General features: G+C 50.6%; 3 protein-coding genes and 2 non-coding genes across 6 annotated transcripts in view; 2 read left to right on the top strand and 3 right to left on the bottom strand.

Moving 5' to 3' along the window:
* Positions 1-34,313, top strand: part of Gdpd5 (glycerophosphodiester phosphodiesterase domain containing 5) — a 77,335-nt gene extending 43,022 nt beyond the window's left edge. For both annotated transcript variants that reach the window (XM_028770724.1, XM_028770723.1), the window contains 14 exons: positions 11,221-11,324; positions 14,627-14,720; positions 15,317-15,376; positions 21,430-21,528; positions 21,792-21,885; positions 22,245-22,390; positions 25,112-25,194; positions 26,350-26,500; positions 27,118-27,336; positions 27,821-27,978; positions 28,276-28,423; positions 29,778-29,860; positions 32,139-32,251; positions 33,309-34,313. In XM_028770724.1, coding sequence (XP_028626557.1) covers positions 11,221-11,324; positions 14,627-14,720; positions 15,317-15,376; positions 21,430-21,528; positions 21,792-21,885; positions 22,245-22,390; positions 25,112-25,194; positions 26,350-26,500; positions 27,118-27,336; positions 27,821-27,978; positions 28,276-28,423; positions 29,778-29,860; positions 32,139-32,251; positions 33,309-33,457 — 1,701 coding nt within the window. In that variant the 3' untranslated portion in view covers positions 33,458-34,313. The remainder of the gene's footprint in view (positions 1-11,220; positions 11,325-14,626; positions 14,721-15,316; positions 15,377-21,429; positions 21,529-21,791; positions 21,886-22,244; positions 22,391-25,111; positions 25,195-26,349; positions 26,501-27,117; positions 27,337-27,820; positions 27,979-28,275; positions 28,424-29,777; positions 29,861-32,138; positions 32,252-33,308) is intronic.
* A 5,124-nt stretch (positions 34,314-39,437) lies between these two features.
* On the top strand, positions 39,438-47,578 carry Klhl35 (kelch like family member 35). Its single transcript, XM_028770754.1, has 7 exons — positions 39,438-39,536; positions 42,015-42,872; positions 43,940-44,124; positions 44,668-44,786; positions 45,389-45,577; positions 46,325-46,513; positions 47,263-47,578. Exons 2-7 carry the CDS (start codon positions 42,016-42,018, stop codon positions 47,449-47,451), a joined length of 1,728 nt encoding a protein of 575 aa, XP_028626587.1. The 5' UTR covers positions 39,438-39,536; position 42,015; the 3' UTR covers positions 47,452-47,578.
* Positions 47,579-52,039: 4,461 nt separating this feature from the next.
* Rps3 (ribosomal protein S3) lies at positions 52,040-57,352 on the bottom strand. Its single transcript, XM_028770704.1, has 7 exons — positions 57,250-57,352; positions 56,207-56,337; positions 55,890-55,983; positions 55,317-55,411; positions 53,287-53,474; positions 52,504-52,700; positions 52,040-52,151 (listed from the first exon to the last, which is right to left on the bottom strand). The coding sequence occupies exons 1-6, from the start codon at positions 57,277-57,279 to the stop codon at positions 52,507-52,509; spliced, it is 732 nt and encodes a 243-aa protein (XP_028626537.1). The 5' UTR covers positions 57,280-57,352; the 3' UTR covers positions 52,040-52,151; positions 52,504-52,506.
* On the bottom strand, positions 52,797-52,941 carry LOC114624009. Its single transcript, XR_003711867.1, has one exon. It is a non-coding gene; the product is annotated as a small nucleolar RNA SNORD15 (small nucleolar RNA).
* On the bottom strand, positions 56,434-56,580 carry LOC114624010. Its single transcript, XR_003711868.1, has one exon. It is a non-coding gene; the product is annotated as a small nucleolar RNA SNORD15 (small nucleolar RNA).
* Positions 57,353-69,733: the final 12,381 nt, after the last annotated feature.

Raw genomic sequence — 69,733 nt, 5'->3', positions numbered from 1 at the left:
ACAGCTTGTGTGTGTTTGATCCCACTACTCAGGAGTAGAAGCAGGAGGGTCAGAAGTTCGAGGTCTTCCTCAGCCACTTAGAGAGTTCCAAGCTAGCCTGAGTTACTTGAGGCCTGGCCTCAAAACAAACCAAAAGCAACTGGTGTGGAACAGGGGCTACAGGTACAGTCGCTGGGCGAGTAGAAGCTACTGCTAACTCAGGAACAGGGAGGAGGGGCCTCTGCAGGGGTGTGACCCCCCACCCCATATCTCACATGTGCAATGGGAGGCAGTGAGTGGATGAGCCCTGCCCCTCTCATCCTGGAGCTGGGAAATAAGGCAGACAGTCACGGTACGGGTCAACATGATGGAGCATCCATGGTATGCAGGGAGCAAATTATTTACAGTGTCTGGTTAATTGTTCCAGCAACCCCTGCTGGGCACATTTAACTGAGCACCCATTTTACAGAGGGAGAAATTCAGACACAGCAGCTGTGTGGGAGGTGCAGCCACGGTTGCTGGGGGCTGGCGGCTGCAGAAAGATGGTTTGCATTGGTGCATGGGTAAATAATGAGCACTCAAGGAGAATGGGGCCGGGAGCAGTCAGGAAGTTGTGACTGAGGAGCGGAGTCTGGGGTGAGGCAGGGTTGTTCTCTGATGCCAGGCTGGGATCCCCAGTGGCAGTCTCGGCCGGCCAGACTGGCTTCCAAGCAGGCCCTAGGGACGAGCAAGATCACAGAGCTTGGAGAAGAACTCCTTCATGAAGGCCGCGCCCCGCCCACCCACGTCTGCCTCTGTACCACTCCCAGTGCCTTTGTTCACAGGGCACACCATATGGAAGCAGGAAGCTGAGAGACTGACTGGCCTCTCCTGCCCCTGGCTGAGGGTGCGGAGCAGCGAGGCTGAGAGAGTCTCACCCCACAGCAAGACAGGGAAGCAGAGCTTTTTATAACTGGGGATAATTAATTGGCTGTTGTTTGTGAGTCATTATTTTAATGCTGCCAATTAAGGACTCAGTGACACAGTACTGTTCTGGTTGTGCCCGGCCCCCCCCCCCCCACCTCTGGCAACCTCCCCTCCAAATCCCTGGGTCCCCTGAAGGCAGCAGTGTCAAAACCAACTTCCATACTCTGGGAGGGATTTAGGTCAGAGGCCTGGAGGAACTTCCCAGCTAGACACCAACAAGCAAGAGTATGATAATCAGCTGTCTTGCACGTCTGTGCTACACTTGCTTTTTAAAAGCTTGTTATGACCTTAATTGATCTTTCCTAGCTTATAAATGGGGCTCCGAGAAGAGTGATTGATTCACACTGAGGGGCCATTGGCACAGTATGCCCTCCCTCAATCACGCCCCCAGCTTGTATCTTCTCCCCTTCCACCTTCAGTGTGCAAGACATGTACATATTCAATCAACAAACCTATTCTGGTATGCGCTCACAAATCACAGTTGTGTCTGACCTGGATCCTCTCCTCCCTTGAAAGAGAGCTCAGGCTGGTAAGGGTCAGGGGACAGATATGAATAGACACCCAGGGAAATCAAAGCCCGGTCCAGGGAATGCTGGGAGTGGGTGGTAAGTGTATGAGGTAGGGTGTCTATTGCTACTGACTCATATTTGGGAGCTGAAAATCATTGCACCTCATCTGGGGAAGGGAAAATAGGTTACCTGGGAGGCCTGAGCCTGCAGCTGAGCTGAGCAGCCCAGGCCTTAGCCTTGGGCCAAGCTATGCAAAGGCCCCAGGTGTTAACTTGTGCAGAATACATCAACAGCCCTTGAGAGGAGAGCCAGGGAGCCAGAAGAGTTGGGGAGGTGACGTGTGTGCACACATGTGTGCTGGTACACACATGCACATGTGCAACGGTGTGGCCCAGGGGAGGGATATCACAGACAACTAGAAGGTCCAGTCACAGGCTGACCCGGGCAGAGCCTTGGAAAGAGTCCTTTTCATGCAATAGTCTGGGAAGCTGGAGGCCACTCTTGCTGTAAGGTCATGAGAGAGGCTTTGGGCATGGACAGGCGAGTCAGTGTCCTCAGCCCCAGGGGCCTCCCTCCTGGGGTGGATGGCCGCTTCTCTTGCCATGAGTGTCTGCTGCCTCTCCCTGTCCCTTGTCCTGTCATACAAGCCATGCTGACCGTGTCAAGCGGCGTCTCCGTATCCTGGACACCTCGTCTTCTCACCACAGAGGTGTGGCTCCCACTGTCCAACCCCCCACCTCTCTCCCTTCACCTAACTCAGACCTTTCCACCAAACCAAGCCATCACTCTCCTTCCCCGTGCTGTGGCTCTCACAACCACAACCCTTTGGTCCAGTGCTAGCCATAAGGACTGGGATTTTCTGGGCCTCCCAGTGGACTTAAGGCCTGGCTCAGGTTTGGCAAGGTGTACTAAGAGGAGTGCAGGACAGATAATGGCTTGGACAGTGGACAGTGACTGAGGAAGCTGCCTGGAGGATGTGCCTGGCATCTTACTGACCACTGTTGGGGTGGGACCTCTAAACTCGAGTGTTGGGGTCTGGAGAAGGCAGATGCACCCATGTGATAAAGGGCCCGCTGTGTTCCGGTCCTGCCTCTCGGGGTTCTGGCTGTGGTTGGCAGGGGAGGATGCTGACTCAACCCTTGCGTCTTCCCAGGCCACCCTTGAAGCTGAGATTGGTTTGTTCTGCAGGTGGACAAGGAGGGGAATTTCCCAGCATCCTGTCCTAGCAGCCTGTGGTTTGAGTCTTGGATGGGTTTTTGTAGGGGGAGAAAGACCACAGGGTTGGCTTGGTGATGAAGCCCCTTAAAGCAGATTCCAGGATATGGTTAAATTCAGCTACACACAGACGGGCAGCCCTGGCCAGGCATCTGTATCTCTAACTCTGCCCTTCCTTCTGATACTGCCCAGGCCCTCAGGCAAGCCCCATGCCTCTCAGCCTCAGCTTGCTTGCCAGTTAAATGGGGTATTAGATGGCAAGTACCCATGAGCCTCCTGTCCATGTAAGAAGAGACCCTGCTCTAACCTTGAAAAAAGTGTGCTCTTCCTACCGATGTCCCATGACGGCATTCACCTTCGGTGGCTACAGGGGCAGACCCTGAAGGGTTAGGAATGGTCCTCTTGGCCTCATCCTTTACTTCTACAGTGGGGTGGAGTGAGAAAGAGACCAGGAGAGGACTCCCTGGCATCTTTCATCGCCTCTGGGAAGGGGACTGGCAGCACCTGGGCCTGAGTAGGTAGAGGCTGGACCATCCCTTAGGGAGGGTATGTGAAGTAATCCAGCATGGGCCTGTAAACCGGGTGGGCCTGAGGGGTGCTCCATGGGTCATCCTCAGGGTCCTCCAGCTCTCCTGTGCCTGAGGGGGAGCAGGAGGAAAGAGGAGTTGCAGGCTGGCCCTGATCCCTTCCTTCCACCTAATGAGCTGCTATAAGGGCACCCTGGCAGAAGGGAGGACAGACAGAGGCCTAATTGCCCAGCCTTCTGTAGCCTGGAGAAATAAATCCCACCGCTTAGGCTGCCAGGAACTGGCTGGCAGTGGGATTCTAATAATCCCCTTCCAACTCGGCCTAATGCTGCCATCTATCTCAGTCCTGGCTGGCTGCCCCTCCCCCAAATCTCCTGGGCCAGAGCCAGCATAATCCTGCCAGGGCATGCCCATCTCTGCCTCCCAGGAACTCCTGCCCCCTTCCCAGCCCACACTCCCTCCATCCCTCATTTGGAGTTGAGCATGGGACAGGAGTGTCACGGATGCTGAGATGTGCATTACTCTGGGACTCCCGAGCAGAGCTGAAGCACAGGAGGCACTCGGGGCAGCTAAGGAAAGTCTGCTCACGGCAGAGTCACACACCACAATAGATTCCAGATAGATTGAAATGTGTTTTCCCTATTCTTAAACTTTTCTTCTATTTAGAAAGCATGGAGAACATTGTTGAGAAAGTCAGACAGTCTAGAAAGATGTAAATGGAAAGACACCGGAGGCTTTGTGCTCTAGGCAGGCTCTGGAGACCCTCTTGGGGTACTGCCGTCCAGAAGGATGGGTGGGAGTCAGAGCTGAAGGTAAGGTGTACCTTAAGTGTACAACTCAAGTGTAGTGTCTGCGCTTAGCTGCTTTCTTCAAGCACAGAAGCGGCACTGAAGAAAGTAAAAGGGGCAGGTAGACCTGACTACATGAAAATTTAAATTGGGGGTCTGAGGTGTAGCTCTATAGGAAGAGTGCTTGCCTGGCATGTGCCAGTCTTGATGAATTTGATGTTCACACTTCTAACACCAGGTAATCCCAGCACGTGGGAGGTAGAGTCAGGAGGATCAGAAGTTCAGAATTATCCTTAGCTTAAAAAATAAGAGGAGGCGGACTAGATCCCCAATAGGTACAGGCACTTGTCATCCAAGCCTGGCAATCTGGAGTCCAAGTCTGCAACCTGTAGTGGAAGGAGAGAGATGACTGTCAAATTATCCTCTGACTTCCTTGTATGTACCATGACAAGTACGCGTGTGTGCGTCAGTGCATGTGTGCATGCACGCATGTGTGTGTTGTTTTTTTTTGAGATGGGATTTCTCTGTATAGCCTTGGCTGTCCTAGAACTCAGAGATCTACCTGCCTCTGCCTCCTGAGTGCTGGGATTAAAGGTGTCCGCCACCACTGCCCAGCAATACATTTTTTTTTTTTTAAAAAAAAGAAAATGGCCACAGGAGGAGACGCCGTTTCCCCAAACAAGACCTGACTGCTCCATGTCGGCACCCTCTGCTCCTTCCTGCCAAGATGGAGGCTCCCCAGCCCTCACAGCAAGCCCTTTCCTTCCAGCCCTTCTTCCTCCTCCAGGAAGGCCTCTATGTCCTTTCCCCATAGCAGATAGTAAAACCCACTGTCCTCTATGCTTTTAGGCAGTTCTTGTTCTCAGGCATGCCCAGGTCCGGAGTGTCCCATCTGCTGCCTGGTCACTGCTGCGGACTGCGGGGTCTCCACAGGAAAGGCCTCAGCAGCCCTGAGAGGAGTGACAGGAAGAGCACCATGGTGAGGGTGGGGCTTGGTGTGGGGTATGAGGTGGGGAGCTTTTCAGAGTGGATGTCCGTGTGTCCCAACCCCATGTGCCACCTTCTCTGTGTTCTGCAGTCCCTTGCTGGTGTCCTAGCCCCATGGTCCTGCTTCTAGGCCACCCTTTACCTTGGTTCTTAGTTTCTCCATTTCTTTAGTGGATGGGTGAGATAGTGAAATCTGAAATTCTTTTCACCTGTATCTTCTGTGGCCAGACAAGGATAATTATGCATCCTGCCCCTTGTTTCCTTGAGACAGTTGAGGACCACAGAGGACCCGGGCCTGGTGGCCAGTTCTGGCTGACCAGTGGTGTTTCTTCTTTGTAACCTTAGGCCTGCCACTCCCTGTCTGAGCCTCAGTTTCCTGAGATGATCCTGTCTGCTCTGCAGAACTGTGGGAGAAGGAGGTAGAGAGCTGTATTCTCCAGTGCTGTGAAGAGTCTCTCCAGGCCTCTGTCTCCCAACATGGAGGCTGCAATCTCTGTGTGAGGCAGGGGCTGAGGAGCGGTGGTGGCATGCCAGGGTCCTGTCACCAGCAGCCTCCAGCCCTTCTGCCTGCTCCTGGGGCTCACAGTCCAAAGTCTGCCGAGCCAGGCCTCATCTCTTTGTCTGGCTGCCTATGGGTGCCCACCCTGGACCAGGTGCAGGCGATGGGCCTGCTGTCCTCAGCAGCTAGAGGAAGGCTCGGTGTAGAACACGGAGGGTGAAGACTTCATCACTGTCTTCACATAATTAAAGGGCTGTCAGACGCGCATGGTAATTATAGGAAGCATGGCGGATCTGGAGACTTACAGCTTACATGTGTAATCGCTGGGGCCTGGCAGCTTTCCTGTGAGCTGGTGATGATGTCATCCCTATGAAAAGGGAGGAAGCTGAGGGTTGAGGTGCTGAATGCCTGGCCCATAGCCACACAGCTGGTGGGTAGAAGGACTGGAATTAAAGCCCAGCTATGATATTCTCTGTCTCTCTCTCTGTCTCTCTGTCTCTCTCTCTGTCTCTCTGTCTCTCTCTCAGTCTCTCTCTCTCTCTCTCTCTCTCTCTCTCTCTCTCTCTCTCTCTCTCCATTTGACCCCAGTATTTTTTGACCCTTTTGGCTGGATTGGTCCCACAGTTTCCATCTAAGTGGAGGTTGGGAGGCAGGAGGGAAGGGGCCTATGGGAACAGCTTCCCTGCCTAGCCAGTGTCACACTGCAGGAGAGCTCTCAGTGTCCTGTGTGACACACCATACCTGCCCTCAATCTAAGAGCAAAAAGCTGGCGTTCAAAGAAGTTGGATATCTCCAAAGCTACACAGCTATGACCATCCCAGGATTCGTACCTAGCATGGCTGAGTGTTCGAGCCCAACTGCTGGTAGGGCTGAGTGTCTAAGACAGAAAAGCTTTAGGGGCTCTCCCTGGGGCTGCCTGAGTTGAAGTAGGTTAGCCTCCTAACCTGCCCTGGTCTGGAGGGCAGTATACAGGAAGCAGGAGCTGAGTGAGACATTTCAGGCTCTAGTGCCTATGAGTCTGAGTCTTCCCTGTTGCTGATGTGGGGCCTGCAGCACCAGCCGTGAGATCGTAGAGTTCAGAAGCTGGGCTGGCTCCGTTCTGTCTGGCTACCCAAAAGAGGTGGGCACACCAGCAATGGTGGGCAGCCGTATGCATCCTGGTGGCAGTTAGGGGGTACATAGGAGCTGGCAGTGAGTGGAAGCCAAAGTGGCAGAGTCGCCGCTCTCCCATCCGGTGCCCATGCTCCACCCCATCTTCCTGTGTCTTGGGGACGATCAGAGGTCCTCTGCTAATGAGCTTTTTGTGTGAGGAAGGTCTTGGAGTGCAGAGTGTTCTGGTATGGGAGTGGGAGGTGGACGTCCTCATGAACAGGAGGTAGGGAGGACGAACCATGACCTTAGTGGCCCTGACTACCACCAAAGGTTTCAGCTCCTGGAAGGCCAGGGCAAGCTTGGGGGGAGATGAGACAGGGCTATGGGGCAGGAGCCTTAGGGGTTCTCTGTCAGTTGTCAGCCATCAGCCTCCATCCCACGGAGCAGGGTTACAAGAGACCACCTGGCCAGGCCAGGGCTCTCTCCCAACCCATGCCCTCTTACCCCCATGTGGCAGACTCCAGCACAGGCCTCCTGCTGCCTGCCACCTGTGTGATCATTAGAACTACCACTCAACAGAGGGATGGTCCCTCAGTGCAGCCCCCAGCTGCCCGGGCTCAGAAGGAAATGTGGCTTCTTTCCCTCAGTAGGCCCCCTGGGCCTGAGGCTAGACTGCTACCCCCAGAATAGTCTGCTAGTGTGAACCCAGCCTCCTCCATTCTCAGTCTGGAATCTATCCTTTCCTGGCTCCTCACACAGGATCTGAGTACCATCTTGTGTCCTGGCCTGCAGGTAGGCCCTTGGGGACCCAGGTCACACTTCTCTCCATCACTCCCCAAGAAATACACAACCTATCCATCGAGCTTTTCTGTATCTTACACCCACTGTGAGCCACTGGAAGCTGCTTACTTTCTCAACAGCACCCTTCCAAGGTAAAGCTTAGTGTTCTCGTCCTGTAGGTGGGGACTCCAGGCTCTGAGGACAATCCCTCCCCCCAAGCCTAAACTACAGAGCTGGAGATCAGACACCCTTCCTATCTCTGCCCCTGCGCACAGTTGGAGGGCAGGTTGCTGGGTACCAAGAGCCAGTACAGGCAGTTCAGAGGTGGGAGGCTGTTGGGTGCTCCCCGCAACACAAAGGTGTCCCCGAGGAGCCAGAGGTTAGACCTGGAGGTACAGCCTGCAGAAAGGGAAGGGCGAACAGACCCTCGTCGGGGGTTGCCATGCAGAGTCCCAGAGTGGTAGGACAGGGGAGCATCTCAGATCTCCTGGGCTCCACATTCCTCTCCTACTTGGTGACCTCTCTGACTGCCACTTGCCCCTGTTGACCGCTCTCTGCCAGACGACCGGCGTGATAAACTACACTGTGTGGTAACTGCCTCGAATGGTAGGGCTCACCCATGGGTGGTGCAATGGTCCTTCCCTTTCTGAACACTACATGCTGCAGCACGTTCCTGTAAATGTGGAGAGACAGACGGCCAGGGCCACAAGGTCCGCTGGTGTGGCCTCCAAGGTTGGCGAGGCAGCAAGTTCTCTGTACATGGCAGCAGGCTAGCCAGGCCCACTCGCTGATGGCCAGGCATTTCTCCTTGGTAATTCTCCCTGACAAAGCCCATTAGTGTCCCTGGGAGCCTCTTTATCAGTGGAAGGCCACTTCCTCTCCTGCTCCTCGACTTCCTTCCCTGTCCTCTCTCTCCCAATCCCTGATTTTCAGTTTCTTCCTCTGATTGTTTTTGGTACAACCATGTTCCTGTCTCCCTCCCCAGCCATCGGCTGCCTATGGCCTAATGACCTCCAGCTTCTAAAGGACCTTAATCACTAGGTTCCCCAGCCCTAGCTTCTGAAAATGAGGTTCCTAGTTCCTGATTCCCGAGGTCCTGCCCCTCCCTCCATGCCCAGGTGCCTTGCCTACTCACCACTCTGTAAGGATATGGCCGCATGAGCCCAGGACCCTGCCTGCTCTCCTGCCCTGGCCTGTGCCACCTGCAGCCATGGCCTCCTAGACTCTTATCAGTAATGTCCTGAGGCTTGTGTCACACCTGTGACAGATCCCCTGCCCTCTCCACACTCAGGCTGTTTGCCTTCGACTGGCCCCAGTAGGGTCAGGCTCCCCCTCACCAGAGCCTCCTCTGCCCCAGTAGCTCAGCTGTGGGTATGCACTGGAGGCTGTGGAGCTGAGACCAGTGAGAGTGCTGACAGCATGATAGGGAGTTGGGGGTGTGCCATACTGAGTGGGAGCCAGATGTTAAAGCTGACCTGGGACCTGCCAGTGAGACTGCAAGAAACAAGTCTTCCATGAGCGAGTAGGCAAAACCCTCAGAAGGACCAGACCTGGGTCTGGTGGGGGGATGGAAGAGGTGCAGGCTCTCATACAGCAGTGTGGGCCAGGATGTGGGGAGGAGGGCTGAGTATCACTTACTCTGCTCCTTTACTATGACAGCCATCTGAGGCTTACTATGAGGCCCCGACAGCAAGTCCCCACAGTTAGACAAGTGTCCTGCCTTAGGCCTAGCCAGGGCTCTCTCTCTCCTAGTCTGGGGCTATGCTGTCCCATCCACAGGTGGGGCAGACACAGGCAGACTTTCCTCTGAGATGCTATCCCACCCCTGAACCTGCAACAGACCAGGCTATCCCACCCATGAACCTGCACCAGATCAGGCTATCCCACCCCTGAACCTGCAGCAGACCAGGCTATCCCACCCCTGAACCTGCAGCAGACCAGGCTATCCCACCCCGGAACCTGCAGCAAACCAGGCTTTTGAGAACTGTCCTTGTTTACAGGCAGAGTGGGGTTAGGCCAAGCAGCCTGGCTCTGCACATGACTGTGAGTGGTGGCCACTGCTCACTCAAACATGGGTCACCAACTTAAGTGACTCACCCTGGCAGGAGTGTGTCAGTGTGCACAGAGCCGTGGTTTTTCTGGGTTGAGAACCTCTTCCACATGATGGCAAGGGGCCATTTATTCCAACTCTGTGCTGCGAATGCTGTCATTGCATGTCATTCACATACACAGAGAGAGCACAGAGAGGTTAAGTAAGCTTCCCAGGGAAGCACAGCCTGTCAGTGGTAGATGGGGATTTGAGATTCCCATGCAGTCTGGCTCCAAACACAACATTTAGTTATTGATATGGGATGGATCGATTCTGGGAAGCTAGAGAATGTTGTTCTTCCCTGATACCCTCTTTCCTAGTCCTCAGGACTAACAGATCCTACATGATCTAGGGGCACAGAGTGGATTTAAAGACAAGCTTTGAGGCTGGGGTCACAGTAGGCTGGAGGGAGTGGGACTGAGTCCAGGAAGGCGTCCGGCGGGTGGACTCCATAGGTCCTCCATAGGAACTTGGGGTAACAAGCCCAAGCCCATGGTCCTTCACGGCTGAAGAGATGAAGCTGGGGGGTCAGGGGTCACACACAGAAGGGAGGGCTGAACAGTGAGGAACCAGGAAGAGGTTAATTGGAATTCTTTATCCTTTTGCCAGGATGGCCACACCGTGTTGAGGGACTCAGCGCTCCAGGGCTGACTGATTTGACTTCTCTCTTCTCATTTGCAGGTCATCTCTGTTGACCTCAGCAGCTTCTCTCAGGGCACAGCAAGATGATCTGCCCCAGTTTGTGCTGCTGAGATCAACAGAGATGGAAGCTGAGGAAGGCTAGAATGTGGCCAGCGGATGCGTTTGCAGGCTTCTGAGCCCAGGCTCCCAGAGGCTGTGTTCACCCACCTCAGCAGGAGTCAGAAAAGTGTGCTTCTCCCCAGCTCAGCCCCAAAGCCCCTGCACCACAGGGAGAAGGCAGTTGCTACACCTCTTCCAGTCAGGGAACTCACTGGTCCTAACCTAACAAGCTGTGTGGCTCTGCCAGACTGGCTGGTCTTATGGACTTCAGTGTTTCTGTCAGTAGTATGGGTAGAAGTGGTAAGCTGAGCCTGCTGTGTGGGCCTGTGAAGATGGAGGGTGGGACACGAAAGGGCTGGGGTGTTGTTTGGTTGATAGTGCTTGCCTAGCATGCACAAAGCCCTGGGTTCAATACTCAGCATTGCCTTGAAGACTACTTGGCTGGCAGGAGAGTTGGCGCAGTGGTAAAGAGCACACACTGCTCTCACAGAGGATTGAGCTTGATTCCCAGTCTTCACATTGGGCATCTCACCGATGCCTGTAACTCCTGCTCCAGAGGGATCCAATGCCTCTGGCTTCCACAGCCGCACACGCACACACTCACACACGCACGCACGCATGCACGCATGGTCATAAAATAAACCTTAAAAACAACCAGGCCTAGGGGTACGTGCCTATAATCCCAGCACATAGAAAATGAAGGTCAAGAGGACCAGAAGTTCAAGGCCATTTTCAGCTACATTGATAGTTCAGGGCTGGCCTGGGCTGCAGGTGACTCTGTGAGAGGTTTTTTAGGGAGCGGCCCCCAGACAAGGGGCTAAGACACAGTGGGCAGGCCTCCAGATGCTCCCTCATGGGCCCCTAGCCCTGCTCCTGCGTCCCAGGTCCTGGGTCCACTCTTTTGTAACCTGGCTCTGTGACACTGGACAGGTTTGGCCCTCTTTGAGCCTCAGCTCCTGGCAGTTGAGGCTTCAGGAAGGGAGGGCAGGGAAGTCCCCTGCCCTAGGAGAGCTGTCCGATGACACCACCCTCTTCTCTGCTCTTGCAGTGGGAGCGCCTGTGGTTCCTGCTCCTCGTCTGCACCTTCAGCCTCACGCTCACCTGGCTCTACTTCTGGTGGGGAGTCCACAACGACTACGATGAGTTCAACTGGTGAGTGGGAGGAGCCCCAGGGCTCAGGATGGGGCCTCCTACCCAGCTGGCCTGAGAGTTCTACCCCAGAGCCTTGAGCAAGGCCCATACGGGAGGCCTGCTCTTCCCCATCTGCAGGCCTCCAGTGAACGTCCTGTCACAGTCTGGTAAGATAGGGCGAGCTCTGTGCCCCTGAGATTTCAGGAAGGCTTTCCGGAGGTGGAGATGTGGGAGCTAGCCTGAGCTAGCTCTCAGACACCCTGAAGTTTACAAGGAGACACAGTAACCCTCTGTAGGTCCAGGCTGTGAGGAGTAGGAGCAGAAGGCAGGGCAGCATCAGCCTGAGGTGTAGGGCCACTAGCCCCCTTTGTAGACAGGAGCTCCAAGGTACAGAAAGGCCAAGGCCTGGGCGGAAGAGGCAGTCCCTAGCCTAGGCTCCCTGGCTCATTGTGGCTGGACTGGCACAGCAAGCAGTTGTCACAGTGCCTCTTTTAGGGGCACTTCCGGTCCAAGGGCAGGGCCCTCCCTCACATCCTCCATTGTCAGCTCTTATTGACCAGCGAAAGGCATGGGCAGGGAGGAAGACCCTGTGTGCTCTGGAGCAGTCCTTTGCTGACAGGTTCTGGGAGCTATCCAGTGTGGGGAGTCACGGATAGGGAGCAAGCCTCTGCTATGTTCTGGATTTCCTCCTCCCTCTGTGAGGTAGGATAACTCCAGCCTTATCAGGTCCTTACCAGGACAAAACTGGGAGCTGAGTGGGGGTGGGACACACAGCTGCTTCCCGGGAGGCTAAGTCTCCAGCAGGGGGAACCTCTGACTCACAGCGCCTGGTGGATTGTGGTTCAAGGATTCTGCTAGGATCTCGGGACTCTTTTAAAGGGATGTGAAGTCCGCTGTGACCTACCTGCGTGTTAGCTTCCCACTGCTGTGACAAAATATTTGACGAGAGCAACTCCAGAAAGGAAGGGCTTACTCTGGCTCCCGTTCCAGAGTACAACCTGTCACCGTCATGGACACAGGAACTTGAGGCAGCTGCTTATGTTGCGTCAGGGAGATAAACACTGGGGCTCGTCCTGACTCCTCTTTGTAGTCAATCCAGGACCCCAGCCCATGGGATGGCACCACCCACATTCAGGGTGGGTCACCCTGCCCCATTTAACCTGATCTAGAAGCTCCCTCACGGACTCGTCTCCCAGGTGATTCTAGATTCTGTCAAGTTGATGATATGAACTGTCACACTCTGCGGAGCACCAGACTGGACTGCTGTCCTTAATGAACGCAGCAGAGGACACACTGCTGCCTCTATCTGCCCTGGAACCCAGTGAGATGAGCCAGGCCCACTCACGTGCCAGAGCTGGGCCCTGGTCACTATTAAATATCACAGGCCAACCATGAGTCTTTGTGAGTGTCTAAAGCACAGGTAGTATTATGGATTCATGAGAACATTGGTTGCTGGCCCTCAATGGCAACTCCTAGACAGCTGCACATATCCTGTAATATATGGACAAACTGGGTTCAAGGAGGGACCCGTGGTCCTCTAGCCAGTCATTGTCAAGAACATGTGTCAAGGGCAGTCTGGGGAAATAATGTCTCAGAGAGGGTAAAAGAGCCTTTGTGAGGTCTCACAGTAAGTTGGTGATGGATCAGTGATGGAGACAGACATCTGGCCCTTGATAGCTCCCTGTCTTGGGGGAAACTCAGCAGGTGAGTGTTCACCCGGCCTCGGAGGCAGCCATGGAGGCCTGCTACCCGCTTCGCGGGAATCTGAAGCTTCTCTTGAATCTCTGAGATTATTTACTACATACACACAAAAAGGACGTGAGCACGATCCTGGAGTTGGCACGGCATGGGAATAGACAAAGAGAGTCACATGGGACCTGGAGTGTCCAGCCGTTTGCCATCGAGACAACACTAGCATCTGCAGAGTTCACGCTGGAGAATATACTGAGATTGCAGACAAACTCATAAAAACACCCAAACAAAACTCAGATGATGTTTTATGACAGTTGACAGATGTGGCCTATGGGCTGCATGTTGGAGACACCTGGTAGGCTACTGTGTGTTTGTCCTGGAGGTGTCCCTGTCCAATGTGGCCAGTGGGACCAGAAGATCTTTTGGGTGTAGCTCCAGGGCCAATCTCTTGCCTTCTTTGGGGCTCAGTTTCCAAAGTTGTACAATAAGGTGAACCTACCCTGTGACCTTCTGAGTAGCAGGCCTCCCCACAGGCTCAGAGCAAGGCCCTGGGAAGGGACAGGGAGGCAGCTGCCCCATGGAGTCTTCCTGATGTCGCCTCTCAGCTCCAAGCAGGCTGCCACTAAGTGTCCTGGGACTGGCTCACACTCTGTAATACATCAAGTGAGCGAATTCACCATTTGAGCCTCGCTTTCCCCACTAACACAAGGAGGTGTGTGAGAGTGAGCTGTCTTTCTGGGGAGTAGGTAAGCTGCAGCCTCCAGGACTGGTAGGAAGTTTGCTCTTCTGCCCTGTCATTCTGTTTATAGCAACGGAACCAAGGAAATAGAAATCCAAAGAAATGGGGCCATTTTCTGATCCCTGTGTTAGCTTATACAGCGAATCATTGCAAGCTAGGAAGTCTCATTAATGGAAAGCCGTCTATATATGGGACATGAATGCAAGAAGACCACGTGCTGCTTTAAAAAAAATCACATTTCCTCAGCATGTTTACTGGTTTCAGTGAATGCTTGTGTCAGGAAGAGTTTGTTATGTCCTTGTCACAGTTTCCCTCCCTTCACTCCCTGAAGCCCTATGAAGGGCATTCTACCGTCTCCATCCTACAGGTGAGCAGACTGGAGTGGTCCAGCTCATCAGCTCTGAGGCTCCACATTTTCACGTTTTGCCGTTGAACTTGAGGTGAACGGCACAGTCAAGGGCATCTTGGGATCTGTAACACCCGTCACCTCCACAAGGTCCTATGAGCCAGCAAGAGGCAGTGTGGGCATTAGATCCCAGAGTGTGTTCATCCCTCGGAGCTGTGCCGGCCATGCTCCTGAGGGTGGCAGGCATGTGGAACAGCCCCGGAGTAGTTATCCCAGATCCGCTGTTCACACATGTATAAAGGTGCAGTGCAGGGCCAGTGAGGAGGAAGTGTAATGGCCCTCAGAACGGTGACTCTGGGCTCTTCTGCTTCTTGCTTTCTGAGTGCCCACTAGAAGTAGGCTTGACTGTCGATAAAGGAAGCACTGATTGCCGATACAGAGCGGGAAAGGGCTGCTTGCGGTTCCCCACCTGCAGCTTCCTGAGAGCTGAGACTGCCCTAGATCCTTGGCTCAGTGGAGGTCTGACTTCTGCCCTTCTCCCACCAGGTACCTCTACAACCGCATGGGCTACTGGAGCGACTGGTCCGTGCCCATCCTGGTGACCACGGCTGCTGCATTCACATACATAGCAGGCCTCCTGGTAGGAGTGGAGAGGTTCCCTTGAGCTCATGTGCCTCGTGTGGGTCTGTCCCCAGGAGGGTCAGACTTGGCCTCTGCTGGTCTGTGGGGATAGGGATATTGCTCTGCCCGGACTCCCTCGACTGTCCCTCTGGAAGCCCCTCCCCACCCCCAGGCCAGGGGAGCCGTTCTGGCTTGTCAGCATCTACTACAGACATCTTCCAGAAACTGCCTGGGTTGCCTACCCGCAGCATCCTCCGCACTGAGAGACTCAGGTTGAGCACTAGGTGCTCCTTGGGGACAGGGCTCAGATCTGCTTCCAAATCTTGGGCCTGGAAATCTCCCAACAAGCCGAAGCGTTAAGTTGGGCAGTTTTCATGCGGCCGAACCCAGGGACCTTTCACAGGGGAATTCCCAGAGGAGGAGGCTTGAGGCCTGGAGTAATCTGGAAGGAAGCCAGGCCTGGACAGGGCTGGGCTGGGCATTCCTGGTGCCTGTGGGGAGGGTGTGTCCTGCCTAGGGTCAGTCGAAGGGCGGGAGTGTGGAGCGGGGTGTCTGGAGAGCTGGCAAGCTTTCCAGACACGTGTGGCTTGACCGGCCCCCTGGGCCTCTCTTCAGGTCCTGGCACTATGTCACATCGCCGTGGGGCAGCAGATGAGCCTGCACTGGATACACAAGGTAATGAAAGGCTGCTCCAAGGGGGGAGGGGAACAGAGGCCTGGAAGCAGAGAGTAGCCTGGCTGGTCGTCCCCCTCACCCCCCCAGCCCTGCAATGTAGGCACTGCCAGCATCCTACTCTGCAGGGGCAAAAACCAGAGAGGTAGTCAGCATGCCTATGGTCTCACAGCGTGTGTGGGAAGCCCAGGGTTCTGCCCTGCAGCCACTGCACTCAACAGCACCAGCTCTGCCTTGGCCCCGCCTTCTCGACTGTCTTTAGTGAGCTTTGGTGCTGGTGCCTGGGATGGCCCAGGCTGTCCTGGTCTGGTCCTGATCGCTTTCTGCCACCACCATGGGACAGTCACCTCGACTTCTGCTGCGGGAGATGTCATTCCCACCCTTGGCCTGCCCACCTTTCCGTGGCTTTTACTCCCTCGCTCTGGCCCTCATTTGCTCTTTCTCTTTGAGCTCCTTCCCTGTATTTGAACGCTCTCTATATAGCCTGTGTCCCAAGGCAGGGGTCTCTTTCTCCTCCCCGCAGCCTCCCCTCCCAGATGCGTTTTACAACATTTGTGTTACCAGTTTCTTCCAGGTGCCTGATCTCAACCCACTCTAATTTAATGACACTTGAAGACTAACCTGGCACTGATGGCTTCTCCCTCTGTCCCAGTGTTCATTCCAGACTGGTCCAAAACCTCATCTCTGTCTCACTCTGTCTCTCTGTCTCTGTCTGTCTCTGTCTGTCTGTCTCTCTCTTTCTCTCTCTCTCTCACACACATACATACACACACACACACACCTATGCTGAGTATAGGTTGTTGATACCTGCTATGCTTGATCAGGGCCGTAGGACTAGGCCAGTCCTGGCCAAGATAGAGCCATCCCCTTTAAGGAGCCTGGGGGTGGGGGTGGGTGGGGTGGGAGGTTGGGGGGGAGAGTCATCTCTTTCCCCCACAGCATGGCTAGGAGTAGGCACACTATCTAAGAAGAGGCAGAAATGTCTGGAAACAAACAGGACCCACAAGACTGACCTAGCTAGCAGGGAGACGGAAAGAGGGAGAGAGGGCACAGGTGAACTCGAGTTAGGTGTGTGGAGCAGGATGGGAGTCACCTTGGGAGCCAGGCCTAGGTGACTGAAGTCTTGTAGGGATGGAGAGAACAGTCCCTGCTGAGGATTTCATACTGAGGACTGCTCTGGGGCTTCCTCAGCCCCCTCTGGGAGGCGCTTTCTTCTCTCAGCTGCATTGCTGACATTTGAAAGAGGATATCAGCTGGCATCTGGGGATGAGGCACACATGCTGTGGTCACCTCCTGGGGCTGTGCCTGGCTCTCAGCAGGTCAGGTCACACAGGCATGATCCTAAGGGAGAAGCCTGCAGTTCTACAGAGCCAGTCAGATCAGGGTTCCTCAGCTAACCTGCTTCCTGCTCCAGGCCCTTCTCTCCCTTCCACACAGTCCTGTGAGGTCTCAGAGGCAGAAGGGCCTGCCAGGCAGAGATGAGCCAAGCTGGGTCTGTTTCCAGCTGGCCTGGCTTCCCAGGTTCTGGGTTTTAGAACAGGGCCTGGAAATTCTACCGATGTGTTTAAGAAATCCTGGTTATTTCTGTCTGCTTGCTTTATCTTAATTCATTTTTTATGTGAACAAAAATTCAGACATGAAAAATCATACTTGATAAACTTTTTCCTGCATACACTCCCTTTTTATTTTAATTACTTGTGTGTGTGTGTGTGTGTGTGTGTGTGTGTGTGTGTGTGTGTGTGTGTACACACCACAGCACATATGATATGGAGGTCAAAACATACCTTTTGGGAGTCCGTTTTTTTCTCCATGTGAGTCCTGGGGGTCAAACTCAGATCATCAGGCTTGGCAACAAACACTTTTACTTTCTGAACTATTTCACTGATGTCCCCTTTTCTTTAAATTTATTTTATGAGCACAGATGTTTGCCTGTGTTTAAGTATAATACATGTATGCAATGCCTCCAGAGGCCAGAAGAGGGCGTAGGGTTGTCTGGAACTGGCATTAGAGGCAGTTGTGAAGTCCCCTGCAAGGGCTTGATCAGTTCATAACTGCTGAGTGAGCTCTCCAGCCCTCTCCCTTTCTTTGTACACACACAGTTACCTCATCTGTGCCCTCCTTTTAAAAATGTGCCAGGAGCGCCCTCTTGGACACAGTAAGGCCGTGGCCATCAATCAGTGCCTGACACTTGCTCAGGTCACCCCCTCATTCCCGAGTCATCAGCCCAGCTCATTAGAATCTACTAGTTTTCAGACCTTTTGCAGGGCAGTGTAGCTGTGATCCAGGAGGAAAGAACACTGTATTTTCCTTGTTCTCTTCACTGTTGTTTTGAGGCAGGGTCTCACTGTGTAGCCCCTTAGAACTCACCCTACAGACCACACTGGCCTTGAACTCACAGAGATCCATCTACCTCTGCCTCTGCCTCCTGAATACTGGGATCAAAGGTGTACAACTACTCTCAGCTTTTTCTAAACTCATCATCCTCCTGCCTCAGCCTCCTGAGAGCACACATTATAGACCTGTGCTACCATGTCCAACAAGAAGGTATACAATGCCCTTTGGCACATGGTGCCAACCCACGCTCCCTAGGCAGTGTGTGGCTATGCCAGCAGGATCCCCTTGCCCTCAGGCGGAAGCTGATCCCTTGGGAAAGACCTGCCTGAGAGGTCAGAGGTTCCCCTGAGTCCTCCCAGCCTGCATTTCCCCTTTGCTCAGGTTTCATAGAGCAGAGTCACCTGAGTCTTAGCTTTGTGTCTTCTGTCCTTTTGCTGTGGGATCTGCTTATCAATTTGAGGGACCTCTTTGTAGATTTGGGAAGTTGACCCTTTGGTTGATGAACTGCAGATAATTTTGCCCAGTTTGTCCTTCATCTTTTGACTTTTTGACTTTGTTTATTGTATTTGTGCCATGTGGGTATTATTATTATTATTATTTCTTTAAAAACCAAACAAACCTTCGATCTGGCTGGGCTTAGCTATGCACTCCTTTAACACCAGCACTCAGGAGGCAGAGGTAGGGGGATCCCTATGTGTTTGAGGCCAGCCTGGTCTACAAAATGAGTTTCGGGGTAGCCAAGGATACACAGAGAAACCCTGTCTTGGGGGTTGGGGAGAGACATAAACAACAACCCTCGAAACTATCATCTCTTTTTGTGGCCCTCGGGTTTGGATCAGACTTAGAAGGGTCCTTCCCACTCCAAGATGAAATGGAGATTTTTTTTTGGGGGGGGTTATCATTTGGTAATTTTATGACATTGCCTTTTTGACATTTAAATGTTCCTTAATCTTTTGGAAGTTATTTTGGGGCCTGGTACGATCTTCCCAAACTCACTGAAGATGCTTGCCAGTGTCCCCAGCTGGCTCCCCTCCCCTGTGTGTCGGAGATGCCTTTATGCTCCTCCAATGCCTTCAGACCTCTTTCTGAAGGTGGCTTTCATTTATCCCTCTGGTCTTATGCCAGGGTCATATTGCTTTGAAGATGTCAGTTTTATGGGACATTTTAATCCTGGTCTGTGTTTAGAATCCCTGGTTCCCCTGAGTCCCAAAAAGGGGAGAGCAGAGAGGCTTAGGAATGGGCAGGAGGTGAGTGCTGTGGCCCAGGGCTCAGAGGCCTGGGAGGCCAGGAAAGTCGAGGCAAACATAAAGCCCATCTGTGAGATGATTTTGTACCTAGCCACCACCCAGAGCCATCCAAATACCTCTTGGGAGGGATGCTGTGCTCTGAGCACTCTGCCCTGCCCCTGTGCTGTGCCTCTAACTCCCCCACTCCAGGGGACAGCAACTGGGCTTCAAGGCTTATACCCAGGAGGGCTATATCAACCACCCAGGCTGAAGCCAGAAAGAAGCCAGACTCTACCTGGCCACAGGATGTGCAGCTGAGCTGGACTGGGGCCTGCTGGACCCATGGACACTTCAGCAGCACTGACTGTGAATTCAGCCTGTTCTCCAATTGCTGGTGTACATGACAGTTCTTTCTGGTGCTAGCTTCTGTCTTTCCAGATGCACTCTAAAAAAAGCACATTTGATCTGTGGCACACGCCTTTAATCCCAGCACTTGGGAGGAAGAGGCAGTCGGATTTCTGAGTTAGAGGCCAGCCTGATCTACAGAGTGAGTTCAGGACAGTCAGGGCTACACAGAGAAATCCTGCAGAGAGAGAGAGAGAGAGAGAGAGAGAGAGAGAGAGAGATATTGAGAGAGAGAGATATTGAGAGAGAGAGGTTGAGAGAGAGAGAGATTGAGAGAGAGAGAGAGAGAGAGAGAGAGAGAGAGAGAGAGAGAGAGAGAGATTTGAGAACTTCCAGTATGCCAGACACCATGTTTGTCATAATAGCATTAGCAGCATTTATTGAGTACTCGCTGTATGCGGCTTGTCCTTTCCTCTCTGTCACCCCTTTCAGTTACAATTATTCAAAATGGCAGCACTCACATTTAATAATCATTTCCTTTTGGTGGCAGCTACTGTGCAAAGCACCTTACATACATGTTCTCGTTTATGTCTGAAACCCCTCCCTGGAAGGCATTCATCATTATCCCTGTATTCCTGCTCAGAGCTGTTCCCCGAAGGTGTTACCCTCCTCCAGTGCAACAGGGTTTGACCCAGAGATGTGACTCAGGTGTAGAGACCTCAGGCTTCTACCAAGAGGCTAACCAATCTACAATCCCGAGTTCCAACTCTCCTTGTGTCTTAGCACACAGGGAAAAATGAATGAATGAATAAATGAATGAGTGAGTGAGTGAGTGAGGAGTAGATTCCTCCCTTGCCATCATGAGTCATGCCCAGAAGGACAGAAGTGCCAAGCCTAAGTTCAGTCTACCCCAGGACTCTGGGTAGATCCTCCCAGGTTAGGTGTGGGAGGGGTCACAATATTGCAAGCCTGTGCTATTCCTGAGTCTGAATGACACCGTGGGGAAGAGTCCCTTCCTGAACATTTCAGTAATGCTCCCGAGCATGATGGGTACCACGGCAGCAACTGTAAAACTGTGATGAAATTTTAATTGTATTAGGATTATGGGGAATCAGTTTTATTGCGAGGACTTCCGCTGTCATCCTCCTACTGTAATAAGATGTCTTCAGAAAGGGCTCCTCAGAGTCCCCAGCCCCACTCCTGCTGTCTCATGCTGCCTTTGTGAATGAGGAAGGAGCCTGGACCATGAAGAATTCTAGGGCTCCAGAGAGGACAGAAGCAGGGAACCCCAGCTTAGTCTTACTTAGTTTGGGGTTTCCGGTGCCATTCGCCACAGATCTCTGTCCCTGAAGGCACCTCATGACAGCTGTGCCCACACTTCCGGTGGAACATATTAGAAACTGAGCTGGGGATGTAGCTCAGTTGGTAGTGTCTGCCTAACATGGACAAGACCCTGGGTTCAGTCTCCATTAAGCTGGGCATGCTGGTGCCCGTCTGTAGTCCTAGCACTAGGGAGGTAGCAGAGGGATCAAGAGTTTAAGGCTACAGGAGATCTGATGTCAAGAGAAAACAGCCAAATGCAGGAGACCAAGGCAGCCAGTTCAGCAGACAACACTGTGAGCTGAGCCTGCCTCAGTGTGGGCTCACACTAGGGGTTCCGAGCCCAGCCCCTTCCCACTGCACAGTTCGCAGGCTCCTGCCCTGGCAGAGGCCCTGGTTTCCCACTCTCCTTTCATCTTGTCTTCCCTTTTCTTTCTCCATGTCTCTCTCGCCTGGGATCTGCCCGCCTTTTCTGCCTCTGCCTCTGGCTGGCCTCTCACTGTTCACGCTGCCTTCCGCTCATCCCAGGCTTTCTCCTTCCCTCCTCCTTCTGCTCTGTGTGCTCCTCTTCCTCATCTTTTTGTTGTTGTTGTTTTTGCTTTTGTTTGAGACAGGGTTTCTCTGTATAGCCCTGGATGTCCTAGAACTCACTCCGTAGACCAGGCTGGCCTCAAACTCACAGAGATCCACCTGCCTCTTCCTCCCGAGTGCGGATTAAAGGCGCTGCACTGCCCCTGCCCAGCCTATGTGCATTTCTGCTTTCTTTCTCCTCTTCTCCCAGACAGAGGTCCCCTCTTGCCCTGACCCTCTGTCTGGAACTTTCCTCTCCAGATGGGGCTGGTGGTCATCCTGGCTTCCACGGTGGTGGCCATGTGTGCAGTGGCCCAGCTCTGGGAAGATGAGTGGGAGGTGCTGCTGATCTCCCTGCAGGTGAGTGAGGTGGGCAAGGGACAGGGACACTGCCTCCCCAGGACCTTTGCAACAGGCAAGCTTTTATCACTTCTGTGTCTCCACACCAAAGCACAGAGGAGTAGGGAGGGGTCTGCAGAGCAGGCTTCCCAGTGTCCTCAGCAGGCAAATAGAGACAGGATTGCCTGTCTTGTAGGTAGAGATGGTCAGCAGCATGCTGGTGACCTGAGGGGTCTGGATCTGCCTTTGAGTCCCTGGTCCCTCCTGCCTCTCTTCACACCCAGGGCACAGCACCATTCCTGCATATAGGGGCCCTGGTGGCCATCACTGCACTCTCCTGGATCGTTGCCGGACAGTTCGCCCGTGCAGAGCGGTCCTGTGAGTACACCCTAGAGAGGGCCCACCCATCCTGACCTCCATGAATACCAAGGCCAGCTTAGACTGTTCCCACTAGGACTCTACCTGGGTGGTCTGAGTATGAGATGGGGCCCCTGTGCTTAACATCACAGGCTGGCTTCAGGCCCTTTATACCAAAGGATGCTCTGGAGTTTTGCTCTGGGTTCCTATGTTTTCATGTACATGTGTGCATAAGTTGTAGGTGGGGTTTACTTCCTGTCAGAGCAAAAGCCACTCCCCAGAACACCAAGTCTGATTCCAGTCTGGCTAGCTAGGCATGGTTGGGCCTGCTGAGAGCCACACAGTGGCTCACGGAATGTTCCTCCTGGCCGTGTCTGCAGCCTCCCAGCTCACCATTCTCTGTACCTTCTTCGCCGTGGTCTTCACCTTCTACCTGGCCCCTCTCAGTATCTCCTCTCCCTGCATCATGGAGAAGAAAGACCTGGGCCCCAAACCTGCCCTCATCGGCCACCGAGGGGCCCCCATGGTAAGTACCCCAGAGGGTGGAACAGGGCAACAGCCATTGCAGGAGAGGAGCCTGTGGGAAATGAATGTCATGTCTGTGTCAGCAGATGTATCATTGGCACAAAAGGACATCCTGGTTTGGTTTGATCTGCTTGAGACAAACTGGGATTTAAACTACCACCAGCCTTCCTGCCTCTGCCTCCTGAGTGCCGGGGTTACAGGCATATGCCACCGTGCCCAGAACACAAGGACTTAAAAGCAAACAACAGGCTGGGGAGATGGCTCTGCAGGGAGAAGCACTTGCCGTGAAAGCCTGGCACTCTGCGTTTAATCCCTGCAGCCTACATAAAGATAAAGGAGAGGAGGTCCTGTGAGTTCTGCGTGTGCACTGAAGCATGTGTGTGGATGCTCACACACACACATGCACGTACAGACACATACATGTACACACATACATGCACACACATGCACACACATGCACACACATATACATGCACACACGTGCGCACATATGCACACACACATGTACACACATGTACACACACATGCACATACACATGCACACACACGTACACACACATGCACATACACATGCACACACACGTACATAATGGTAATTGTAACACCAAACTGACAATATTTAAAAGTACTTACTTTCACTTTTATGTGTATGATTGCTTTGCCTGACACCGTGGAGACCAGAAAAGGGCATCAGGTTCCCTGGGACTAGATGGAATTATAGACGGTTGTGAGGTGCCATACAGGTGCTGGGAATCAAACCCAGGTCTTCTGGAAGAGCAGCCAGAGAGAGCCATTTCTCCAGCCCCCAGATTAACAATTATTTAATATGACCTAATATCATAGTTATTTTTCCTTTGTCTTCAAAAATATCTTTGTAGTGCAGACTTTTAAAATCATGATCTGGATGACATCATGCAGCCCATCTGCTTGACACATGTCTCCTGAGTGCCTTTTCATCTGTGACAGACACACACACACACACACACACACACACACACCCGCCGCGGCGTCTCCTTTGTGCTATTTATCTGCTGATGAAGCTGTCTCTAGACAGCCTGTCAAGCTGTGCATTTGGCTGCTCCATCCTGTGGTGGCTTGCTCATTATATCCGTTGTCCTGTTTTTGAGACAGGGTCTCAGTGTGCAGCCCAGAATAGCCCGGAACTCGCAAACCATCTGTCTTCCCCTCCTGAGCGTTAAGGTTACAGGTGTATGCCACCATGCCTGGTTGTGGTGTTCATTTTACACTTGTATGGTTTCTACCCTGACACGGGATGATGGTGCGTAGTTGCAGGTTGCAGTGTTGTTCTCAAATGTGTAAACAATGCATTATCCTCACACCAGAGCGATTTGCCCATCACCTTACACACTGTTTCATTGTGTTAGGAACATTCAGAATCCTCTCCTCTGCCTGGTTCAAAATACACAGGAAGTTAGCATTTACCACAGCTACCCTATTGCTGTAGAATGCTAGAACCCGTCCATGTTGCCCATCATTTCTACCTGGTAACCAGCCTTCCCCTCCCACTCCCAGCCTCTGTTGACCACTGTTCTGCTCTTCACTTCTGTGGGGTCTATTTTAAAAAACAACAAACAAACAAACAAACAAACAAACAATCCCAAAACCCTTTCTTAAAAAATGTGGCATTGCAAACCTTATGCCTCAGGACACATGTGGACAGTTTGCAGGGTCAGTTCCCTCCGACCATGGGAATTAAACTCAGGTCGTCAGGTTTGCAAGCAAGAACCTTTCCCTACTAAACCATCTTGCAGACGTTTTAGTGCTGGTTTGGGAGGTGGGTGGGCAGCAGTGCTCTCTCCATGTCACTGTGAATGACTGTGTCCAGGGTCACCAAGTGTGTGTTCCTGAGGGCTTCTCAAATGATCACCATCCTTTTTGAGTTGCTGGGTCTAAATCCAATCTCTGGTTTGGTGATGACCTCTAGTGGTAGGAAAAGGTATTGCAATTTACTCTGACTTCATGGCGCCAAAGGAGAGACTGGAAGCTAAATACCCCTGGAGAACAGTGATCCCGTATTCCCAGAGTTCGAAAGAGAAGGTGGTTCCTTAGGAGGCAGGGTTCACCCAGGGTTGGAAGGCAGAGTCATGCAGCGCAATGGCTGGGACTGACCTTCAAGCCGGTGAAGGGCTGCAAACTTACTACGTTGGGTGCCAAGCATGAATTTTAGACCATGTGTCAGTGTAGTGATGCAGAGAATATTATAATTGATGTATAGACGAAGCTCATCACCCCACAGCAGCCCCATCCTCTCTCCTCCCCTCCAGAATCTCCATCTGGCCTGGGCTCTGAGATTAAGCCAGAAGGGACCAAGCACTCAGTCTCTGCCCAAGGCTACCACAGGGCCACAGGCCTGTGGAAAAGGCCATTTGCTTCCAGAGTCTTGCTCAGTGCCTGTAATACAGCAAGGGCAATATGGTCAGAGTTATTATTTGCTAAGTCTTAGCTGTGTCAGGCACTTATATGAGTCCATACTCAGCACACTGCCTGCCCCTTTCCCCCAAACCTCCATGAGGTATACATATCATAACAAATGAAAAAATGGAACCTTGAAGCAGCTGTGTGAGTGCCCAGGTTCCCATAGCAACTCCAGAAAGGAGCCAGAATGAGAGGCAGACCTCCCAGCAGGGGGAGGCCTCCCACTGGCTGGGGAAGGGTCATCAGCTGGACCCTAACTCTGCCCTCTCTGGTCTTTCCTCTCTAGTTGGCTCCAGAGCACACACTGATGTCCTTCCGGAAGGCCCTGGAGCAGAAGCTGTATGGGCTGCAAGCTGACATCACCATCAGGTCTGGTGGTGGCCATTCCCCACCCCCACCCACCTCTGCATCTGGCTCTCCTCATAAAACCTCCTGCCCATGCCTTGGTGATGGGAGGGGAACAAAGGCCTGGATGGTCCACAGCAGGCCAGGCAGCCTTTTAGTGCCAATGAGGTTTGTGCCAGACTCCAGAATAGGAAGAACAGGGTCTTGTTCAGGCAAGGTTTAGGTGTGGGGACCTAGAGCTCTGTCACAGACACATTGGAAAGAAAATTACATCTGTGAGTCTCATGCCTTTAATCCCAGCACTCTGGAGACAGAGGCAGGCAGATATCTATGAGTTCAAGGACAGCCTTGTCTACAAACTGAGTTCCAGGACAGCCAAGGCTATGCAGAGAAACCCCATCCAAACAAACAAACAAACAAACAGATCATATGGAAGGGACGTACACATCTCCATCTATAGATACAGCATATTATTAGTATGAATGTCAATGGGGAAACCCATCCCAACCTATCGGAGGTTACCCTGAGGAGGAGAGAAGGCGGGGCCACCAAATACTACTCCCCAGGGTGTACAATACACAGCTACACCATGTAAGTGAGGTTAGCACTCCTGGTGTAGACCGCATAGAGTATACACCCGACACCTCCCTCCCTAGGAGCCTATAAAATGCCTTGAGGAACAGGGAGTGAGGGAGCCCTTTGTTAGTCTGCACTAAGGAGCTCTGTGAGCTGTGGCCAGCCCTGGTGGGTGGATAAGGACGAGAGAAGTATGTGGACTTTGTCTAAGAGGCCTGTGCTGGCACTGCTATCAATGTGACATGTCAAGGACTTGGTTTGAGGCCAGGTTCCACCATTTAGTGGACTTTGAGCTAAATGCTTCCTGCTTAGCCTCCGTCTCCCCCATTATCAATCCCGGCAGTGCCTACCTCTATCGGTGCTAAGTGCACAGACCCACTTCCCCCAGCCCTCCCCTCCCCAGCTGTCTTCCCCACTTGACCTCCATAGAGAGCCAAGGACTTGTCCCTTGAACCCTTTGAGGTCCCCACTGGCCCAGGGGGAGTCTGTAGTAGCTGAGATGGGAACAGAAAAGCTGTGTCCTTTGAGGGTGGGGAGTAGGGAGGGTGGTGATGGGGAGACGGGTATCTCTGAGTGGGTGATGACAAGGGTCCTCTCCTGCAGCCTTGATGGTGTGCCCTTTCTCATGCATGACACTACCCTGAGGCGGACCACCAATGTGGAGCAGGTATTCCCGGAGCTTGCCCGCAGGCCTGCTGCCATGCTCAACTGGACTGTCCTACAGAGGCTCAACGCCGGCCAGTGGTTCCTCAAGGTTTGCCTGTACCTGGGCCTGCCCTAGGCATGGGAGACATGGAAGGCTCCTAAAGAAGGAGGCAGGTGGCCTTCAGCTCAGATGACCCTAACCAGGCTATCCAGTGACCCCCTCTGGGCTCTTGTATCTGGACCCCGTAGCTGCCACTGCTTGTTTGGGGTCTCTGGTGATTGGCTTTCCCTCTCAAGGCTGCTGATCCTCAGTGGACTTGTTGAAGCTGTAGATACAGGACTGGGGATGTAGCTCCATTGACAGAGTGCTGGCCTAGCTTGTACCATGGCCTGGATCATTCTCTAGCATCACATAAGCCTGATGGGGTAGTGTAATCCCAGCAACAGGTGGAGGTAAAGAGGAACAGGACCTCAAGGTCATCTTGGACTACATAGAGGACTCAAGGCCATGATGGACAGGCTCTAAACAAAGGATTCACTTGGGAAGGGGGCGCGGGGCTAGAGGCAAATGTTAGGCACTCCTAAGACCCCTCCTGGGCCACAGTGATCAATTGCTCAACATATCTGCAGTCACTGGTGGCCCTGGGTCTCCATGCCCCATTGCCAGGAAGGCGTTTGAAAGCTCTGTAGACCTAATGATGGCATGCATGTCCCTGTTTCTGCCAGACTGACCCCTTCTGGACAGCCAGCTCCCTGTCACCCTCCGACCACAGGGAGGTTCAGAACCAGTCCATCTGCAGCCTGGCAGAGCTCCTGGAGCTAGCCAAGGGCAATGCCACACTGCTCCTCAACCTTCGGGACCCGCCCCGTGATCACCCATACCGTGGCAGCTTCCTCAACATCACACTGGAGGCCGTGCTGCGTTCAGGCTTCCCACAGCACCAGGTGAAGCCCAGTGGGCTACCCCGGCTTAGCCCCCGGCATCGAGTTAGACTCACCTGTTCCCTTCTCCGGGCTTTAGTTTCCCTGATGGTGAAACAGGGCTGTGTGCACCGTATTTTCCTGACTGGCCCATTGTGGGGACAACAGATCCTTTGAATCTCTCAGAGGAGGGTAGTGGCCCATGTTCTCTGGTTACTTGAGTGGAACGTGGCCCAAATCACTGTGGTGTCACAGTTGGGGAACCTGATACCACTCTGTGACACACAGTTCTCTAGGTGCTATTGAGTGTGGTCAGAGGAGGGGAGGGGAGGGGAGGCTCCTCCATCTTGTCTTGGCCAGGCAAGCTGCCCAAGTAGTTCACTGTGGGCTCCACTGCTATAGTCAGGCTCCACTTTGACCCTTGAAGGATCTAGGAGGTCTAGGACCCTCTCCCCGAATCTGGAGATAAGAATTCTGACCAGCCTGACCACCCTGTCTCCTGCCACAGGTCATGTGGCTGCCTAACAGGCAGAGGTCTTTGGTACGGAAGATGGCTCCTGGCTTCCAGCAAACATCTGGATCTAAAGAAGCCATCGACACCCTACGGAAAGGTCACATCCAGAAGCTAAACCTCCGCTACACTCAGGTGTCCCACCAGGAGCTCAGGTGCCTGCCCTGTGCCATTCAAGATGGCCCTGGAGGAGGGAGGGACTGTGTATCCCCAAGTTCAACCCGCCACTTAGCACATGTGGGCACAGGGCAGAATACGGAGGGAGCCTGGGCACACAGGGTTTGGAAGTGGGATGAGAAGCACTGAGCAGAGATGGGCTTGCCTGTGAGTGTAGACCCCCTGTACACAAACACACTTTCTTCCTGGGCTGGCTGAGAAAGTGTCTGGCTATCAGGAGGTGCTCTTCCAGCTTCCCATAGCAAAGCAGCTAAAGACCTCTGTCCCCTCCCCAGGGACTATGCATCCTGGAACCTGAGTGTAAACCTCTACACTGTCAATGCACCGTGGCTCTTCTCCCTGCTGTGGTGTGCCGGGGTCCCCTCCGTCACTTCCGACAACTCTCATACCCTTTCTCGGGTGCCTTCTCCGCTCTGGATCATGGTGAGTTGGAGATTGTGAGGCCTGAGGATATCTTGGGGATGGTGAAGAGGACCATCAGTTACCTGTAAGGGCTTTCCCTGCAGAGAATACAGGGCATCGGAGGATGGTGGCATCCATGGTGTGTGTGTGTAGAGGGGTAGGGGTAGGCTAAGTCACAGTGGAATTGTCACAGCTTCCAGGGTCTTCACTGGAGTGCTGGGGACCCTGGGCCTAACCCACAGGGAAGATCACGTTGCCTAGGATTCTCAAGAAGCTAAGTTTCCTGGGTCATGAGCTACTCCTTAGATTTGGTTTTAAAGGAAAAGTTGTTCCAGAAAGAGACTGGAGGACAGGGCAGGTCTACTCAGAGGACTGTGAGGAGTGTGTGGGGACCAGTCTTGGAGCACCTGAGACCAGCTGAGCTCCTCTTCCAGCCCCTGAGATAACCCTGGGATGAGGCAGAGGCTCCTTGCTGTGTTCCTGAGGACACGAAGACAGGTAGAAGGCTCTGTAGCAAACAGGGTTGCAGTGTTAGCAAGTCAGAGCTAAGTTACCGATGCTTTCATGGAGAGAGGTGTGGGCAAGGCCAGAAGAGGGCCTCAGTCATGGAGAGGAGGCTATGGAGGCCTGGGCCATGAGCTTTAGACTCATACAACTTATCATGACCCCTGCCAGTCCTGAAAGACCCTGCTTTTCATCTTCCATCTGAACAACACAGTCCTTAAATACCTCTAACCCTCCTCAAAGGTGACATGAAATAGGTAATAGGCAGGCAGCGGAAGTGTGCATATTGTTCAGACCTGGGAGTTGATGGACAGAAAAAAGTGCCCCCCCCATAAGTCTAAGGGTACTGAGGCTACATATATGGGGCTTTGTCTTCCCCCAGACCTTGTGATCAATGTCCTACTGCCTTACACAGGTGTCCCATACCTATTTGTAGAGTCATATGTCTGTGTGCTTGGTACATGGTATCTTACATGACAATGCATCATCAACTGGCGCTTGCCTTGAGCTTCTGGAAGCTATACACACTTGAATTTCAACATACCACCTCTACCTGGAATATACACACACATACATACACAAACACACACACACATACACACATTCATACACTCACATACATGCACGAATGGATACATGTATGCATACACACACATACATACATACAGATACATACAGAGAGAGAGAGAGAGAGAGAGAGAGAGAGAGAGAGAGAGAGCCCACTATGCCCAAAGTCCACTCCTGCGAAATAAAACAGTGAGGAGCCTCAAGCTCCCCCGCTTGCCCGTCCTCGTAAGAGGTCCCCCAGTCTGTGGCCCTTCATTGTAGAAGAGCTGTGACTGTAAGCTAACCTTGGGTCATCTCTCCACAGCCCCCAGACGAGTACTGCCTCATGTGGGTCACCGCCGACCTGATCTCCTTCAGCCTCATCATTGGCATCTTCGTGCTCCAGAAGTGAGTAGACACCAACGCCTCCATCACCTGCCTATCCCAGCAGGCCCAGCTCCACCCTCAGCAGAAGCTGGATGGCCTCTAGAATGAGCTCCCAGCTCAGGGCTCAGAGCCAAACCTTGCTCTGATCTGCTGTGTGGTATCTGGTGGATGTTGCCCCCTCTGTGGCCATTCTGCCTACTGTGAGCCAGCGTATGGGTTCACTCCTGGTAGGACGGAGTGCTACTCTGACAGTTAAAACCCCTCGCACCCCTTAGGACAGCTGGCATGAGGCTGCCACATGTGGAATGGGTGGTCCAGGGAGGGGAAGCAGTTGGGCCAGCCTGGGGCCCTAGGCAAGCAGGAACCGAGGGGCTGGGGTTGGCTCTTGACTGACGTTCTCTCTCTGTCCCATCCTGCTCTGATGGCGCATGTCCCTCCTCTCTCCCCTCCCCCTCTCTGCTGCACTCTGGCATCTCACAGCTATCACTTGATCAGGTAATTCTGGTGTGCTCCCCTCCTGCTCCTCTCTCCCCTTCCAGCCACTCCCTTTCCAGGTCTGTCTGAAAAGCTGCTGTGCACTGAGCCCTGAGCCTGGGTCACCCTTGCCCGTCTCTGCCTGAAGCACGGGCCCTTCTCCACCTTCCCACCCACCCCCACCTTCCTTTCTGCTCTTTCTTTTCCTTTCCTTTCCTTTTTTTCCTTTGAGACAAAGTCTCACCGTGTAGCCCAGGCTGTCCTCCAACCTTTAATCCTCCTGCCTCAGCCTCCTGAGTGCTGGGATGTCTTCTTCCTGTCTGGCTATGTGTGCTGTACTTTTTGGTCCCTAACTGCAGTGTCTGCAGGTGTAGACCAGTGTTTTCTTGGTAGATGTTGACCCAGCTTCCCTCCACCAGAGTGTCTCCCCTGGGGAGAGGGGTCTCACATCCCCATGTCCAGCACTCAGGGGGCCCTTTGCCACCTGCCCAGTGCAAAGCCCAAGTTTCTGTTTCTCTCCTGCTCCATTGGCTTCTGCCTCTTGGGACTTCCTTTCCAGTGGTTCATGCTGTTTCTCTGTATCTCTCCCATAACCTTTTCTTTTTGCTCTCTGTGATCCACACCCTCATTCCTTTCTCCTTCCCCCCACCCTGGGGGGAGACTGATCCTACCCCTCAATCCCTGGTGGCTTTCCTGACCCAGATGTGCCTGGCTGTAGAGACCCTGGCCTAATACTTTTCCCCCCGTGGGTTCTAACATTAATTTCTAAGAGGAGACCTTAGCATTAGGGATTATCAGGGATCTTAAGACCTCTGGGTCAGGCAGCTTTGTTGACCAGCTTCTTGGCCTGAGTCTAAGAGAACCTGCGCTCTGGGACTGAGCCCTTGACAGCACGTTTAGCTCGTGTAGCCTCCATCCACTTGCAGAGTCCACAGGCGCCGCCTGTGTGGTAGTGAACCCATCAGACACAGCCCCAGCAGAGTCACTGTCTCCTGCAAGTCAGGAATAGCCAGAGAGAGGAGCGGGGCCATGGGAGACGAATCAGGAGAGAGATACTTTCTCTGTGTGTCCCATCCTTTCATTCACTGATTCAACAAACACTTGCCTAACCTCACAACATGCCGGGCATTGAGGCCGGCACTAGGAGCCGGCCAAGGTGCCAGAGGAACAAGCACTGCCCTCAAGAATTGGCAAAGCACTGGCCCAGCCGAGGTGCAGTGCCTTCCCCTCCAGCCTCTTGCTTCCCTACTGTCTGCCTGTCCTACTACCCTGTCTGTCCATTTCTGCTGTGTCAGCCCCATCTACAACCCCACAGTGAGTTTTATATGGAATCTTGGCTGCCTCCGACCACCCAGCAGGGCTCCATCTCCTGGGGAATCAGGGGTGCTTATTTCTAAGCAGATAACTCCAGACCCCGTTCCTCTAACATCTTGGTCTGGGGACCTGTGAGGACCAGTCCTAAGCAAAACCTCACCGTCACCAACCTCTTTGGCCCCTTCTGGTTTTACTCAGCCTGTTGTGTTCATTGGTTTATAGGAGGTTATCAGAGTCATATCTGCTAAGCTCCTTGCTCCTGAGACTGCCCCTCCAAAGAGAGCCAGGGCATAACATAGAACTGCCTTCCCAGGGAGGGAGGCTGATAAAGGAGGGGGGAGAGGCAGGAGAGCCCTGGCTGGAAATCAGTAATTAACCCTCTCTGGGCCTCAGTTTCCTCATTTGTATCATGGGTCTCTCAGGCCACATCAGGAGAGGCTCTGGAAATGGGCTGGGTCTCTGCTCCTGGGAGGCTGGGGAGGACCTGATGCCTACTGGGCTATCTCTGCAGGTGGCGCCTGGGTGGTATACGGAGTTACAACCCAGAGCAGATCATGCTGAGTGCCGCTGTACGCCGGACCAGCCGGGATGTCAGCATCATGAAAGAGAAACTCATCTTCTCAGGTGACAGCCTGCACATGCCCTGGGATTAGGTGGCACACATGTAACACACCAGGATAGGTGGAGTTCACACCCACACATATACTGGGGGACAGAAACACATGTGTGTCCACATCATACAACCCCAGATCCTGGGGCTCAGTGTTAGCCCTGGGTTGGTGAATAAACATGACAAGCTAGAGTGTGGGGAAGGGAGTCTGTTTGAAGGCCCAACACCTTTCCTTGGTTCACACATGACTTTCACAAGTGACAACTGTGCTCTTTTCAGTCCCTGCTGACATTCCTAGTCTATGAAGGCAGCTGTAAAGACGTGTGCAAAACTGGGTGTCACTGCAGCTCCTCAAAAAAACTGAGTCAGAAAGTGTGCTCAGAGCTCCCTGGGGCAGCGAGAAAGGTTTGGGTGGTGATGTAGCTGGGGTGTGAAGGATACCTGCAGGTGCCTGGCTAAGAGCTTGATCAGACACAAGGAAGAGTGCTCCTGTGGAAACTGGTGTGCCCCAGGGCTGCGCCGCTCGTCCAGGCACACAGAGCCAAGCAGCATTGCACAGAACCACCTTCCGGAACCTCGGCTCTGCTCATCTCCAACACTAGAACACAAGGGTCCTTGAGGGGCTCTGCTCAGGCCCCCACCCTTGTAGACTATGAGAAGGGGGGATGAACAAGGCTGGCTTGAAATAGGAGGTCCCAGCCTAGCCTGGGGAATCGAGGAGATAGATGTCTAGTAGGCTGACATACCAGGGATGCAGAGGTCTAAGCCAGATTTTAGGAAAAGAGCTGTTGCTGGGTAGAGAAGACACTCAACAGAGAGGAGCCAACATGTGCAAATGTAAACACTGGGTAACAAGCACCCGAGGGTGCATTAGTTTTCTGAGACAGAAGTTCCAGGGGGCAGAGGACTAAGGGCCTAGGAGGGACCAAGGAGGCCCCAGAACACCAGGCTCAGTGCTAACTGGAACCAGTGGTTACATCTGTCTCTGAATGCCTTCCTTCCCCTCTGTCTGTCCCCCTGTCCTCAGAGCCAATCTTCCTCGCTCACATTCTGTCTCCTCTGGTCCAACAGAGATCAGTGATGGTGTGGAAGTCTCTGATGAGCTCTCCGTATGTTCAGACAGCAGTTACGACACCTATGCCAACAGCACAGCCACCCCCATGGGCCCTCGAAGTGCTGGCAGCCGTGCCAAGACCTTCACAGAGCAAGGTGGGCATTAGCTGAAGATCTGTCTGCCCAACTTGTACCCAAGGTAGAACCTAGAAGAGAGGAACGCCTGAAGAAAGAAACTGCACCTGGAGTGCCTGGGAGCTGGCTCCTCAGCCTACGTGTGTGCCCCAAGCTCCTTTGTCTGTTCCAGCCTCTCTTGCATGACTGGGGGATGCCGGGGGTCCTCTCCACTGAGGCTCAGCTAGACTAGGACTCCAGCCTCTCAGATGCCCCTGCAGGCCTGGGGCTTTTCATCCAGGAAGTGAAGGCCTAGTCTCCTGGTCCACTCTCATAATCAGCCTTGGCCTCCCAGCCTGGAAGGTTTGGCGAGTCACCGGGGTGTGCCCTGTGCCCCATGCAAGTGGAGGACGTGGCTGTCTCCCTGTGCTCACACCTGTCTATTTTTCTGTCTGTGCTGTGAGATGACTAACTGTTCTCACTCCTGCCTTGAGGACGTTGGCTGGGCCTCACCCCTGCCTCAGGGCTCTACTCTGCACCCATCTCAAAGCACAAGGAAGTTCATCTCAGGAGAAACCAGTGGCTGTGGTGGAGACATGTTCCTCCCAACCAGCTTCCCTCTACCACTGGCCTCTCTGTCCCTGAGAAGCAGCTAGAGATGACCAGAATCACAGGCTCAGGGCTGTTCTGCCTCGCACCCGACTGTCCAGCAGGCCTCTAGGGCAGAAGAAGCCTTGAGGACCAGGTGAACGACAGACTGATATGACCTCAGGTTCCCACAGCTGTGGCCACAGGGCAATGGGCCACCTGGGCAAAGCGCTCTGGGCTCAGTCAAGCATGGGCCTCTGGCCAAAGCTGCCTATAGTAGAAGGAACCTAAGGGCAAAGACAATTAAAGCTGCCATCTTGATGTGTGTTGTCTCTGAATTGTCTGTGGCAGTCTGGGGACCCAGCATGTGTGGGTTGGCATTAGGTGCTGGCCCCGGGTTTTGAGGAAGAGCCATTTCACAGGTAAACATGACTAGATCTGAGTCCTTGATCAGCCATGATGCCGGGACTTCAGCAGCCCCTGGACTGCATAACAAATGAATGCCCTTGCATTATGTGGGGCAGGATGCTAAAATGATCATCCAAAGTCACATAGGCAAAGCCAGGGCTACTCTTTGAGAAGCCTACATCCACACTCTTAACTCCCATTCTTAAAAATGTCTTTGGGGGGGGTGCTTTTTTTAAATTATCTTTTTTAATTTTAAAAAGTATGTATTTGTATGCATGCATACATGCCACTTGCGTGGGGGCACCTTCAGAGTCTAGAAGAATATGTTGGATCTCCTGGAGCTGGAGTTGCAAGCAGTGGTGAACCACGTGATAGAGGTGCTGGGAACGGAACTTGGGTCCTCTAGAACAGCAGCTAGTACTCTTAACCTCTGAGCCATCCCTCCAGCCGCCAAAATGTCTTTCTAAAAAAAATAAACTCCAGTGGGCTGGGGAGATGACTCAGCAGTTAAGAACCAGGGTTCAGTACCCAATGCCAGAATACTCATAGCTGTCTGTAACTGGCCTTCATTGCGCACACGCAGTACAGACGTGGTACAGGGAAAACACCCGTCCACACACGCAGTACAGACGTGGTACAGGGAAAACACCTGTCTACATAAAATCATTTATTTTTGGAGTCAGGGTCTCTCTATGTAGCCCAGACTGTCCTGGAATTCATTCTGTAGACCAGACTAGCCTTGAACAGAGATCTGCCTTCCTCTGACTCCCTAGTGCTGGAATTAAAGGTGTGCTCCATCATACCTGGCTCTTAATAAAAAGCAAAACAACAAAGCAAAAAGCCCTTCAATTCTACTGAGAGGGGAGGGGGAAGGGCCTCACATGCAGCCTGCATGCACCTTTTGTAACCATCTAGGAATGGCACAGCAGAGTGAAGGTTCTGATCTGAGACAGGCTGCAGAGCCTGGGTTGGGGGTCTTTCGTGGTAACATGGAGGACAAGTCCTGAGTGCCCGGATGCTTCTTCACATTGGCGAGGTTTGGCTGTGGATCTGGCTGAAGCAGGCTCTTACCCTCTGATTGACATGAGAGAGGATACCTGGGCTGAAAGTCAAACACAGCCCAGAGAACACAGATGTCTGGGTCTCCTCCAACCCAATGTTCCCAGCTCTGCCTGCTGCCCTCTGTGGGAAGGGTCAGCAGTGGAAAACCGGGAAAGTCTTTAAATCTTGAGGCTCTGCCCAAGGTCTTGAGAACATTCTGAAGGGAAGAAGGCTGAGCCTCTGCCCCAGCTTGCACGAGGTAAATGCTATGCCACTGAGGAAACAATGAATGTACTGCCTCATCTCCAAATGTGAATGTTCTAGATTGAATTATTGATATATGAAAGATTCTATGCCACTTTCTTGGGAGGAAAGAAATGAGCCCCTTCCAAATTCATACCCTTCAGTTGTCCCCCATTAGCCTCCCCCATTGGGAGTCTTGGGAGATTTACCCACCATTTCCCTTACTACGGAACATCTAGCAAGATCTCCTTCTGTGTCAGAGATCATTTCTGCTGTCCCTGGACACAGGTAGAATCAAACCTGATCTGTAAGGTTGGGAAGGATGTACAGTCCTACCCATATGATTTCACGGCTACTGTCTAGCCTGTGGAAAGCCATTCAGAAAAAGATGACACATTTTCATGGAATCTTCTCCTTGCCCAGTCAACTCCTCTGGGCCAACTAGACAGGTACCCAAGGCTCCTGGCCATGCTGGTGCACCTAAGACACCTTGCAATCTTAGGGAGGAGGGGATAAAGAAGGGTGCAGAACCTAGGGTCCCACTCAGAATCACTAGCTGCATCCCACCATCATCAGAACCTGATTCTGCAATCCTCTCCTGCCCAAGGATGGTCAGGCCACCTCCCTGTCACCAAACAATGAATGGCAGTCCTATCTCCATCCTCCAATGGGTCTTTGGTTCATGCTGCACCTTCTCTTCCCTAACCTAGGGGTTACTGAAAACTCTGCTGAAGCCCCCAGTAGATCCCCTTGACTACAGAGGACACCTCACTGCCCACCTTACAGAGAAACAAAAGAGCCTTTTCACCTGGACACTCCTGTGCCTCACTCCTTCCTCTCTAGTGCCTTCCTTCCCTGTTCAGATGACCCCCTATCTCCTGCAAGCCCTCTGTGAACCCTCAGCTCCTTCCCAAATATAAAGGTCCCCAAGCCACCCACATCTTTCTACATTTTCCATTTGTGTGTGTACGTGTGTGTGTGTATGTGTGTTTGTGTCACAGTACAGATGTGGAGGTCAGAGGGCAACTCGTGAGAGTTCTTCCAGGGCAGGAGCTCAAGGCAGAGACCGAGGCAGAGACCATGGAGGAACTCCTCACGGATTGAGCTCTTTCTGGCTCTCTCATGCCTTTTATGAAGCCCAGGACCACCTGTCTAGTATAGCACTGCCTATCATAAGATGAATCATTTACATCAATTAGAAATAAAAAAAAAAACACAAAAAACCAGACATGGCCACAAACCAGTCACAAGGCACTAATACTTCAGTTGAGCCTCCATCTTCCCAGGTGACTCTGGGTTTGAGTCAAGCTAACAACTGGAACTATCTATGACTGGGTCCCAGAGATTGGTCTTAAGCTATCAGATTTGGCAGCAAGTGCCTTCCCCTGCTAAGCCATCTCCCTGGCCCCAGTGATGCCCTTTCATGGCTATATGGAAAAGTTCTTTCCCTCCCCCAGTATAAGGGCAGTTTCCCATTTCCTGGAGCAGTGTCTTGTTTACTCTTTTATTCCTGTGATAAAACACCAAGAACAACCTGGAGAGGAATGGGCTTGTTCCATTTTACAGCTTTGGGTCACTGAGGGAAGTCAGGGCAGAAACTCAAGGCAGGAACCAGGGCAGTAACTGAAGCAGAGACCATGGAGGAACAATCCGTACTGCCTTGCTTGCTCACTCGCTTCGCGTGGCTTGCTCAGCTTGATTTCTTATACGACTCAGGACCACCTGCCCTTCCCCCACTCCTGTGGGATGGGCCTTCCCACATCAATCACCAATTTAGAAAATGTACCGCCACAGGCTTGTCCACAGGCCAATTAGGTGGGGATATTTTCTCAACTGAGTGTCTCTCTTCCCAAGTGACTTTCGCTTGTGTCACCTTGACATAAAACTAGTTGCACAAGCAGGGTCAATAGACAAACCTCAGCCAGGCTTCAGAATACAGGCTTTGCATTAATTAGATTTTTACCACTGGAACAAACTACCAGAGTAAAACAATGTAATAAGAAGGAAGATTTATTTTTCAATACTTGGTAACTTAACTATTGCTTCTAGGAAGAACACCATGGTGGCAGGGAGCATGTGGCTAGACAAAATGACATACTCCATTATGGGCAGAAGGCAGAGAGCAAGAAAATACAGGGCCAACCAACTAGACCCCAACTCATATTCTCTACCACTTCACAGTGATACCATCAAATTATTAACCCACCAAGGGATGAGTCCATTAGGAAGGTGCTCAGTGACTTCTCCAGAGCACCACCAGCCAAGGGACCAAGGTACCAACCTGTAGAGCTTTAAAAATAAATAAATAAATAAATAAATAAATAAAAAATTAGAGACAGAGACTCACTCTGTAGCCCTGGTTATCCCAGAATTCACTATGTAGACCAGGCTGCCCCTGAACTTGCAGAGACCCACCTGCCTCTGCCTCCTGAGTATTCGGATAAAAGGCATGTACCACTACAACCGATCTAGATGTTTTTAACTTTTTACTTATTTTGTTATGTACGGATGGATGAATGTGCACAGGCACCCGTGTGTTACAAGCGTGTGTGTGTGTGTGTGTGTGTGTGTGTGTGTGTGTGTGAGTTCTCTCCTTCCACCATGTGGATCTCAGATATCCTCGGGCATAGAAGCAAGAGTCTTTAGCCATCTCACTAGACTCATGTGAAGTCTTTCAGGGGACACTCTCCACTCATGCCATAACTCCTCCCATCTTCCATCAGCCTATGTGAGCCTGGCAGTATCGGGCTCTAACACAGAGAGGCAACTCCACACCATGGTGGAGTTACCAATACCCTCCTGCTGATGAGAAGAGTCAGACCAAGGGGCAGGCATCGATGTAGTCAGTGTTATCCAGCGACTGTGACACTGTCCTGACACAACAGGACAGGCTCTATTGGAGGCCACCTCCTTCCTGGATTGCTGTGCTCCTGTGACAAGCCCTGTAGTCCTTCACAGAGGCAGCAAGTGGTCTCGTGCCAACCTCCAAATCCACGCTGTCCGGCTCCAGAAGGTCAGGTGGACTCAGAGCCGACCTATTCTCTCTCCATCCAACTGTATCTGCTCAGTACCAACACATCCTTCCACTGTGTCCTCCCACGAGGCTCTCACTCCTCCATGTGGACACTGCAGTTACAGGACCACACAATGTATACAACATAGAAGATCCTGGTCACATCTGCATGAGCATCTGTCCACACACAGACACCTTATACTCATTCCTCACACACACAAGCCCAACATGGACATGACCAGTCACAAATACAATGACAGAAATGCTGTGAGCCAGCAACATGTACGAGTTGGTCACAAAGATGCAGGAGGGAAGCCTGGATCCACCGCAATGGCAAGCACATTCTTGGTTACATCCAAAGCCATGTAGTCATATGTCCCCAGAGCCCAAGCACCCCAGTACTACAGTCTCTGCGTTCCACATACTCACTCATGTACAGGTTCTAGAAACACCTACACACTGACAACCACCCTATCTACCTGAGGCAGACACCCCATACACACCATACAAACCCCCACCAGTCACCCCCAGTCTTCAAAACACCACAGCCCACTACAACATACAACCAACTCCATGCTTATCCACACTCCTCCCTTCCAAGACTGGCCCAAGAGTAGAACAAAAGCCCAGTGCCCATTCCTACCCGCTCCCTCCCCTCCCCTCCCCCCTGGCGTCCAGACAGACCCTTTGTCCTCCCGCAGCTGAGCCCAAGTCTAGGCAAAGCGAGAATAAAATCAGCTCAGGCTGCTAGGCAAGCAGGCAAAGCTGGCAAGCAGCAGGCACAGACAGGAGCCGGCTCTGCTAGAGCAGCAGTTTCCCCAGGAAGAGGGCGTGGCCAGGTAAGAGCCGAGTACCTGGATTAGGGTTTGGCTAAAGGGGTGTCTTGCTCTGGGGAACATCTACCCAAAGTGTGAGCCCGTGCTGTGTGTCAGGGTGTATGTGGGAGTGGAGGTGTGTGTGTGTCTGGGGGAAGAAAGGATAGTGGCACACCGAGCCAGTTTCACAGGATTCTCAGTTTCTCAGCCCATGACTCTGAGACAGGAGAATGCTGACGGAATCCCTAACTTCCCATGTGTCCTTGGGCTCTCAGACTACAGGATTCTATGGTGGAAACTGAGTCTCCCATTCCTGTGTGCCCACAGTTCCCTCAGCCTAGGCAGAGGAGGCAGTAGAAGGAGTAAGTATTGGCACAGTTGCTAAGAGGTGGGGTTAAGGATCATCACACTAGCAGGCGGATCCCTTATGCTGAGACCTGCCTTCTTGGGTCTCAGCCTAGAGTAGCTGCATGCTAGGCTACCTAAGGCCAGCCCTGCTGCACTCTGATGACCTATCTCGTTTCCCTCTGTGGATCCCTGGTCATGCCTTGATGACACACCTTCCCCCTGGCAAGGGCTGTCCCCAGAGGGGACAGGCTTAATAGCTTGGTGCATGGTGGGTTTGGGCTGGCAGCAGTCCTTGTCCACCAAGAGCTTATTTCTTGTGACTCTGAAGCAGGAGATCCACTTACATGGTCCTGCAAAGCTATGAAAGGCAGGCTGACCTGCAGATGGGACAATGCAGGGAGGACAGAGCAAAAGCAGAGATAAGCCTCGGAGTAAGATCCCGCATGCCAAGGATTGGCTGTGTGCTTCTTTATTTAAAGGTTTTTATTTACCTATTATATGTAAGTACACTGTAGCTGTCTTCAGACACCTCATAAGAGGGCATCAGATCTCATTGTGGATGGTTGTGAGCTACCATGTGGTTGCCGGGATTTGAACTCATGACCTCTGAAGAGCGGTCAGTGCTCTTAACCACTGAGCCATCTCTCCGGCCTTGGTTGTGCATTCTTCAGGACCAACTCCTAACCAGGGTGAGTGGCCTGCAATCCGTGGTGTGTTTTCATACACACCCATTCACTGACCTCACAGCAAACCTCTGAAGGGCAGGCTCCCTCCCTATGACTGCCTCCTCACTACAAAGTCCTATGAGGGCCAATCACCCACACCCCATGCTGTAAAAAGGTAAGCCAACGATCAAGACATACTACAAACCCAGCATCTTTCTATACCCCATCCAACAGTTGCAGTTCTGTGGTGAGGTATTACGATTCTGTTTCAGAAACGGAGCCAGTGGCTTGCCCAGGTGAGATCACTCCAGACTAAAGGAGGCTTATAGCCCCATGTGGTCCCTAGAGCCTGGATCTTCCCACTGGAAACTAGAAACATCTCTCACTCCCTTTCTATTACACAGCTAATTCTGCCCATCTCAGGAACCTTCTAACTCTGCTCCAACTGTGTTTACTATCCTTTCTGAGTTCCCTCAATTCTCCTGAGTTCTCTCAAAGGACCTATGCTCAAGCTCTGAGCTCCAAAAAGGCAGGGACTATGACTGTTCAACACACAGACACAGAGATATAATAAATGCCAGTGTAAATAATACATGCACTTGACTTTGAGTAAGTATTGAGCTCCTAGTATGCTACTGTGCTGTGGAAGGTAGGGCAGATACTAAATAGAACAGAGTTTGGTCGAGGGGAAGTACCTACAGATCTACAGGAGACACGAACACAGACACAGACACTCACACACACACGTGTCTAGGGTAGTCTGAATCCCTTTACCAGGGACTACAGCTCCTGCAAAGAGACCATCCTTATACATTTTGTCAAAGCAAACTCCCTGAAGGTCCCCCTTCAGAACTTGGGAGTAATCTTCCTGTCAGTGGTAGCCATCTGACACTACTCAATCCTAGTTGGAATCCCTAAACACTGCAGTCTAGACTTGTATAAGTCTAGACTTGTTCCATCCCCCACCCCTTTTTAACTCTCCTCAAATTATTTGAGTCTGCCATCTGTTTCCTGCAGAGCCTGGCAGGAAAAAGCTTACCAAATCTAAACAGAAAAGGGCAATATGGCTTCCACTGGAGAGGAAGACTGGACACAGAAGGCAGGGCTGACTCATCCCCCCCCCCAATAAACACCAGTTAAAATAATACATGCACTTGACTTTGAATATTGAGCCCTTAGTATGCTACTGTGCTGTGGAAAATGGGGCAGATACTAAATAGAACAGCTTGGTCGAGGGTGGGGGGCAAGTACAGATCTAAAGGAGGCACGAACGAACACGCATACACGCACACGCACACGCACACGCACACGCACATTCTAATAAACGCCAGTTTAAATTAGGAGTCTAGATGGGGCGGTGGGGTCAGTAGGTGCATGGCGTGAATGCACCGGAAGTGAGTGGTGAATGAACTAGTGAAAGGAAGCCTAAATGTTCGGCAAGTCCACCAGCAGGCCCATCTCTGATGAGGTCTCTGTTCTCTCCCCGCAGGATGCGGGAGACCCCGGGACGCGAGGAGTCGGAGCCGGGCATGGAGGCCCCGTGCGCCGCGTCCTGCCACGCGCAGCGCATCCTGCAGACGCTCAACGCGTACCGCCGGAGCGGCACCCTGACCGACGTGGTGCTGCGCGCCGGAGGCCGCGACTTCCCGTGCCACCGCGCGGCGCTCAGCGCGGCCAGCGCCCACTTCCGCGGCCTGTTCGCGGCCGGCCATCCCGAGCGCGCGGCGGCCGTGGTCCCGGTAGGGCCCGAGACGCCGGGGACGGCGGCGGCACTGGCCGTGGTGCTCGACTACGTGTACGGCGCGGGCGTGCGGCTGCGCGCAGAGGACGAGGCGGCCGCCGTGCTGGCGCTGGCCGAGCGGCTGGGCGTGGCCGGGCTGCGCGAGGCGTGCGCGCGCTTCCTCGAGGGCCGCCTGCGCGCCGCCAACAGCCTGGCGCTGCGCCGCGTCGCCGCCGCCTTCTCGCTCGCCTCTCTGGCCGAGCGCTGCGGCCGCGTGCTGCGCCAGGCCTTCGTGGAGGTGACGCGCCACGCCGACTTCCTGGAGCTCGCGCCCGACGAAGTGGCGGCGCTGCTGGCCGACCCCGCGCTGCGCGTGGCGCGCGAGGAGGCCGTGTTCGAAGCGGCCATGCGCTGGGTGCGCCACGACGCGCCGGCCCGCCGCGGACAACTTCGTCGCCTCCTGGAGCACGTGCGCCTGCCGCTGCTGGCGCCCGCCTACTTCCTGGAGAAGGTGGAGGCGGACGAGCTGCTGCAGGCCTGCGGCGACTGCCGCCCTCTGCTGCTTGAGGCCCGCGCCTGCTTCATCCTGGGCCGAGAGGCAGGCACGCTGCGGGCCAGGCCGCGGAGGTATGGCCTCCCGCTTGCTTGCCTTGCGCCGCAGAGAGGCCTCGTGTCTTCCCCAGCTCCGGTTCCTTCACTGCCCATTTTAAAATGTCACCCCTTCATAAGCTTGGTACCCGATGTCTGTGAAGAAGGAATGCATCTCATTCCATGTCCCATCTGCCATTCTCACAAACAGGTCCTGTAGGGATCTGCACTCTGGGGACCCACAGGCTAGTAAGACAACTAAACACACAAAGGCGTGCGAAACTCCCACTCCACCGGTGCGATGCCAGACCCAGAGACTGTAGTCTACCAATGGCCCTTCATACCCAAGGGACTGAAGACAGGGATTATGCTGTCTCTAATTCTGAGTATGAGGTCGGGGACACAAAATGGATTAGGAAAGCACTAGCCAGAGAGTTTGGATAACATGATGAGGCCAGGAGCCCAAAGGGTCAGTGGTGGAGAGCTTTGCCAAAAGCCAGAGTTATCTTCTTACTCAATTCCCTGTTAGGAAGTGGCTAAGGGAAGGATACAGTACATGAGCTGTTGTGGACCGAGGGTTCATATCATTCAAAACTAAGCATGACTTTGAGAGCTGATAATCCATAAGCCTCAGTTTTCTCCTCTGTAAAATGGGCAATAACCCTAACAATTGTCTGAAGAACTAAACAATGGAAGGCTTTTCCCCGCCTGTAATTTAGAGGCGAGCAGATTGGGGTAAGAGTTGGTGACTTCTTCCTATCTGTACCAGAGGTCAGGATGGAAGTGGTGGTTTCCAGAAGCAGCAGTTAGGGTAGGCAGAAAAGCAGTGGCATTGTCTGGTGTGATCAAAACATCAGAAAGGAAGTGGGCTTGGTGCTGGAGGCCTGTCAAATCAGTGCGGAGTAAGCAGAAACAGGATAGGGAGTTTGAGAACAGAGGCTACAGAAAAAAACAACCCAGCGTGCCAGGGATCTAGCTTAGAGGCAGAGCACACTAGCGTTCTGATTCAGTAATTCCCCGGCACCGTTGGTGGGGTGGGGGTGCACAGCATGAGAAGAACTGCGCATAGGTGTGATCTAGAGGTACCGGGTTTATCCCCACCCCAGGTTCATGGACTTAGCTGAGGTGATCGTGGTCATTGGCGGGTGTGACCGAAAGGGCCTCCTGAAACTGCCTTTTGCGGATGCTTACCACCCAGAAAGTCAGCGCTGGACCCCACTGCCTAGCCTGCCTGGTTATACACGCTCTGAATTTGCCTCCTGTGCACTTCGAAATGACATTTACGTTTCTGGTGAGGGTACAAGTGAAATAGGAGCCTTTAGTTTCCCTCCCACCTCCTAAAACTGTGTGGTCCAGCAAAGCCTAGAAACGATGGGAGTGTTGATCCTGGGTTTGGGCCAGAGGCCTTAAGCCTTGGCATTAGTCTTTGCTCAGAAGAAAGGCCACGTGGTATCCAGCAGGCCATTCCCAGTCCCTAAACTCCACTCTCATTCCCTATATGGAGACACTGTAATAATCCCCAGATGATCAGGATGGAAGTGAAGGTAAAGCTTTAGTTAGTAAAGCTTCTACCACATCACTGTACAGACTTCTGCTTTCCCTTGGCCCAACACACATTCTCAATGGCTGTCTTGGGAACACTCCTCTTTTGCTTCAATGAGCACAAGATGTCTCACACCACAGGCACCGGGTGAGCGTTACCCTCCTTGGATCTCCTAGGCCTATCTCTATGGTCTTAAGGCCTCCTTTGGATTTAGGGAGTGTTTGTGACTCTTCGGGGGCATTGGGAGTTAGTAAGAGGGCCAGAGAAGGACGGCTGCTTCTTTCTCCACAGGAGGACACATCAACAGCCGTGATGTCTGGATGTTTAGTTCCCATCTCAACACCTGGATCAAGGTTGCCTCAATGCACAAGGGCAGGTGGAGGCACAAGATGGTGGCCCTGCAGGGACAGGTAGGCACATGCTATGGCTGCTGCCCTAGGATCTAAGGCAGAGATGGGGGGGGAGGGATCTGGGGCCCCCAAAAGATAAGGACTTGCTCAAGATCCCATAATAGTGTTAACAGTCATCACTGCAGCTGGGTACTTGAGAAGCTGAGGCAAGAGGGTCATGAGTTTGAGGCCAGCCAGGGCTACATAACAAGACCCTGTCTCAGCATCACCACCCCTACCAGATAAATAGCCAACACTGAGGAATACAGTGGCGAAAGGTACCAGAGATTGAGTCTTGACTCTCCCACATAAAAACAAAATACTGCCAGTTATCTTTGTAAAGATCATTCTGCATTCAAAAACAGGAAGTGGTAGGTGGGTGGTAAACCCTTAGTAACCACTTGGGTTATTACTAAGCATAATTTGCAGCTGAAATCCTCTTCACTCACCAGCCAGTCACCTGCATTGAACAGGGAAGGGTTCCTGAACTAGGGAGAGAGGAAGTTAATCAGGCAGTAGCTGTGCTGGGACGCCCCTGGTGAGCTCGCAGACTGAAGCAGTGGGGCGTTGGAGTCGCCTGTAGCTCTGAATCCAGGGGCCCTGGCCTCTGTCCTCGCCCTCAGCTCTTTGCAGTCGGTGGCTTCGATGGCTTGAGACGCCTGCGCAGCGTGGAGCGCTATGACCCGTTCTCCAACACCTGGGTGGCCACAGCGCCCCTGCCGGAGGCCGTGAGCTCTGCAGCCGTAGCGCCCTGTGCTGGCCAGCTCTATGTGATTGGGGGCGCAGGGCAGGATGGTGTCAACACTGACAAGGTGGGCTCAGGCTTTATGGTTAAGGGACAGTAAACAGTTCAGGAAACAGCGTAGCCTACTGTGTGCAGGCTAGATCTGGGCACTGGTGTGAGCCAGTCTATTTTCTAAATCCTGTCAGCACTCGGAGAATCTTGGCCTCAGACAAGCACTGGGGAGGCAGAGGCAGGTTAATCTCTGGGAGTTCAAGGCCAGCCTTGTCTACAGAGCAAGTTTCAAGGCAGCCACTCCACAGAGAAACCCTGTATCCAAAAACCGGGAGAGGGAGGGGGCACCCCTTAGAGGGTTACTCAGTGAGTCAGCAGAACGCCTGAACTCTTGTGATTGGTACTGTCCGTGTGGGTTTCATAGATTTAAAAAAATGAAAAGATCGGGGCTGGAGGGGTGGCTCAGCAGTTAAGAACACTGGCTGCTCTTGCAAAGGACCAAAGTTTGGTTCCCAGCACTCGTCAAGTGGCTCACAACTGCCTCTCACTCTAGCTCCGAGTTCTGGCCTCCGCAGGCACCCACAGACACACAGAAACACATAAAAACAGTATTTTTAAAAATTAGGAGAAAAAACGAGTTAAAGTGCTTTTCCTCTACTCGAAAGATGATCTCCTAAGAGCTGGGGTTGTATAAGGTGGAAGCTCTGGGTCTGACCCCTCGCACTGTCTAAGCCGACCGTATCAGGATAAAAATTAGGGTGCTGTGCCGAGTAGCAGGGCAGTTCCGGGTGAGGCTCCTTCACCACTGTCTTCCCTCCTGCAGGTGCAGTGCTTTGACCCCAAGGAGGACCAGTGGAGTCTGCGGTCACCAGCACCCTTCTTGCAGCGGTGCCTTGAGGCTGTCTCCCTGGAAGACACCATTTATGTGGTGGGAGGTCTCATGAGCAAAATTTTCACCTATGACCCTGGCTCAGATGTCTGGAGAGAGGCAGCTGACCTGCCCAGCCCTGTGGTAAGTGGGGCTCCCTGGCAAGCTCCTACACTGGCCCATTCAAGGTACAGGCCCACTCCCAAGGCTCTGGAGCTCCCAGGTTAGAGGTCTTGCATGATTCCATTGTAAATGGTTTCACTTAGTCCTCTCGCTTGTCCTCTCAGTGACAAGTCACCTCTCATTTCATTAGAGAGGTTAGCCCAGGGCCATCAATTGGGCTGTAGTAAGGCAGTACGTAGAATTCAAGTGCTGCCACTGAGTAGGGGCTGGGGGAGGTTAGTCTGTCCCAAAGGTACCAACTAGCAAAGAGTGGACAAGGGACTTGCTAAGTTCCCTATTCCAGTGACATCAGTGACCAGGGGTGCAAGTTCTGACTCCCACAGCCCCTTGCTCCCCCTGCACCCACCTGTTGCCCCAAGACTCTATGTATTAGGTATAACTGGTGGTTCCTGTCAGTTTGGTCCCAGGATGACTCAAGGCTGATGTTTCCAACTTCTCTGAATAAGACTGTAGGATGGTGTTACTGTTCCGGTTGTACAATCTTCTAAACATAGCTTTAGCTTTCTGGCTAAGACCAAACGAAGGCTATGCCATATACAACGAAGAGGGTGGTTACTCTGAACTGTGCAGATGAGACCTAAGACATAAAGCAGGCCACTTGTCTCCCTGCCATCCAGACTGCAATGGTCAGAATGTAGGGCAAGGCTCGGCCACATAGCATAAGTCCCCGGGTGCACTCCAGCTAACTGTTCATCTGTTTGTCCTCTCAGGAGAACTGTGGTGTGACAGTGTGTGATGGGAAGGTCCACATCCTTGGTGGGCGGGATGAACACGGGGAAAGCACCAACAGCGTCTTCACCTTTGATCCCGGCAGTGGGCAGGTGGAGGCCCAGCCGGCCCTGCAGCGCTGCACCAGTTCTCATGGCTGTGTCACCATCGTCCAGAGCCTGAGCAGATGACCCAGACCGTGACAGCCTCAGCCAGGAGGCACAGAACATTCGGGCATGGCACACAGCTCCCCTCCTAGAACCCTCATGTGGACAGTCCTTTAATCCCCTCTTCTTACAGAAATAAAACCTTTTTCAAGAGTTGGGTGTCCCAGCTCATGCCTGCTTAGCTATAGAAGGTATCCCTAGCCCCCTCTTCCTGCTTTGCAGCTAGCCAGGACTCCTGTGCACTGAAGGCCTCTCGAGCAGCCATACTCACCCTAGACCACTATCTGAGTATATGAACAGATAAATTACTCGGCTCTGGGCATTGGAGAGGCCAGGAGCAAGGTGCCATCAGATTTCGTCTGGTGCAGGCTGTGCTTTATAAATAGCATTTTCCTTTATTCTCACTTGGCAGAAGAGAACAAGATGTTCAACCTCCCAAAAGGACACTAATCCCAGGTGACTTATCATCTCCCTACAACCCCCCCTTTCTTATTTTTATTTATTTACTATAGTGAGAGTGCATGATGTGTGTACACGTGCTATGAAGTGCACACAGAGGTCAGAGGACAACTCTGTGGAGTCTGTTTTCTCCCTCCGCCTTCACGTGAGATCTGGGGGTCAGGCTGGCGTGGCACGCACTCCCAGCCCTTTCTCTGCTGACACTGGATAGTGAGTCCTAACATACTGATGTTGGGGGAACACTTACACTCACCCTCTAGCACACCCATTACTTTTGTTACTTTTGTTAGATATTAAAACTTGTGTGGAGATCAGGGAACAAATTGTAGTCAGTGCTTTCCTAACATGTGGGTCCCAGGGACTGAACTCAAACCATCAGGGTTAGCAGCAAGAGCCTTTACCAACTGAGCTGTCTCTCCAGGCTCAGCACTTTTGTTTCAGGGCAGTAGGCACCGCAGCCACACGCCAGGATGTACCCAGACTGGCTAGATCCCCAACATCAGAGTGAGGCACAACTCCGATGCCACAATACACTCTGTAAGGCCCTTGGCTCCAGGCCACTGAGAGAACTCCTGGATGGGAGGAAGGGCAAACACACCAGAGATGCTGAGGCTGCAGTCCTGGGCACTGGCCAGCCCCAGCTGCAGACACTCATTTGCACTCAGATTGCCTTTTGAAGAGGAGCCTGTTTGTTTTCCAATCTCTCCCATCCTCAGTGCCCGAGGGTCATGTCTGCAGGGTCTCTCCAGCTGGGGCTGCCCCGTCACAGCCAGGCACAAAGGCTGTGGTCCCAGCTGAGCTCCAACAGCAGATTAGGGAACTGTGGCCATCTGGACACAGCTGATGACGGCAGGCAGGCAGGCGGGGGCAGGACTACAGGCCAGACCCATGGATCCTGCCTGTCCCTACTCCAAGAGGACACAGGACAAAGCACTGGCACCTATCACATGTCTACCCAGGAACAATAGCCTATTCAGGGCAAGCTCTTCTAAAGGATATGGATGTCTCCCCTGGTTAGACACCTGAGGGCCAAGCAGTCACCCCCAACGTCCCCACTCAGACTGATACTATTCTGTGCAGTGTCTACCTGGACACAGGCAAGTGAGACAATTAAGAACATGCATGATTGGCACAGCCTAGAAGGAATATAAGCAATGGCACAAGGAGCCATCACAGCATCCTTCCACTTCCTCAGTGCATCTTTCAGTACTGCACCATCCTTCACTGATCTGGAAATACCAGGTTGGGACTCACAATTTCTTTACCCATCATAGCAGGAAATCTGACAGGTTAGATGAATGTAGGGCCATACTTCAGCCCCGAGATGCTAGTGACACTAATCACAGTAGCAAGGTCTTCAGTAGATAAGAACAATTTAAGACAAAAAACCCAAGATGGCTCAGTGGCTAAAGGTGTACTGCCACCTCTAACAACCCGAGACCCAGTGGTCTTCTGCAAAGCGGTGACTGGAGGGAATTAAGCTGCTGGCATTATTTTTACTAGACTGAAGCCAGGACCTCAAGGATGCCAGGAAGGTGCTTTATCACGGAAGTGCAAAATTTCTAAAGCCACACATTAGTCATTGTAACTGATGTCTACAAACTTATCAATGCTTCATTTGTGGAACAAAAGTCTTTGATAAAACTAGGAGCTACCAATGTTTTCCACAACTGAGAGCACCAAAGCAGAGCAGGTGGTAGAGCGGGGATTCTCAACCTTCCTAATCCCGCGACCTCATTCTGTGGTGACCCCATCCATAAAATTACTCCATTGTAACTTTATAACAATTGCTTCTACCTGTATGAACCCCAACATAGACATCTTGATATACAACCATGTAAGGGTCCTTCATTCCCAGTCTGAGAGCCATGGGGCTAAGAGCCTATTACAGACTTGAAATCTGGAACCTATTCAGTTTGTTCCAGCTTCAGCTCATGAGCATTTAATTATATTTGAGGGAGTGCTCACTTAGGACATCAGTTCTAGACTATGTAGTGAGTCCCAGGCAAGCTTTAACTATGGAGAGCCTGTCTCAAAGACCTAACCAAACAGTGAGGGGTAGGGGGTTGTTCATTGCAGTGTCTTATTTTTTCCTGGTAGGTGGATGGGGAAAATGCACCCCCCCCCCAAATCTCAGTATTCAAGAGGGGCAGAATGCGGGGTTCAAGGTTGTACCCATCACAGCAGTGACACACACACCTTTCCTCCCCCAGTGGACATTGCCCAGTCTGAACAGCTGAGACTTTCACATTTCATAGCTACCCTTGGGCTGCAGTTTTATGAGGGAGGGTTTGAGAACAGTTAAGACATTCCTAGCTTTGGGTCTGATATTAATTCTAAGCCTGGAAATGAAGATTGAGAGAAACCCTCAGAGAAATAAACACATTCCCTTAGACAGTGAAGGTTAGGCTGTCAATCAGGAGAATGGAATTGTCCATTATAGAGATTCTCAATGTCATTAGTGGCCTAGAGGTTACAATATCTCATACATGCTACAGCTTTGATGAAAAACACTTAAGTTGATTTTAGGTATCAAAACATAATAGCCCCAAGGAAGAAAATAATATTAACAATCACGGGCAGGTGGATCTGAATTCTGGGCCAGTCATGCTCCTGCTCAACAGCACCACCCAACAAAGTGCCTAAAAGACTTCAGTATTCATCTCATGCTGCCAGCAACCTTATTTCCAGCATGTCCCAAGTTCAAGTCCAGCTTTTGGTTTTTCCTTTACAGGCCTGAGACTCATGCTGGCTAGAGGGGCAAAGTTCCACCAAGATCGTCCTCATTTGGTGCTCTATATCAATGCTGGTATATAGTGCCACCTACTGGGAAAGATGCAAACACTGTCTCACAGGCTCAACTTCCAAGTCTGCAGAACTCAGGCTGAACTTTTAAAGATCTAATATATACAACTGATGTGCCAGACCAAACTCAACTGAGCATGCATGCTCAAAGGCCTTGCTTTTGTCGCCCAAGAGGGAAGGGTGGAGATAACGTTTTCAGAAAGCTACTGATACCACATGGACTTGCTTGCAACCTCCCTCTGGCTCAGACTTCTCTGTTTATGACTGTTTTGTCTGTGTGCCTGCAGAGGCCAAAAAAAAAAAGGCTGTCAGATGCCCTGGGACTGGAGTTTCAGCCCCAGGAGTTACAGATGTGTGTGAACATCATCACATGGGGATCCAACTCAGGTCCGATGGAAGAGCAACTGATTGTTTTCATGAGGTCTCACAAAACTCAGCCAGAGCCCAGTAAATAAATAGCTGTGCCAGAGACCTCAGGTGTCAATAATTGGCCGTATATTCATGAGTTTTCATCAACCAGATAAAGGTTGCATAGCATATTCACAATACCGAGGCAGAGGTGAGCCAGGGCTACATAAGACTATCTTTTCATGTACTCAACATGTAGAGTTGGTTAATGGGCTGTGGACATGGTCAGTGCGCACCCAACGTAACTTAATCCCTCACCCCTGCACAGCTGCACAGGAGAAGACAATGAAATAAAGCCCACCGGTGGCTCATGAAGGCTGGCCTCTGGGTACCAGCCAGGCTACACCTGAGCCCTTGACAGCTTCATTAGTCTTCTCACCAAACAGTACAGAACTCCCAAGCTAACTTTAATTCCCCACAAAACACAGATCAATAATAAATGCTTCAAAATATTATAGCAAGCTACAGATTTCTGAATTTTCCAAAACAATGTCTAAGTACAGGACTTAGAAATATATGGATCCTAACGACAGGTTTTACATTTCAAACTTCTAAAGCACAAATGGCATCATAAATCCCCTTTTTATTTTGGGATGCTGAGACTAACAGTATAACACAGCAAAACACAGCCAATTTACTCTACACACAGGGAAAGCATCTTTACCCGCTGAGCCATCTTCTTTCCTTCTAGAAAAGACCACTCATGGCCCTGCAGGCTGGAGACACATACTATGTCTTATGTATGCTTACTATGTCCAAGAACCTGGGTTCCAACATGAGCACTAAAACCAAACTGCTCTTCTAACCCTCAATTGTTCAATACGGGGTCAAGATGCTGTCGGGTAGCCACCAACTTCATGGACCCATGACTTCTCTTGTCAGCTCTGCTCAAGCCCTCCAGCTTAAACCAACAGAATAAGCATCGCTCCATAAGCCAACATAACTCAGTTGAACACTGGACACAATCCAGTCAGGCCTTGTGTCTTTGTTCAAGATTTTATTAAATGTCTTTACAAGGTAACATCCAGCATCCAGATGCAGCTGCCACGACCCTGAAACCAAATAAAGTAACAATGGTAAGAAAACCCATCCAAGTGCCTTCCTCCTTTACTACACTGGGAATGCACATTCCCAACTCAGTTTGCCTTTAACACAGCCTAGCACGAAGGCTTGATACTACCTTCACAAGGCTGCTGAAGGGCAGAATGCCCAGAAAAGGAGCTGGAAACCCTTGAGCAAAGGCAATGAAACAAGCGGTGTTTACCCACAGACAGTTGTGGGTCAACTGGACACCACATCCCAACTTGTTTTCTCCCACACTAAGCTAAAAGAACCCTATTCACACACTGAAACAGAGGAAACAGTAAAAACACGTTTGTTCCAGGAAGGTCATTGCAGACATACCTGTTATGCTGTAGGCACTGGCTGGGGCATGGCAGGTGGCTCTGGCTTCCCACCCTTCTGTTCTGAGATGGGGGTAGTGGGCAAGATTTCATCTTTAGGTTCCACAATGCTCACATGATCAGGCAGAGGCTTCTTGGGACCAATCTTACCACTGGGGTCCCAGGGCAGCATGATTTTCACTTTGATGCCCAGCACACCTATAAGACAGGTTTGGGACTGAGCGAGGCTTTCTCCCACCACACAAGAGAACAGTGGGGAAAGCCGCATCTACTCAAAAGCACTGAGCTCTGTCCCCTTCTCAGACAAATGCCTCTAAATCAATCAGTGCACAGGACACTTTTGCCAAGGGAACCATGTACAGCACCATAGAACATGGCACTGACAGGGACCAAGAGCAAGACGTGACCTTTCTGACTCGTCATCGTGTCATCACTGAAGGGCACAGAAGGCTATAGCTAAGATTTAACTGATCTGACCATTTCAGCAATGCTACTTTTCCCAGCATTACATCTTTAAAATATCAACTGGTCAAAAAAGAAGTCGCAGGATGTGATGGCCATCTTCATTGTCAACGGACTGGGTTGAGAATCACCTAGGAGACACACCCATGGGTGTATCCATGACTGTGTTCAGAGAGAGGAAACCTGAAGTGAATACACAACTCATTTCACAGTGGCTTTAACTGAACACAAGTCTATAGAAATGCTAATCTCTGCCCTAGGCATGCTTAGCTACCCAGCACTTAGATGGACCCTGGGTTCCCTTCCCAGCACAGCTACTTACCCTGTCTGAGGAGCACATGGCGCACAGCAGTGTCAACATAGTAGTTAACAGGGTCTCCACTGTGAATCATCAGACCATCCACAAACTTCATGGACTTGGCCCTCTGCCCTCGGAGCTTCCCAGACACCACAACCTCACAGCCCTTGGCCCCACTCTCCATAATGAACCGAAGCACACCATAGCAGGCCCTTAGGAAGAAGAGAGTCACCTGATATAACCAAAGAGATAATCTGCCTGTCCACCCCACCAAGTTTGGTTTTCACATTAATAACTCTCCAATGGCAGACAGAAGAAACACCAGATTTATACCAAAACAGCAATTTGATGACCAAATGCTTCTCAGCCTTGGCCTGCTCATTAGAATCACCTCTAAAAAAATTGTTGTACACCTCATGCCTAAATCCTTCTCTGAGCCAGTTATCTGGCTGGTCAAGCTCAAACCTAAGTGTGTTTTCACATCCATTAGTTAATCTATTACTGTGTGTGTATGTGCACTGATGTGTGATGCACGGAGGCCAGAAGACTGCGTTGTCATGTTTCCTTCTTCCTTCACAGACACTAAACTTGGGCTGTCAGGCTTGCCTTTGTATGGTGGGTGGCCAAGGACCTTTGCAAGAACTGTCTTTGCTGTCAGGATAGTTTTCTCACTACAGTCCTGGCTGGTCTGGAACTTGCACAGATCCACTAGCCTCTCTTAAGAGTCCTGGATTAAACGTGTGCAATACGGCATGCCACACCTGGCAGGAATGGGCATTTCTGAAAAGCACTTACTGCGTGGCTCCCAGGTACCACCTTACTTAAGAAGCTCAGGAAAAGCCCCTAAGCACAGGCCATGGAAATGCTCCACCATCTCCAGAATCCACCCCACCAGCAAACCTAAGCACTAAAAGCACCTTGAGCCTATCAAACATTAGAAAGCTAGGCATGGCCCACATCTTTAATCCCAGCACTAGGGAGGCAGAGGAAGGAGGATCCGAGTTTGAGGGCAGCCTAGCCTAAGGGCATACAGAGAAACAAAATACTGTTAAAGCCAGGTGTGGTAGCACACACCCTTAATTTCAGCAGGCAATCTCTGATTTGGAGGTCAGCAAGGGCTACAGTGAGACTCTGACTTTCAACAACAAAGAACAAATTGGCCTTTTCAGTATCTAATCCTTATAACCAAGGCAAGGTTGTACAATTTTTCAGACAAAGTCAGAACAGCTGAGGCAGGGGTCCCAACCCTTACATGATCTTTGCATCACTCCTCAGTGCCATACAACTTACAGGGCCTCCCAAGACACCTGGCCAATTACCAATGTAATTATCAATTTTGAGCCTTCCTATCAGAACTGTTCTCTACAGTCCCCACAAGTGAATTAGTAAAGCTGCAAGACTTCTAGCTTGCTTTGAAAGGCACGCTCTCCCAGAAGCACTAAACTGCATCTCCCAATCAGATACCCCTCACAGGTGCAGTGACAGGAAGGATGCTTTACTGTCACCTATCAAGGGTCCTTCCTAAACGGCACAAAGCGGACGTCCCTTCCATGCACGATTCTATCCACACTCCATCACAGCACCGACCATTCTTTAGGGGGTCATCCCACAGCCCAGGCTGGCCCTCCCAAATCAAATCTTTCAAGTGTTGCCACATAGGTAACATTCTGGCATACAACTTGTGACTCATTTTTGGAAGGTACTCTTGTCCTACCAATGTGAAGCAAAGCTATAGGTCATGAACTCAGGACTCTGACTCCTGAGTAAATTAAACATGAGCCAGGATCCTATCCTTCAGCATGTAGTGTTGCCTTGTCCTCTGTTGTGAAAGTGAGGATTCGCCTCACCCTAAAGGATGAGACAGAGACCAACAACGGGCCCTTTGTTCACCAGCCTACTCTAGTCTAGCTAGCCTAGCGGTTCAGTGGGGGCATGGACTACCTTACTGTTATCACCAGAGACTACATGATTCTGTCAATGAAGTTATTTGCTAACAAACATGTCAGAGACACAGCTGATCCACAGAAGGCATGACCAAGTCTCAGGACACTCACCTTCGAACCGCAAGCCCTCCCAAGAGTTTGTAGCGCAGAGACTCTGCCTGGGCAATGGCACACAGGCCTCTTGTGGCCACTTTCTCTGCATAAAGCTTTAAAGAAAGCAGAGTACATTCCTATCACTCACCAGTCTTCAATTAAGCCAATTGTAATAACCCTTAGATACTAAGTATTTCCACTACACATACACGGTGGCAATGAAGGCTGAATCGCCCTCTACTCTGGCTCCCCACAAGGACAGCCAGTCCACATACGCATCATTTCTACATACAACGGAATGTAAAAATACTTCTACCACTAGAGTATCCCTATAAACTTAACCATACTGTTTGTGGTTTAAGGTAGGGTCTCCCTATGGCAGCCCTGACTAGCTCTGCACTGCCATCACCCTGCCTTCTGAGGGCCAGGATAAAAGACTGGCCGCCCCCGACCCCCGCATGGCAATCACACAACTTTTAATCCACCTGTGATATTCATTGGGCACATCAGTTTTTCAGAAGTACCATTCTAGAGCAGAAGTCACATCTAAATTCAGTCTAAAACCCCGGTAGGTAAAGCAGGGGAACTCACCTCTACGCTGCCTTCAGGGAAGCCAAACCGCTTCTGGACAACTGCAGTCAACTCTCTGATCCGACGACCCTTCTCCCCAAGAACATTCTGTGTTCTGTAGAGGGGAAAAGTAATAATTTACTCAAAATCTCACCTCCCATCTACCACAAGGTTAATATACACATTAAATGGAAGGTAAATTCTTTCCAAATGCCATTTAAAAAAAGCAGTTACATACAGCCACCAAGGCCAGAGTTACTGCTTGGTTGGCCCAAGTTTATATAGCATCTTAGTATACACAGTATTTACAGGTGATAACCAGTCAATGGTATTTTTACCTGGTGGCTAAAATAATGATTTCTGTTCTGGTCGGTGTAACTCGGACTTCAACTCCAGAGTAGCCATCTTCAGCCAGCTCCCGAGTGAGAAACTCATTCAGTTCAGCTTTGAAGATGCCATCAGCTACAAACTAAACCAAAGAAACAAGTTAACTCTGAAGCTAAGACAGGGCTAAGAGGCCTAATTAGTAAGAGCAAGCCCAACGGCCCTGCAGAGAAGCAGCAACCCTTCTCAGACAAATGCCTCTAGGTCATCTTTAGGAAGTCTCTTTGACCATAGTGCTTTCAGCTGTGCCACAGAACGCAGCACAGTGAGGCATCCCGGACAAAGACAAAACCTCCTTGTCAGACTCGTCATCATCTCTTCATCGAAGGGCTTTACGACACAACCTACACACAAAAGTAGCACATGTATAGTTCATTTTGCACAGCTGGGGCTGTGTTAAGTTGTACCTGGGAAGTGAGCGGAATCCTAACTCAAAACAGCAATCGGGACAACAGCTTTACCATCTGTGTGCATAAGCACAAACCACAGGCCATCTACTTCTAAACTTGACAATTTGCGCACTTTTCCCCCCATGGAATGATTTAAAAAAAAAAAAAAAAACCGACCAGAGACGCTGTTGCTCCAGGTCCCGAGTGAACATGCCAACAGTAGGCTTTCTTCTATTGCCACTTGCAGGGTGACATAGATAAAACTGCTAAACTTCACTTACTAAAGAAACTGGATTAGATTTGATGGCACACGCCTTCCGTGCCACGGGATTACTATTACGGAGACCAAGAAACGCTCAAAGGTGCCTAGTCCGGAACTGGAGGCGCCCGGTGTTCGTGTCGGTCCAGAACTCGAGGAGTTTGTCCCTTCCTTCCCCAGACACACTGCACTCGCCCGCCTCCGGCCCAGTAGACAATCTACGGCCATCCGCGGCTCAAGGAGACGGCAGGCGGCCCCAGCTGCCCCTCAGGACTGACCACGGAGCCATGGTCCTCCCTGGCACCTCTAGAACCTGCGGCGGATTCCCGGACAGGGCCCAGACGCTTACCTTCCTCTTCTTGGAAATCTGTACCGCCATCTTGCTGCAGCGCGCCGCTGAAAGGAAAGGAAGTGGCTCGCGGGCGGAAGTAGGTATATAGGGCGGGAGCAATGACGCGACACTACGCGACGACACTTGCAAGTGTTCATGGGAAATGAAGTTTTGCGTCCACAAAGGCGTAAAGGGAAGAAACCAAAAAAAAAAAAAAAGAAAAGAAAAAAGAAAAGAAATGTAACCTAGCAACCTGTAATGTAGGCGGAACAGGAAGTGCACATCTAATTCTGGCCTGGAAATGATCTCTGTACCCAGAGTGGTGGAGCACGCCTGTGATTTCAGGACTAAAGTATAGGATCACACGTTTAAGGTCATCATTGACTACATAGCGAATTCGAGGCCAGCTTGAGCTGTTTGAACCTCTGACTGAAAAGTAAATACGTAAATAAAAAATTAGAACAGGGCAACCTTGAGACTAGAGATGCAAACCACAGGCATAAGCACACAGTAACAGATTTTACAAAAGAAATGTATTTAAGGGACCAGCTGGATGGCTCTGTAAGTTACAGAGTGAGTGAGACTGTAAAAAAAACATGGATACATATACATACATGCAAGCATAAAACACACATACACACGTCTTTTAAAAAATATTAAAATCCTACAATCTTTATTACAAAGGTAAACCCTGATCCATGAGATGGGCTTATTTGTAGGGTTTCTGATAGTGAGTGCCTCACTAAGACCTGTGAACTTCAGAGTGGGATACCAACAGGGGTTTGTCAAAGTACTAAACCACCAGGGCTTCGGGGACAGACTGTTGAATAGTATAAATCTAGGCCACAGGGCCTCCCCTTCACAGCGATCCTGAAGTCCACACCAGCAAATCGTTCATTGTCCAGAAGCAGAACCTGCTGATGTAACTTGTTCTGCAGTGTTTGTGGCTCAACCAGCTCCAGGGGATTCGGTTTCACCCTGTATTAATCCACTGAACAAAAGTAAAAACCATTACTTAAACTCTTTTAGACAAATTAAGCAAGTTTTATTTTCTATCAGACAGGGCTGTCTCCCTAAAGCGGAGTTTTAAAGAATAGCATTGAACATAGAAGTGGAATTTATATAACTCAAAATTTGTAAGACTAGGTGGTTTTCAAGGGTTGAGGGATTTCCAGGGGAATGTTGGCTACGCAGGAAATTGGCAGAACATCTTATCAGGGTGGAAGTCAGGGTATAATAGAGTATGGAACATGTCAAATTCCAGAAAATGACTTGACGACAGGGTCAAACCCAAGTTTTACAGAAAACAGGAATGAACTTATTTTGACCTTGTAACAAGAGGGCTTCTGATCATGGGATGGAGTCAGGCTGGTCTGTCACCTGACGAAGCCAGTTCTCCAACTGTAGTACACCACAGCTATGGCTGCCTTCTCATAACTATTTCCTTGTGTGTGAAGGCCCTGATGGCCGTGCTCTAGGCATGGACATGAACTCCTCACATCATAGTGCTGCCACCAGAAAAAAGAAAAAAAAAACCAACTTAAAAAAAAAAATGTTCTGGGGGGCTGGAGAGATGGCTCAAAGATTAAGAGCACCTACTGCTCTTCTAGAGGTCCTGAGTTCAATTCCCAGCAACCACATGGTGGCTCACAGCCATCTGTAATGAGATCTGGTGCCCTCTTCTGGCTTCCAGGTGTACAAGCAGGCAGAACAGTGTAGACTTAATAAATAAATCTTTTTTTTTTTTAGACCTTTATTAACAGGTGCTTGCAGCCAGGCGGTGGTGGCACAAGCCTTTAATCTCAGCACTTGGGAGGCAGAGGTAGGTGGATTTCTGAGTTCCTGAGTTCGAGGCCAGCCTGGTCTACAGAGTGAGTTCCAGGACAGCCTGGGCTATAAGAGAAACCCTGTCTCAAAAGACTAAAAAGAAACAAACGAACAAAACAAAAAACAAAAACAAAACAAAACAAAAAAAACAGGTGCTTGCAGTTTGTTGACTTTTTTTTTAAATCAAGTTGTAAACTTTATTACAAATTAAAAATGAAGTTCTTAAAAATCTCAACTTGACCAGATATGAAAGAATTTAAAAACTATTAAAGTGTATTGAGAAAAACCAGGCCTTTTTTCTTTAAAACACGTTTGTCATTACCAAAAAGAGACATCTTTAGGTAAAAATAATTAAGGTCCCATGCTGCATAGATGATTAAAAAAAAATGTTCTGTGAGAGCTGCAAAGGGACCAGAGAGGAGGAGGAAAAGTAGAAGAACCAAAGAGACAGAGAGTCAGGGGCCTAATTTTGACAACTAAATTGAAGTTAAGTGGAATTGAAGACTGCTGAGGCTGCTGATGTCAGTGGTGGGTGCCTGTGAACACCCTTGAGAAGATTTTCTTCTTCCTGTTTGCCATTTCCCTATGTTCTTCAATCGCCTATTCTTCCAGTTCAGAAAACTCAATGATGCCCCTCACACTAAAACCATGACTCAGGGCTGGAGAGATGGCTCAGTGGTTAGGAACACTGGCTTGTCTACCAGAGGACCCAGGTTCAACTCAATGGCAGCTTACAACTGTAACTCCCATTTCAGGTGATCTGATACCCTTACAAAGACACACATGCAAGCGAAACACCAGCGTGCATGAAACAAAAAAATAAATACATTTTCTAAAATAACTCTGCTGATTGCTAGCTTGCTGATTGCTCCATCTATACTCAGGATGTCGATACTGCTAGAGAGCACCTGACCTTGGGCCTGACCTTGGGTGCTGAGGTCGCAACAGCCAGTCTCATTCCTAGGTAAATTCCAGGGGTTCACGGTCTGATACACTCTTCCTTTATTCACACCTGCAGTTGTCCCAGAAATCCAAAACAACCTTAGTATAATCTTCATAAGTTATTTATTTATTTACAGTGGGAAGGTGTATGTGCATGTGTCTGCAGGTGTGTGCACATGTAGCGGCCAGAGTAGAGCATCCATGTTTTTCTGTACTGTTCCCCACGTTATTATTATAATCATTATCTGAGACAGGGTCTCAGTATGTAGATGGAGGCCGGACTTGAACTCACCTGTGACCCACCTGTGTCAGCCTCCTGAATGCTGTGATTAAAAGCATGTACCACCAAACTTGGTTCCTCTCTACTTTAGTTTTTGAGATAGGGCCTCTCACTGAACCTGAGGCTCGACATTTCAGTTAGACCGGCTGGCCATCAATCTCCTAAGATCTGCCTGTCTCCACCGCTGATGCTGAGGTAACAGGCTTGTGTGGCCATTACCCCATTTTACATGAGTGCTCTGTGTATTTGAACGGGACACTATAGTGGCAAGAGAATGTGGGAGGGGCTTCCCCACCTTCTGACTGACAGGAGGCAATGTGGAGCTTGAACCTTTGAACTGGGCAAGTGGTCCACACCTGCAATCTTGAAATAGAATAAGGTAGAAAAGACCAGTTATTAGATATTTGTTTAGAGATTTACTTAGTGACTTACTTTTTTTTTTTTTTTTTTTTTTAGGTTTTTTCGAGACAGGGTTTCTCTGTCTAGCCCCGGCTGTCCTTGAACTCACTCTGTAGACCAGGCTGGCCTCGAACTCAGGAACTCAGAAATCCGCCTGCCTCTGCCTCCCAAGTGCTGGGATTAAAGGCGTGCGCCACCACTGCCTGGCACTTAGTGACTTACTTAAAACACTGCTTGTATTGCCTGTTTACCAAGCATGGCATCATTTGCTACCTGAAACAAAATGCTGTGAAGAAATACTGGACCAATGGGTCATTGTGCTTAACCTGCTGTCAAGTAGGCTTCTGTGAAATCTGGCTTGGGTTTCTGCCCACCTTTAGGGTAAAGAATACAAATACAAAGTGGGCCTGGGAATCAAAGCCTTTCAGGAGCTCTCCTGGCTTCTGTCTGTCTGGTGGGATCTCTCTTCCACCGTCATTGGTATCAAAGGGCTTATTCCAGAAAAATTTCCACAACAATCTAACATTTGGAAGGTGGAGCCAGGAGGATCGGGAGTTCAAGATCATCCTTGGCTACATGTGGAACTCAAGGCTAGGCAGGGCTGCATGAGACGTTGCCTCAAAAATAAAATAAAACAAGACAAAACAATAGGGGTTGGGGCTGAAGAGATGGCTCAGAGGTTAAGAGCACTGACTGCTCTTCCAGAGGTCTTGAGTTCAATTCCCAGCAACCACATGGTAGATCACAACCATCTGTAATGGGATCCAATGCCTTCTTCTGAAGACAGATACAATGTACTCACATACATTAAATAAATTAATCTTGAGAGAGAAAGAGAGAGAGACAGAGAGAGAGAGAGACAGAGAGAGACAGAGACAGAGAGACAGAGAGAGGGACAGAGAGATGCATGGTGGCAAATGCCTTTAATCCCAGAACTTGAGAGGCAGAAGCAGGGGATCTGGTGAGTTCAAGGCCATCTTGGACTACATAGTGGATTCCAGGACAGCTAAAGTTATACAGTGAGACCCTGTCTGAGAAAGAGAGGGGGAAGGGAGAGAGAGTTGAGTCCCAGTACTCACTTCTTATTCTTAGCAGCCAACCTCCTTTCTAGTTAGTCACTTGTCCCCTTCCCAAATAGATAATCCAGGCAAAAACTGTCCCCACCCTATAACCCTGCACTTCCATTCCTCCCTACCAGCTTAGTAAGACACTCCCCTCTAGCCCAAAGTCAGCCTGTCCTCTGTATTCTGGTTCCTGTGCACTGTTTCCTGCTCCTCTCTCATTCTCTCCCGTCCTCTTGGTGATCTTCCCTCATTCTGGCTCTTCTCCTTCATTGCTCCCATGATCAACACGACACTCTTTTCTAGTCTGTGCCTCTTCTAGATGTTTCTGCAGCATCCTGTGTGGCCTCATCACACCACTGTAGCTTCCCTGGGGTGACCAGAGCAGAGCTAAGTATTTGTCTTAGGGTTTCTATTGCTGTGATGAAACACATGACCAAAAGCAAGTTGGGGAGGAAAAGATTTATCTCCTTACACTTTCAGGACCAGAACTCAACCAGGGCAGGAATCTGGAGGGGGGAGCTAATGCAGAGTCCATACGGCTTGCTCCTCATGGGTTGCTCAGCCTGCCTTCTTATAGAACCAAGGACTACTAGCCCAGGGATAGTACCACTCACAATAAGCTGGGTCCTCCCACATCCATCACTAATTTTAAAAATGTCTTACAGCCTGGATCTTATGGAGGCATCTTCTCAGTCGAGGCTTCCTCCTTTCAGATAACTCTAGTTTGTGTGCCAAGTTGACATAAGACCAGCCAGCACAGTGTTCAAACGTGCTTTGCTCCTGCATTGCTTTGTGCAAGACACCTGAATAAACTAACTACTTGTAATGGCTATTCCTGGTTGTCAACTTGACTTGACACGGAATGAACTACAATCCAGAAATGGAGGGCACACCTGTGATCCAGATCTTGAGGCATAGTGGCCATGAAAAGCTTAGGCCCAGGCAAGGTAATACAAGCCTTTAATCCCAGGAAACTGAGGCAAGCAGATCTTTGAGTTCAAGGGCAGCCTGGGACAGAGTAAATTCCAAATCTAGGTATGGTGGTACACACCTTTAATCCGAGGCATACTTTCTGCTAGAGGCCTACAGAAGGACAAGGGAAGGAGAAAGGCTCTCTTCACCGGCCTGCACTTACTTGCCAGCACATCTGTTGGAACCTACTCCTTCAGGATTCCAGCTTATACAGAGACCAGCTGAAACAGTAGAATTACTAGACTTTTGACTTCCCATTGGCAGCTGCCCATTGCTGGGTTAGCTGGACTGCAGACTCTAAGTCATTCCTATAAGTTCCCTTAATATATAGAGACATTCCATATGTTCTGCGACCCTAGAGAAACATGACTAATACACTATTTTATCTGAGGTTCATCCAAAGAACCAAGGGTGCTTGCCTAATCTGGAGGAAGCCCTGAATCATGGAGGGATCATCTGTCCCCAGGAGAGCACCTAATACCCACGACCAAAAGCCATGGCATCATAGATTCTCATTGATTACACACTAAAATTGATCATCACTCACTCAGAGCCTCAAATTGAGTCTCTGCACATGAATAAAAGAACACCATGGAATAAAGCGTAAAAGATATTGCTTTGCTGGTTTCGTATCATTGCTAAAAGACTGACACTTCTGAGTTCCTTACTCACGATAAAAAATAAGCTCTGTGGTGTGCGTGTGCAAGGGTGAGGGGAGGAACGTCCTCACACTGTCAGTGGGGTGTAAATCCCTTAGATGCCTTTTAGCCCAACTAAATAAGTACATTCTGGTTTTCTCTCTCCTGATGCTTTTGCTTCCATCTCTCCAGTGCATGGATTATTGGCAAGCACCACCAAGCCTGGCTCTAAGGAGCATCAAAACAAAACGAAACAACAAACCAGTCCTGTGCAGTTGGCAAGATGGCTCAGCTAGTAAAGGCCCTTACAGCCAGTCCTTACAACCTGGGTTCAAATCCTGGAACCTCCATAAACGTGGGAGAAAAGAATTGACTCGACAAAATTGTCCTCCGATGGGTGTGGCAAGTACTACTACTATCTCTCTCTCTCTCTCTCTCTCTCACACACACACACACACACACACACACACACACACACACACAAAACCGCCACCACCACCACCAACAACAACAACCACAATAAAGTTAAAAATATCAATCTTGTTTATGTCATATGGAAACTGAGTTTTTTACTCGGTTGAATTCCTGGGATCTCACCTAGACAAGCCAAGGAAGCTAAGGGGAATCCGGGGCTGTTCACTGAGCCCTGGAGTTGGAGAGATGAGACCACCAGAGCCCTTCCCCATACCTACTCCTCTTCTCTTTTATGAATTGAAGTTTGGCTAGCCCAGTGAATGAGGAAAGGTAAATTCAGTGATGTCAGCCCCTTGGCCTTGTTCAATTTTCCAGAACCAAACTGGCAGGAAGCCAGGAGACACAGTCAAATTCAATCCTTGGATTTAAATGGATTTGCTTTAGTGGATATGGATTTAAACCTTGCCTGGGGCCATCTAGAATGTCTTCCAAAGGGCTAGGTGGTTCATGGCTCTAACCTCAGTACTCCAGGGTGGGGGCAGGTTGATTAGGAGCTCAAGGTTATCTGGACTATGCAGTGAGCTTAAGAACAGCCTCAATTCAGTGAGGTGGGGGATCCTAGGCTGCCAACAGAGATGGCCAAGGACACTGTTGGAAGGGGCTCAAGCCAAGTGGAGTCTCAGGTTGTTAACATTCCCTATGCCTGCTTTTCTCACATGTAAAGTCACCCAACAGCAAGACACAGCTCATCTCTGTTGTTCACAAAAGAGTAAGACATTAGCTACCATCATCCCCTACATGTGGAACACTTGGTGTCCCCTACAGGCAAAGTGACCCACATGGACATGACATATACAGCAGGGACCATTCCTTGGAAGGAAAAAGAGGGAAAAAAAATAAGTAGGTCAGAAACCTGGGACTCCAAAGTCTTGGAAAGGATAGGTGGTGGCTTGGTGCAGGCAGAGGCTCTTTCTTAGATGCCGTTAGGACCACAGAAATTGATTCTCTAGACTGACTCCTCAGTCTTGAAAGTCCTGGCTCAGAGGAACATCCACCTGGCCTTGGACTCGATGGATGTTGGGCATGTTTGCCTTGTGAAATCGCAGACTGTCACCACCACACCTTCTTTAGACTTCATTAAAAGAAGCCTCAGATAATAACCTGGGCCCTTGGTTGGTCTCACTCATGGGTAAACTGTCACTCTTGACCCTGTACTCGACATGTTCCATTGCTTTGCTTTGAATGAAGTTTCATCAATACTTTTTTTGCAAATGCACTGCAACAATCCCCACTCACTCTGGAAGGATTGTAAAGGGACACATATGCCTTGGAACACATTTTAAAACACTATTCACTTATCTAGTATTACTGTGTGTGCACACATGCATGCATATGCCAGCTTCATGCTCAGGCTAACCTTCGAGAATCTGTTCTTCATTTCTACCATGTGGGTTCATGGGATTGAACTCAGATCATGAGGCTTGGTGATGAGAGACCAAGTTTTGGGTTCAGACTCCATCTAGAGAACCTGACCTAAGTTTGAACTCAAGGCTGGTGCCTAGCATTAGTTTCCAAGTTACTCCCCAACAAAACCCGAGCGTAGCTCCAGTTCCTAGGCTAACCCCAACAAGACCTGTGTTTCCAGGTCAAGCTCCCCCCACAAACCTACGTTTAGCACTAGTCTCCAGGTTATTTCCCCCAACAAATCTGCATCTTCAGGTTACAAGCCTGCCTCTGCCTAACAGCCACCAATTAGGAAGAAATCAGAAGTTAAGTTTATGGTTTGGCTCCCAGCACCAGCCAATTATGCTAAAGGGCACAGTAGCACCCCAATTAGATGCTTGCCAGGCTAGACACACTCATTCCTTGCTTGTCGCTTTCTAGAAAACCTTGTCTCAACGAATGTTGAGAGCTTTTCCTCCACCAGACTGTCCTGCAGGTCGGTGGTGAGTTAAGCCTGAGCTAGCTCAGATAAAGACCCTGTTGTGGTCTTTCATGTATACTTCCTTGGAACTACAGCGGTGGGAGACACCTTTACTTGCTGAGCTGTTTCAGTGGCCACTGAAAGCTTGTTATTTGGGAGGAATGGTAGTTGCACCTGCAGCCCACCAATCGCCCTCTTGGAGAGATAGCATGTAGTTCTATCTTCAAAAAGTCCTGTTTGAGTCGGGCAGTGGTGGCGCACGCCTTTAATCCCAGCACTTGGGAGGCAGAGGCAGGCGGATTTCTGAGTTCAAGGCCAGCCTGGTCTACAGAGTGAGTTCCAGGACAGCCAGGCTACACAGAAAAACCCTGTCTCAAAAACAAAAACAAAACAAAAAAATAACTCAAAAGTCCTGTTCGCATTCTCCCTACAAAAAGCTGAGGGCTAGAAAATTTACTGTTACTACTATTATTATTACTGCCTTTTTTCAAGACAAAGTCTTACTAGGTAGCCCTCACTGGCCTAGAACTCTCTATGCAGACCAGGCTGGCTTCAAACTCTGAGATCCACCTGCCTCTGTCTGATAAGTGCTGGGACTAAAGATGTGTGCTATCATGCCCAGAGAGAACTTTCAACTTTTGTACCCAAGCTACATACAACTGTTCGCCATAAGTTTAAATACATCTGCAAAGACTATAATTTGCAGCATTATCTCAATGATAACACATTAAAATAGAGCAGTTAGACATTCTTTTAAATACCCTGTATCCAAGGGAATAGGAATGCCATTGGAATTTGATAGTGACCATAATCTACTTAAAATATACGGATCCATTTTCCTTAAAGAGCTGCCCATTTTATGTCAGCTCATCCACATTTCCACACAGCCCTGGTGATAGCTTCATGTATTCTTGGAAACTCAGAGGTCCCTGTAGAGTTGATCCCTGACCCCCACCCCCATCTTCTCCCATTGCCCTGGTTGGTTGAGTTCACCCAACTTTGGCAAAATTCCAGAAAGATCCCAACTAGCTGGGCATTTTCCAAGTCTACTGACAGATTGAAATGTAGTTCATTTCCACTCCCTTTGTTGACTGACATGAAGCTTCTGGCATAGAGTCCTAGTAAGCAACAAAGAACGCCTCAAGGAATGCCTAGGCAGGCCGGGCGGTGGTGGCGAACACCTTGATCCCAGCACTTGGGAGGCAGAGGAAGGCAGATTTCTGAGTTCCTGAGTTCAAGGCCAGCCTGGTATACAGAGTGAGTTCCAGGACAGCCCGGGCTATACAGAGAAATCCTGTCTCAAAAAAAAAAAAAAAAAAAAGATGCCTAGGCAAGTAACAGTTTCACACATTAAATGGTTACAGTTACTGGGAGTTTGCAGTGTACTGGGCCCTGTGCTAAATATGTGGTAGACATTCTATAATCCTAAGAGCTGTGGATGTAACTCAGTGGTAGAGCACTGACCTGTGAGAATGGAGGTTTGATCCCTAGTATTGGCAACAAGAAGGAGGCACTCTGTATAAGTCTCACACACACCCTCCATTATGTCCTCATGGTGAGAGCAAACCTGTTACCATGCTGTGAAAATAACACAGTAATAACATAACATTGTCAATAACAGGAAATTACCTTCTGGGACCCAAGTTCTAGCTCCATAAACTCAGGAATTTTTTTTTTAACATCCTGGGGTGAGTTGCATCTCTCTCAGATGTAAACAATAACTTTCCATCAACCAGAAGCCACAGTTAAAAGGTGTGTGAATCTTAATCATGCCAGCAACGAGCAAAAGGACAGTAAATAGGGACCAAGAAATGACCTAGGTTCCTTCTGTAGACTGAATTTGGAGGGGGGGTTGGTTTTTCGAGACAGGGTTTCTCTGTGTAGCCCTGGCTGTCCTGGAACTCACTCTGTAGACCAGGCTAGCCTCGAACTCTCGAACTCAGAAATCCGCCTGCCTCTGCCTCCCAAGTGCTGGGATTAAAAGCCTGCGCCACCACCGCCCAGCTGTAGACTGAATTTTTGTCTTGTTTTGGCTTCAAACTCTTGGTGTAGCGAAGATGACCTTGAACTCTTCTGCTTACTTCCACCTTGGACGTGCTGGGATGGCAGGTGGGTACTACTGTCTCCGCACTTCCAATCAAGCAAAGTCAAAGGTTTGGAAATAGCTGGGATTGTAGGTTTGGGACCTCAAAGTGTTTCAAGAATAAGGTATAACTCCGCTAACAAGGATAGCTGTCATTGCAGGGTTGCGTGGAAGAGCAGCCACTTGGGGGCAGCAGAGCACAGGGCAGAAGCCTCAGTGCTGTCCTGAAAGCAGGAGAAAATATGTTTAAAAGCCAGGCTGAGGCTGTCTCTTTGGAGAGGCAGCTGTGAGTCCAGAGAAAAGAAAGCCTGGAGCCCGGAGGTGGAGAGTAGGCAAGAGCTACCCAATAGGAACATAACGTGAGCTGTGTACATAATTTCAAGTTTTCTTGCTTTTTCCTTTTTTTCTAAATAAAATGTTGGTTTAATTTCAAATTTTCTTTTTTTGTTTTGTTTTGTGTTTTTCTTCGAGACAGGGTTTCTCTGTGTAGTCCTGGCTGTCCTGGAACTCACTCTGTAGACCAGGCTGGCCTCGAACTCAGAAATCCGCCTGCCTCTGCCTCCCAAGTGCTGGGATTAAAAGCGTGCGCCACCACCGCCCGGCTTAATTTCAAAGTTTCTAATACTGTTTTTTGTTACGTTTCAGACCCTGAATAAATGGCTAATTGAGGTGTCCATTAATATATATCAAAGCAGACACTGGATGCCAGGTTCTCCAAGCATCCCTCAATCTCTACCTGTTACCTGTCAAGGCTCTCTTGGCTGGCACCCCACCCCCAACTGAACTCTCCAGCCCAGGTTTTGGGCTTGGCTCTCCCCTCATCACCGCCCCTAGCTCCTCTGGACCCTATAATTCAGCCATTTTAGCTATGCCAGTCTCTTGGCCAATCTCTTGAACAAGGCTGACCCTCTTGGTCAGTGGCTTCTCTCCTCTCTCCTCAGGGTCATGTTCATTCTGGACTCTCCTTGCCTCTGCTCTTCCTTTTATCTACAGTAAATCTTTTCCTACACTTTACCTAAGAGTAGTCATGTTCTTCTTCTTTTATTCCCTTTTTAAAATCCCCCCCCCTTTTTTTTTTTTTTGGTTTTTCGAGACAGGGTTTCTCTGTGTAGCCTTGGCTGTCCTGGAACTCACTCTGTAGACCAGGCTGGCCTCAAACTCAGGAACTCAGAAATCCGCCTGTCTCTGCCTCCCAAGTGCTGGGATTAAAGGCGTGCGCCGCCACCGCCCGGCTTAGTCATCTTGCATTATTGTTAAAGTTTTTTAGTATTAAGCCTGAAATCCAATGTGTATTTTGTATGTATAGCACTTATTGTGTCTGTGGATATTTAATTTAATCTATTAGATGTATTTGCTGTGGAGAGGGGTCTTGTGAGGATTCCAGGAGCATCCCCAGAAGACACTGAGGTAAATACAACAGCTAGGCACAGTGGGACAAGCCTGTATCACAGTACATGGGAGGCCCCGTTGGTTGGATCTCTGGGAATCTGAGTAATGGGTCAGAACTATATTCAACAGAAATATAAGTGCTGGGACATTGGCTTTGGTCTCTCATTTCCAGACTCTTTAATTTTTAAATACACACTTATTAGTTACACAACACAAACACATGCATTTATTGCTCCTATGCTTAAAGACTTGCAAATTTAGATGTACTTAAAAACAGGTTCTTAGGAAGTATAGGGGAAAAAAGTAAGGAAACCAGGAAAAGGTATCCACTGTGACATCACTGCATGTTGCTCAGGCCTCGAGCTCAGGTACCTCCTGCCTTAGTCTCCTGTGTGTCAGGATTCCAGACATGCCACCATTCCTGGCTCTGTTGGGTTTGTTTGTTTGCTTGGAACAGGGGTCCTACAACCCAAGAAGGTCTTGAGCGTACTAAGGATAGTGGGACTATCTCAGATCTGTCATCAGTATAAATGATGTCACAGAGGCTTTTTAGTATTTTCAAGCTTATAC

Source organism: Grammomys surdaster, unplaced genomic scaffold (assembly GCF_004785775.1).
Source record: "Grammomys surdaster isolate TR1022 unplaced genomic scaffold, NIH_TR_1.0 203, whole genome shotgun sequence".
NCBI classification, from domain to species: Eukaryota; Metazoa; Chordata; class Mammalia; order Rodentia; family Muridae; genus Grammomys; species Grammomys surdaster.
This window is presented reverse-complemented; position numbering and strand designations above follow the sequence as displayed.

Excerpts from the sequence above, each read along its gene's own strand:
- Klhl35 (XM_028770754.1), top strand. The coding sequence starts at position 42,016 with ATGCGGGAGACCCCGGGACGCGAGGAGTCGGAGCCGGGCATGGAGGCC. Across the intron at positions 44,125-44,667 it reads AAATGACATTTACGTTTCTG|GAGGACACATCAACAGCCGT; the intron begins GTGAGGGTACAA and ends CTTTCTCCACAG. Across the intron at positions 44,787-45,388 it reads TGGTGGCCCTGCAGGGACAG|CTCTTTGCAGTCGGTGGCTT; the intron begins GTAGGCACATGC and ends CCTCGCCCTCAG.
- Rps3 (XM_028770704.1), bottom strand. The coding sequence starts at position 57,279 with ATGGCGGTACAGATTTCCAAGAAGAGGAAG. Across the intron at positions 56,338-57,249 it reads AGATTTCCAAGAAGAGGAAG|TTTGTAGCTGATGGCATCTT; the intron begins GTAAGCGTCTGG and ends TCTTTGGTTTAG. Across the intron at positions 55,984-56,206 it reads ATCATTATTTTAGCCACCAG|AACACAGAATGTTCTTGGGG; the intron begins GTAAAAATACCA and ends TCCCCTCTACAG.